Source organism: Impatiens glandulifera, chromosome 1 (assembly GCF_907164915.1).
Source record: "Impatiens glandulifera chromosome 1, dImpGla2.1, whole genome shotgun sequence".
NCBI classification, from domain to species: Eukaryota; Viridiplantae; Streptophyta; class Magnoliopsida; order Ericales; family Balsaminaceae; genus Impatiens; species Impatiens glandulifera.
Genome location: NC_061862.1, coordinates 90,199,711 through 90,271,799, shown reverse-complemented (window position 1 = coordinate 90,271,799; position 72,089 = coordinate 90,199,711). Strand labels below are relative to the sequence as shown.

The 72,089-nt window shown below is 29.1% G+C and overlaps 2 protein-coding genes across 3 annotated transcripts; both read left to right on the top strand.

Annotated features, from left to right (window-relative positions):
• Positions 1-28,600: 28,600 nt before the first annotated feature.
• Positions 28,601-32,283, top strand: LOC124919263 (BEL1-like homeodomain protein 1). 2 transcript variants are annotated; one of them, XM_047459466.1, is made up of 6 exons: positions 28,601-28,737; positions 28,916-28,970; positions 29,232-30,138; positions 30,378-30,742; positions 30,818-30,878; positions 31,199-32,283. In XM_047459466.1, exons 3-6 carry the CDS (start codon positions 29,398-29,400, stop codon positions 32,033-32,035), a joined length of 2,004 nt encoding a protein of 667 aa, XP_047315422.1. In that variant the 5' UTR covers positions 28,601-28,737; positions 28,916-28,970; positions 29,232-29,397; the 3' UTR covers positions 32,036-32,283. The 2 variants fall into 2 exon arrangements, with proteins under 2 accessions (XP_047315422.1, XP_047315421.1); XM_047459465.1 differs by having other exon boundaries at positions 28,694-28,970.
• A 22,537-nt stretch (positions 32,284-54,820) lies between these two features.
• On the top strand, positions 54,821-56,237 carry LOC124922189 (protein PHYTOCHROME KINASE SUBSTRATE 3-like). Its single transcript, XM_047462924.1, has one exon. The coding sequence runs from the start codon at positions 54,906-54,908 to the stop codon at positions 56,082-56,084; it is 1,179 nt and encodes a 392-aa protein (XP_047318880.1). The 5' UTR covers positions 54,821-54,905; the 3' UTR covers positions 56,085-56,237.
• The last annotated feature ends 15,852 nt before the right edge of the window (positions 56,238-72,089 follow it).

Here is a 72,089-nt window from a genome sequence, read left to right as displayed (position 1 = left end):
GACAAACCACCCACCATCCGACCTCCATCTCGTGACCTCACACTTTCAAATGTTCGTCAAACCAACCACTAATTCTGACCTCACACACGACAAACCACCCACCACCCAACCTCAATCTCGTGACTTTACACTTTCAAATGCTCATTAAACCAACAACTAGTTCCGACTTCACACTCGACAAACCACCAACCGCTCGACCTCCATATCGTGACCTCACACTTTTAAATGCTTACCAAACCAACCATTAATTCTGACCTCATACTTGATAAACCACCCACCAACCGACCTTCATCTCGTGACCTCACATTTTTAAATGCTCGTCAAACTAACAACTAATTCCGACCTCACACTCGACAAACCACCCACCACCCAACCTCCATCTCGTGACCTCACACTTTCAAATGCTCGCCAAACCAATTAATAATATTCCAACCTCAACTTGACAAACCACCCACCACCGACCTTCATCTCGTAACCTCACACTTTCAATTGCTCGTCAAACCAACCAATAATTATGACCTCACACTCGACAAACCACCCATCACTCGACCTCCATCTCGTGACCTCACACTTTCAGATGCCTCGTATCCTTTGTTTAGAAGTTGTGTCACCATATATTATAGTCAATAATGCATTCTTGAAAATCTAAATTTGCATGTTTTGGAATTCGAACGTTGATCTTAAGCATGAAATGTGAACACTTTAATCGACCACTTGAGATTGTTGAAATAATTTTTTTTTTTGTGTATACATATATTATGTATTTAATATTTATTACTAATTAGTTAATTTTTATATTAATCAAAAATTATTTATGCTAATAAAGAAAATATTATATATAATTAATGATGAAAAATAATATATATATATATATATATATATATATAAAAGATAACTATATTTAATATATATATATATATATATTAATAAAAAAATACATAGATGATTAGTGAGAATATATATATAATTAATGATGAAGAAAATAATTAAAAAAAATATAAGATAAAATATATATTTATACTCTTTAAAATCTAAAATTTAATTGAGAATGAGAAAGTAGAAGAAAGAAAATATCTAATATGATATGAATTATTGTGGTGTTTGTTGACTTTAAACATCATTATATATATATTTATTTTTAGTAAGCTAATAGAAAGTGTAAAGAGTTGGACATGTACATACATTTCCTAAAATACATTCTTATTTAATTATAACATTAGCATATTCGGATGTATTTATAGTTTACTAAGTGTTCACATATAGATAGACAGGCACAAAAGTTTAGTGTGGATAAAATTATGAGAAATAATAATGAACCAGAATAATTTGATAAGAAACTTGAGAATGATGTGTCATTTTTTTAATGCATTGAAAATTTTGAACTATGAACCGAACAATTTGACAAGAAACTTACTAATGATGTGTGAATTTTTTTTTTTTTAGTGAATTAAAACTTTAAACTATTAAATTTTCGATTCACTAAAGGAATGACACATTATTAATATTAAGTTTCTAGTCAAATTATTTTCGATCCCTATAATATCTCTAAAAATACATGGTATATTTTGTATAGTAAGTTTGAGTGATATTGATGGATGGTAAATTCATGTCCTTAGCTTGTTTATTTCAAATTTTATACTAACAAAATAAGATTATTGTATGAGGGTCAAAATTATATTGCATGCATACTTCTTATCTATATGAGATGGATAATCTCTTTAAGTAAATGCTTATTAATTATATGCATATCTCAACATTTGTTAAATTATAAGTTTTGTAATATGATGTACATATTTTAACTATATTAGCAAAATTGTAGAAATCTATAGGAATATAAACATAATTGATTGAAACTCAGATAAATTTTATCAATATCTAGTTTATTTTGATTAAGTATTTGTATTTGATTTTTGTAATGAAATTTGTTACATTTCATTCTGTTTAAGTAAAAGTAAATTAATAAATAAGTGAACACTTATTTAGCTCAATTGTGTAAAGTGCAAAACTCATGATGAGGTTTTATAAGAATTAAAATATATACATAAGGACTAGATAAAATAATAATGAGCAATGACACAAAATGTAATTTTAATACTCATTCAAACAATGGAAGTCAATCTATCTTGTTTTCATGCACATTAAGGATACCTACTATACAATTATGCGAGGACACACATTTCCCATTTCAAATTTTGAACCTCAATAATGATAATGACCTTAAGTTAGAGTTGAGAGTGATGACGACTTTCAAAATTAAATAAAAACATGCAAAAGCCAACTCATACTTCTCAAAACTCAACGATGATCTCATACTTCTCAAAACTCAACGATGGACTTCTCAAAACTCAACGATGATCTCATACTTCTCAAAACTCAACGATGGACTTTTGCATGACGAACAAACTCTTCACAGTACTCAATAAGTTATCTCAATTTAATTGAACATAAAGACAAATATAACATGAGATGTATCATTGTTTCCTAGTTATGACAATTACTAGCCTTAATAATTTTTCTGTTATCATCCCTCAAAATTAGGCCACTAATGACACTTCAACATAAAGAAACTCAATACATAAGTTTAGTCTTGCTTCCACAATATCTTACCAACATTCCTTTCTCCTCTACTTTTTTCATTTGATTGTTTTAGAAAACAGGGTTGGATTTTATTTTATTAAAATCTAAAGAAACACAACAAATTATAAAATCATTTCAAATATTAATTACGTTTGTAACCCACAATTAAAACATAAACAAATTCAAACAAATATTCATTTGAATACAAATAAGATAATAAAACAAAACAAAATATATTTTATTGGAAAAATAATGGAGAGCGACGTTGGGGCAGCGACACTCCACCTGGCAGCCACGGTGAACTAAAATAAAACATATTTTTAATTTTTTTAATCTCTCCCTCTCTATTCCATCTCTTTCTCACTCACTCCATTTTTTATTTCTAGGTTTCGAACCGTTCGTCTTCCTTCTTCCGCGACTTCTACTTCCTTCTTCTTTACGCGACTTCGGACTTTGGCGATTTCTTCTTCCTTCTTCTGCGACTTCGAACTTTGGTGATTTCTTCTTTCTTCTGAGCTTCGAAAAAGGTAATCCTTAAAATCAATGACGAACAACAATGTTAACGAACTAAAACCCTAAAATCGTTTTACTTATACTTTTCAGGAAAATTCGTTTCCTTCAACTACATCAAATTCCAACACTTACAGAAGGTAAGTTCCTAAATATGATTATCCTATAGTTAGGATTTTCCCGAACATGTCCATATTCGGGAACTTAATTTAATATTTGGAAACTGTTTTTATTTCTATTTTTGGTTCTATATCTGAGTTAGAAAATTTGAGGATATGGTATAGTAAATACATATAGTAATAGAAATTTAGAAATTGAAAGTTTAGACAATGGTAGTTTTAGATAGGGGTGTTTAATATTTGGTCTGAACCGAATATCCGCCCGAATTCGAATTCACCAAATTCGAATAAACTGAATTCGAATTTCATTTTCGGTTTTCGAATCGAATCGAATTTCAAACCAATTCGAATTCAAATACGGTTTTCGAATTTGTTTTTGAGTTGGGGTTTCAACTCGAAAACCAAACCGAAAACCGAATTTATTTTCTATTATTTATTATATATAATATATAATTTTTTTTATTATATTCAATATATAATAATTTATTTTTTTATTATATATTATATCATTTATTATATATAATAATTTCTCATTCATTCTCTAAACATAATAACTTAGCCGCTCATTTATATTCTCTAACTCTAATTTCTCAGCATCGCCGCCCACCTCATCTTTATTCTCTAAACCTAATTTCTCAGAGCCCACCTCATATATATTTAAAACCTAATCCTCCCTATATCCATTCTTGTAACTTAATCTCAAGCCGTCATCTCCCTCTTTCATCTCCATTCTCATATGAAATTAACCTAATTTTTAGCTGTCACCTCTCTCTTTCATCTTAATTCTCAAATAAAAGATCCTCCAAGCTTCAACTACATTTCTTCTCCATTCTTACATGAAAGAGTCTTTAGACATCAACTACATCTCTAAGTTTGATCTATTTAATCTCGTTATGTATTAGCTTCTTCTTTGTCAAAACTGTTAAATCTTAATATATCTCCCGTTAACACCTATTTTGAATTCAAGATCTATCTTCTTCGTTCAACATCATAATTCAAATTTTGTTTTGAATTAGAATAATCTGAACTAAAGATTTAACAATAAAAGTAAAAAATTAAATAGAATTCAGTTCGAATTCGAATTATTCAAAATTCGAACCGAATATCAAATTCGAATTCGGTTCGGTTTTCGAATTGGCTAAAAAAATAATAATTCAAAGAAACCGAACCGAAAACTCAAATAACCCAAAAATTGAACCGATGAACATCCCTAGTTTCAGACAATGAATCACAATATTTGAGTTATATTTGGAGAAGATGATACCTCCTTTTCATAAATGGTAGTTCAGACAATGAATCATAAGATATTTGAGTTTTTTAAGGAAGACAAATTGTGAGTGTTGAAATTTGAGTTATGGTTGATTATTCATAGGTTGATAGTTTCATAGGCTACTTAAAATCTTCCCGAACATGACCATGTTTGAGAATAAATAGTCCCGAATATGACCATTTTGGGAATATTTTTCCTAAACATGACCATTTTCGGGAATATTTATTCCCGAACATGGACATATTCAGAACCATTTCTTCTTTAGCTAATACCATTTTTCTTATTTGGCTTTATTTGCTAATATTCTTTTTTTTGTTGAGTATATAAAAGAAATCGTTGTTGTCCCTCGACAATAGATTTGTCATTGTTGACCAATACTGCTACAACTCCCTCCACTCTCTCACCTCCAACTCCCACCGCACTGTCCACTCCCTCATCTCCAACTTCCACCCCACCCTCCATTCTCTCATCTCCAACTTTCATTTCACCTTCCATTCCCTCATCTCCAATTTTGTACAGTACTTTAATTAAGTGGTTTATTTAAATGTCAATATAAATATTCTAACATATTTTTTTTATTATTTCAGTTATTCTACATGTATAGGATTGCGGACCCTAAAATCCAACTACCTTACGAACGACAATTTCCAATATTATCATGTTGGAATGAAAATATGCTAAGAAGTATGATTCAGATGGAAATGGAACGATGATGATTCAGATATGGAAGGGATGTTGGACGCCTTCTACTTCCAAGCATCCACCAGGATGAGCCTAAGATGGTGGCAGATGAAGTGCGAGATCATGTGGAAGATGGGGTGGAATATGATATGGAAGATAATATGGAAGATGGGGTGGAAAATCATTTAACAAATCAGGTGGCAGATCATATGGCAGATAATGTGGAGGGGGCTCAAATTGGAGAGGATGAGCCTTAGGTATTAACTGTTGTTTTTGGCACAATTAGAATCCCACATCGGAAGATGATGAGAGTGAAAGAAGTTTCTTAGTATATAAAAAAAATTATATTCACAATTAGAATAAATCCCACATCGGAAGATGATGGGAGTTGGGGAAGTTTCTTAGTGTATAAAAGAAACTCTCCCCTCTTTGGTTTATTGCACCCAATATTTGTATCTCTTTTTCCTTATTAATTGATAGCCTTAGTGCTCGGAGACGTAGGCAACATTTTGGCCGAACTCCGTTATCAAATTATGTTAGTGTGTTCTTTCTTTAGTTTTTTTCTTTTGTGTTTCTGTTAGGGTTTTTCCCAACAAGTGGTATCAGAACCGAAGGTTCGTCCTTGGCATGGTGGAGTCTTCAAAATGGGCGTCAACTCCTTCGTCATCTCCTGGACGAGGACACCGATGTCGAATTTGAAGTTTTCGGTGGAAATCTTTGATGGAACTGGGCATTTCGGTATGTGGCAAGGTGAGGTTCTAGATTGTCTTTTTCAGCAGGGTCTAGATGTTGCTATTGAGGTCGGAAAGCCAGATGATATAGAAGAAAAAGAGTGGAGTATCATGAATCGGTTGCCGTGCAGAACAATTCGATCGTGCCTGTCTAGAGAGCAGAAGTATGTCGCGAAGAATGAAACTTCTGCATAGAAACTGTGGCAAGCATTGGAGGACAAATTTCTGAAGAAGAATGGTCAGAATAAGCTCCTTATGAAGAAGAGATTGTTCCGATTTGATTACCAATCAGGTACTACTATGAATAGACATATTACTAAGTTTAATGAATTAGTAGTAGATCTGTTAAACCTTGATGTTAAGTTTGAGGATGAAGATCTTGCTTTGATGTTGCTATCGTTCCTTCCAGATGAATTTAAACACTTAGAAACAACGTTACTTCATGGGAAGGAAAATGTTTCTCTTGATGCTGTAAGTTTTGCTTTATATAGTCATGAATTGAGAAAACAGGATAAAAGAAAAAGCAAAAATAGGTACAGCAGATGAAGCATTGATGGTTAGGGGCCGTCAACAAAGCAAATCAAAAGAAAAGGAAGAAGATCTGAAAGTAGAGTTGCCAAAGATGAATGTGCTTTCTGTCGTGAGAAAGGACATTGGAAGATTAACTGCCCAAAGTTGAAGAAAAAAGAGAAAGATTCTGAAGATGCGAATGTTGCAGAAAACAAAGGTGATGCAGATTCAGAATACTCTTTATCGATGTCACACATAACATCACATCCTGATGCGTGGATATTGGACTTAGCATGCACTTATCATATGACACAAGTTTGAAAGTGGTTCTTTGACTTTAAGGAACTGGATGGTGGAGTTGTTTACATGGGAGATGCTAGTACATGTAAAATAAAAGGGATAGGTTCAATCAAGCTGAGAAATGATGACGAATCTACTAGAATTATTAGAGATTTTCGGTACATACCGAATATGAAAAAGAATCTCATTTCTTTGTGGGCCTTGGAGTCGAAAGGTCTACATGAGAAATTGGAAAATGGAGTTCTTAGGGTAATATGTGGAGCGCTAGTGATGTTGAAAGCTATTAGGAAGAGTAATAATTTGTATTACTATCAAGGTAGTACAGTTAATGGGACATCATGTGTATCAACTTCCGGGAGCAGTAAGGAGTTAGAGGCAACAAAGTTATGGCATATGCGATTGGGGCATGCTGGTAAGAAATCTATGCAAACTCTTGTCAAGCAAGGATTATTGAAAGGTACAAAAGTTTGTAAGTTATATTTTTGTGAACATTGTATTCTGGGAAAACAAATGCGAGTAAAATTTGGCACTGGTATCCATAACACCAAGGGTATTTTTGATTATGTGCACTCAAATGTCTGGGGACCTGCCAAGACTCCTTCTCTTGGAGGTAAACATTATTTTGTTACTTTTATTGATGATTTTTTCAGAAGAGTATGGGTGTTTACTATGAAGAATAAATGTGAAGTGTTTGAGATTTTTCTTAAATGGAAAACTCAAGTTGAAGACGAGACAGAAAGAAAGATCAAAATTCTCCGGACTAATAACGGTGGAGAATCCAAGAATGATCCATTCCAGAAGTTATGCCAAGAGTGTGGCACAGTTCGACACTTCACAGTCAGAAAAACACCACAGTAGAATGGAGTATCGGAACGTATGAACATGACATTGGTGGATAAAGTTCGATGTATATTGTCTAATGCTGGGTTAGACAGGAAATTTGGGCAGAATCTGTGTCATACGCTCAACATTTGGTAATCTCCTACCATCATCTACACTTGGTGGCAAGACTCCATTAGAGGCATGGTCTGGAAAACCTACAACTGATTATGATTCTTTGCATACTTTTGGTTCTACAATATATTATCATGGAGTTGAATCAAATTTGGATCCACGAGGAAATAAAACTCTTTTTATGGGATTTACTACATGAGTTAAAGAATATCGCCTCTGGTGTTTGAATGTAAAGAAAACCATTATCAGTAGAGATGTTACTTTTGACGATTATTCAATGTTGAATAAGGTAACACCAGACAAGATTGATTGTACTCCGCAACAGGTGGAGTTTGAGCAGATAAAGATAAGCTCAACTATAAGTGACTCTCCGACGACAAACGAAGAGTTAATTGAGGAAGAGGTTCTGACCCAAGAACCTTTAGAACAACGTGAGTCAATTGTTGTAAACAGGTCAAGACGAGTTACTCAAAAACCAGCTCGGTTTGTTGACATGGCGGCCTATGCATTTCTAGTCGTAGATGATGTTCCATCTACTTTTTCAGATGTCAGTCGAAGTACTGAAAATAGAAAAAGAAGAGGTGTTATGGAAGATGAGATGCAATCTATTCAGAAGAATGAGACATGCAAGTTGACGCATCTACGAAAAGGAAAGAAGGCTATTGGTGGTAAATGGATCTTTGTTAAGAAAGAAGGATTTTCTGAAAAATTTGATGCTCGTTACAAGGAAAAACTGGTAGCTAAAAACTACGCTCAGAAGGAAGGAGGTGATTATAATGAGGTACTTTCTCCTATTGTTAAACACTCTTCCATTGGAATTTTGTTGGCCTTGGTAGCGCATATGAATTTGGAGCTAGATCAACCAGATGTGAAGACCGCAGACATACACGGTCATTTGAACGAGGAAATCTACATTTATCAACAGATGGATTCAAAGTTGCTGATAAAGAAAATTGGGTTTGCAAGTTGAATAGATCATTGTACATGTTGAAGCAATCGTCGAGACAATGGTATAAACGACTTGATAAGTTATGATGGAGCACAAGTACACAAGAAGCATATTCAGTTCATGTGTGTATTTGTGCAATTTTCAAGATGAGTCTTATATCTATCTACTCTTGTACGTTGATGATATGTTGATAGCATCAAAGAGCCAATATGAAGTTGACAAATTGAAGGCTCAATTGGGTAAAGAGTTCGAGATGAAAAACATGGGGAAAATCAAATCTAATTGTTTAGATTTGGTAAACACTTTCCGCGTTTGAGTCGGCGCTGAAGAGCGCCAATTGGAAGCACTGAAGGTTTATTTTTTAATATTGAAGATTAGTATTTGGATATTGTGCCAAGGTGGAGATTTGTTGTTTTTGGCACAATTAGAATTCCACATCGAAAGATGATGAGAGTGAAAGAAGTTTCTTAGTATATAAAAGAAATTATATTCACAATTAAAATAAATCCTACATCGGAAGATGATGGGAGTTGGGGAAGTTTCTTAGTGTATAAAAGAAACTCTCCCCTCTTTGGTTTATTGCACCCAATATTTGTATCTCTTCTTCCTTATTAATTGATAGCCTTAGTGCTCGGAGACGTAGACAACATTTTGGCCGAACTCCGTTATCTAATTATGTTAGTGTGTTCTTTCTTTAGTTTTCTTCTTTTGTGTTTCTATTAGGGTTTTTTCCAATATTAACCTCCTCTATTGTTAAAAATGCGTTAGACACTATTGCTATATCTGTATAAAACATGACTAGATCTGCACATAACATGACTAGATCTGCACAAAATATAGTAAAAGCAACAAAAGTGTTGGCAGATGTAGCAACATCATCATAACAACAAAAACTTAATCCATCTGTCCTATTTGATTCCTTTATCCATGTCTTGTACGAGGCTATGGACACAAATCAATTTCTCAGGGATGTCATTCACAATTATTTCATAAAGGCATCCCTATAAAAGAACACAATTATTTCAATGTTCGAGTTGAAATACCACCCAAACTGGTGGTGGATGATGCGATGTGCAGTTCATCCACCAGCAGATGTTCGAGTTAAAACACCACCCAAAGTGGTTGTGGAGGATGCGACTATTTCAGATCATCAATCTACAAATGTTCGAGTTGAAACACCAATCGAAAGATGGTGAAGGATGCGAATGTTGCCATAGATCATCAACCCGCAGATATTCGAGTTGAAACACCACCCAAAGTGGTGGTGGAGGCTACGGTTGTTTCCATAGATCATCACCCTTAGATGTTCGATTTGAAACACCACATAAAGTGGTGGTGGAGGCTGCGATTGTTTCCATAGATAATCAATCTGAAGTTGTGAAGTCTAAGAGGAAGCTTCTACTTAAATCATCTGAAGTGGTGCAACCGATTAAGAAACTCCGGACAAAAGAACCTCAAACCACAAAGGTTGTAAAAGAAGCTTCACTCCCATTAGAACACAGCCTAAGAGAAATTTAATGATTAACAATCGGTCAGCGGTTCGAGTTGAAACACCACCACTTTCAGTTGTAAAAGTAGAACCTCAACCCATAAAGGTTGCAAAAGTAGCCCCACTCCTGCTTAGAACACAGCCTAAGAGAATTAAAAAACCTGGGACGGCTCTTTACTCTCTTACATGACAATAGTTAGGAAGAATTTATCCCATTTCTTCAATTTTTCCAGAATTTCTAGATTTGATCAACAACTTGCGGACTTAGTTTTTGCAGATTCTGCCTCAATGTAATATCTTTAGAACTCTTCATAGTCATTATAATGTTTTCTTAACTCTTATAAGGATGTGTTTTCTTCATTTGTCTTTGTAGTGAAGTTTTATTCTAGAGTGGATGAGTCACGCTGAACAAAGGACACTTGTTTTCACTGAAAAGTGATACCTATTTGAACTCTAGAATAATTGATGTTTGAAGCCAATTGATCAATCACCACACAAAGAAAACTCCCAACAACATCCGAAAAATTTTCTTATCTTATTTTACATATGTATGCTTTTTTTATATGATTATTATTATATATATATATATATTTAATATGATGTTCATTTGTTGAGTACTCATCCTTATGGTGGTGATTGTTTTGCAAATATAATTAAAGAAGAAATGGAAATATTTCATTTATCATTTAAAAATTTAAAGAAGGTTGACCTTGTAAGTAATCTCTCCAATATTTTAGAACATTCTCATATTTTGGCTACTTAACCATATGATATCTTAAATAAAATGGTTTTGTTTTGCATATTATGTCCCCTATTTTAAAATATTCTCATTATAATTTGTACTGCATCAAAAAAAGAAATCCAAGTAGTTGATAACTTACCATTGCCCGAAGATTTACCATGAGAAGAAAAATATGATACATCTAAGGCCTTGGTAATAAGCTGAATATCTTTATCTAGAAGTGTTTTACACTTCACATTTATTTTCATATTTTTTATTGCCCTGGTAAAACAGGAAAATGCTTTTGTTGAATTCATAAAGACTGTTGACTCGGGAATCTCCGCTTCAATAACTGACTTCACATTCAATATTATGAAATTTCCTTGCAAGATTGTGATAATAAAACAGATTGTGGAATATACTGTATATGGAAAATGAGGTCATTTACAGGAGAAAAAACATCACTGCTTCTTGAGATTAACAACAAGGAAACTATAAGTAATATAGTTTTAAGATTGTTTGAGAATTATCTATACTAACATGTTGAAACTTGTGTGTTTAAAGTTCAAAGTAGTACTTGAGTCGATAAGGATAAAGTATGGTTCGTCGCTCCTGAAATCAAAAATGAACAATGTTAAGATCCAAATTCCTGAAAAATTAAAGAGAATTGATACATTGTTAGAAAAACAATATGAAATGAATTTTAATATAAAACCATTTGTAACATTGTTTGGTTGATACATTATATATGAAATAAATTGTAAATTAATATCATTTGTTTATATTAAAAATTACGTAGAATGTTTGGTTGGTTGATACATTATACTGAAAATAGTCCATGTTCTAGATAAAATATAATGTTTTTTTTACTTAAACTAATGATTTTGTTTTGGTAATATTGGTCTGTTTGGGACGAAATACTCCTAGAAGATGTCCATGTTGGGTACGAAATGGTCTAGAACATAGTCATATTCGGGAAGAAATAGTCCAAAACATGGTCATGTTCGGAAAAAATAGTTCAAAACATGGTCATGTTCGGGAAAAAGTCATGTTCGGAAAGATAAATGATTATGAATCCTCACTGGACATTAATCTGCATCCTAACAAAATTGATTGTCCATGATGATTAACACCGACAAAAGGAGCAAATGGCATGTTAGATAAATTAGATAGTTAATTAGTAGGTAAAACTATCTAAAGAACTTAACTAAATTCATTGTTTGTACAGGAAACAAAGGATCGGCACAAACTGAAATTCTCCAATCTATCCATTCAGCTATCTCAAGTAAAAGTTCTGTTCGAATGAACCTTCCGTTAAAGGATCGGTTTTCACTCTTCGGTAGCAAGACCGGTCAACCGATATTGAAACTACAAACCGGTAGGTCGACCGATCGACACAATACTTGGTGCAATCTTGAAGCAATCCGTACAAAAATATAACGGGTAGTTGAATAGACCAAATCAAAGATATGGAACAACTGGAAGTTTCCATTCTGGTGCAATCAAATTACTTTGGGAATAGGCAGAAAGAAGCCTTCAAATATGCAGACTATGATATTTCCTTTTTGATACAAGTCTGATGATAGACTTTGGGAAGCAGAAGACTGTCAAAAGTGATCAGGTACCTATTTCGGTATAAGTCCAACAACAGTCCCCAAGGAGCAGGTATTTGACAAACCGCTCAGATGATAAAAGTAAAGAGAAGACAAAACTGGTCGGCTATATTGTTCTTTGAGAAGTGTCAATCGCATTTAATGCCACACAGTCCTTTGTTGACCGACCAATCAGAATCAAGGATTACCATGCAAGTATCCGTTGTATGAGAAATATGATCGTTGTCATATTTCCACTACTTAAGAGAAGGCTGAAGAACAGCAAAAACAACCAATGAACATACAACAATATACAAGACACAATACAAACAAGATACAAGAAGTAGTATATCAAGTTATAGAACCGAAAAGCTTTAAACTGTTCTTGTTTACATTCTGTTCAATTTGTTAAAATGTATTCCATTCATTCTATGTAAGAAGTGAAAGTTGTAAGTCAGTAAGAAGTGAAAGTTGTAAGTCAATAACAAGTAATAAATAAGTCTCGGTTATTTGACGTGTTGTAAAGGGTTTTGAATATTCTTAGTGAATATCCTTCTCAAGGTTTGAGAAGAATGAGTGACATAGGAGTTTTATCTCCGAACATCCATAAATACATGGAGTTTTATCTGCAGGTGTGCCATATACAAAACGTTGGATATAAATACATTTTCTAAGATCAGAGAATGTTCCACTACTAAAGAAGTGTGAGAGATAATTATTCAACTCCACGAAGGGAACGAGAGAACCAGAGAAAACAAGATACTGATGGCCACTCAAAAGTTTGAAAACATTAAGATGCGTCCCGGTGAAACTATGAAGGAATTCGGTGACCGATTCACAAGTGTGGTAAATGCACTCCTTGAAAATAAATATGACAACAAAGAAACAATCATCAAGGCCCTAATATCACTTCTAAGCGCATGGGATATTAAGACCATGGTGATGAGAGAATCAAATAGTCTTGGTAAGATGAAGTTGCATGACATTTTTGAAGATCTAAGAGCTTATGAATTCGAAATGAAGTCCAGAAATGAGGATGAAGCCTCAGCATCAACCACTACCAGAGCTCTGGTGACATCTATGGAACCGGCAGCTGCTCCTATACTTGTGAAATCGACTGAGCAGTTTAGTGAAGATGCTATGGCCATGCTAGCCAAGAAGTTCGGAAAGTTCATGAAGAAAATTAAGCGACCAACTCATACAACTACACATATTCTAACGGTAATAAATCTAACGTTCGGTATTATAATTGTGATGCTTTAGGTCATTACAGGTCGAAGTGTCGGAAGCCTCTACGAGACAATAGAAAATTGAATGATCAAAGGGATGAACACCAGTCAAACGGTCAAGGCAAGAAGATCTAAAAGGCCTTGATAGTCAATGACGGTGTAAGTCAATGGGCACATACCAATTCGGATAGTGACGATGAAGGAATCAACTGTCTTATGGCAAATGAGGAAGAGGTATTTAACTTTGTCTCTAAGGAATTTATCCGAGAAGATTTGGTTACTGCACTCAATGACATGGTCATTAAGTATAAGAACCTTTCAACTCTTGTACCAACCCGTTAAACTTTCAGATCGGTTAACCGAGCAAAACTGAAATCGGTGAACCGAGTGAAATTTAGACCGGTGGAACACTTGAACTATCCTCTGAGAATGAGAAGCTCAAGGAGATAGTTCAATCATTGACTGAAGAAAATGAACGAACTAAATATGTGATGGGTGCATGGAAGAGATTTGGAGATGCTGTGAGCCGGATGACGAGTCATTAAAGACCATACAACTGTAAATTCGGTCTAGGCTATGACAATAGCAATCCAGATAAATCTAAATCTTCCAACTGCCAAGGGTTGAATCTTAGTAAAGACAAGTTGCCTTTTGTAAATTTTGTCAAGAGTTCATCAACCAACAGTGAAACAAGTCGAGATTCAAAACTGGCAAAGGAACTAACATATGTAGGACCAACCGACACTTCAAGATGGCTTCATCTTGAGAAAAGGAGAGTCATTCGGCCGGTTAGAACAAAGCATGATAGATATTTAAATAGGACCGATCAAATATCACCACGACATAATGAGGTAATCAAAGGTAGATAAAGATATGTCGAGCCTGGTACAAGTAGATCTATTAAAATTATCACAGGGAAACTCATCTGATCAATTAAAGTATGGATTCTAAGGGACTAATTAACCGTGGACCCAATTGAATGTGGGTACCAAAAAGGTGTAAATAGTTGTATTTTGTAGGTCAAACAAATTAAACGGATGGAAAACTCGGAATGGTACTTGGACAGCGGTTGTTCTAGGCATATGATAGGAAACGGCAAGCTATTGACCGAAATTGTGCAGGAATCCGGTTCAATGATAATTTTCGGTGCCAAATCCAAAGGTAAAGTTGTGGGCAAGGGTAAGATTGTCCATGGAAACCTAACTATAAACAATGTATTACTTATTGAAAACCTTCATTTCAATCTGCTAAGTATTAGTCAAATGTGCGACATAGGGTATACGGTTGAATTTCACAAACAAGCATGCTTAGTTAAGAATCAACTAGGCAGTACTTTATTAACCGGAAATAGAATAGAAAATATTTATAAGGTATACTGGAAAACAAAGTGATAATCCTGTTTGCATGATAGCTAAATATGATCAAAACTAGCTGTGGCACAAAAGACTAAATCATTCGAACTTTAAGACCATTAATTATATTTGCACTAAGGAACTAGTTCAGGGAATTCCTAGCATGAAGTTTTCAAAAGAAAAAGTATGTTATGTATGTCAAATGGGAAAACAAATTAAATCAACCTTTAAGAGTAAAGGGTACACTCAATCTAATTGATGCTTAGAATTACTTTACATGGATCTTTTTGGACCGATTAGAGTGACAAGTCTAGGAGGAATGCATTATACTCTAGTGATTATTGATGACTACTCTAGATATACTTGGGTTATATTTTTGGTATCCAAAAATCAAGCTACTCCAAATCTGATCAAAATACTTAGAAGAGTACAAAATGAAAATTTTGTACGTGTTAATAAAATTATGAGTGATAGAGGTACATAATTTACTAATAGCACTTTAACTGCATTTCTTGAGGAATCCGGTATTAGACAAGAATTGTCTAGTGCTAGAACCCCTCAACAAAATGGACTGGCTGAGAGGAGAAACTGAACCCTCAAGGAAGCTGCAAGATCCATGATAGCCGATTTGGGTATTGCTCAAAAATTTTAGGCAGAGGCTATCAACACTACATGCTATACTCAAAATCGGTCCATGATTAATAAACGTCTTAACAAAACACCTTTTAAAGTATACCATGACAAAGTTCCTAATGTCCGATATTTTAGGATTTTTGGTTGTAAGTGATATATTCATAACAATGGAAAAGATTATTTGAATGTTTTTGATGCTAAATTCGATGTCGGTATCATGTTAGGATATTCTGAAGTTAGTAAGGCATATAAAGTGTACAATACTAGGACTCTAACCGTTGAAGAATCGTCACACATTGTCTTTGATGAGTCTGTTGAAAGTAATACTTCTTCATCCATTGATCTACACAATAGATTGGAAAATTTAAATATTCATTCTGATAGTAAAGAAGAGATTTCGGTCTTTAAACGGTTTGTCTATGACCAAACGGTTGACGTTGGAACTCAACAGGATCAAGATGCTTCACAGTAGGAAGTTGACACCTCAGTGACCGCTGAGGAAACTGGTCGGCCTGACATTGATTAATCTACCGGTCTGTCTAACCTTGATCAAATAATCGGTCAAATAGAAGACATCTCCGGACCGAATCTTAAATGGAACAAAGATCATCCTCTTCAGTTTGTTATAGGTAACCCCTCATTACCCATCCGAACTAGGAATCAATTGCTAGAAGAATATGGAAACTCAGTATTCATATCGCAAATTGAACCGAAAAAGGTGGATGAGGCATTACTAGATCCAGATTGGATTTTAACAATGCAAGAGGAACTAAACCAGTTTGAGATGAATAAAGTCTGGCACTTAGTCCCTAAACCGAAGAGATGTCGAGTTCCATGCTTCTACGCAATCGGCAAGAGAGACTGGGGTTGCTGGACAACTAGGTCGCGGTTTTATGAATAGCTTCTTCAACGACCTGATAAACAAATCGGATGAAGGGGGACATTGATTTCTACATTTATGCCTTTTTTATATTCCTATGATTTTCTTACAGTTTTTCGGAACTTATAATATTTTCGGGACTTAATGATCCGATTTTTAATTTCAAAATATGGTTTTGATAATTTTATATTAAAATATCAAAAAGGGAGAAATTGCTAAATATATTAATTTAAAAAAAATCTTAAATTTTTCTTAAATTTTTCACAAAATCAATTTAAATCGGCCAACAATCACAGGTTTTGAATATTTAACATAAATAATCAAAAATGGAGAAATTGTTAGATAAATTCGATAGTTAATTAGTAGGTAATTAACTATCTAAATAACTTAACTAAATTCATTGTTTGTGCAAGAAACAAAGGATCGGCACAAACCGGAATTCTCCAATTTATCCATTCGGCTATCTCAAGTAGAAGATCGGTTAGAATGAATCTTCCGCTAAAGGATCGATTTTCACTCTTCGGTAGCAAGACCGATCAACCAATATTGAAACTACAAACCGATAGGTCGACCGGTCGGCACAATACTTGGTGCAATCTTGAAGCAATTCGTATAAAAATATAACGGGTAGTCGAACAGACCAAATCAAAGATATGGAACAGTTAGAAGTTTTCATTCTGGTGCAATCAAATTACTTTGAGATAGACAAAATAGAGCCTTCAAATATGCAAACTGTGATATTTCTTTTTCGATACAAGTCTGATGATAGACTTTGGGAAGTAAAAGACTGTTAAAAGTGATCAGATACCTATTTTGGTATAAGTTCAACAATAGTCCCCAGGGAGCAGGTATTTGACAAACTGCCCATATGATAAAAGTCAAGAGAACACAAAACTGGTCGGCTGTATTGTTCCTTGGGAAGTGTCAATCGCATTTAATGTCACGTAGTACTTTGTTGACCGACCAATCAGAATCAAGGATTACCATGTAGGTATCCGTTGTATGAGAAATATGATCGTTGTCATATTTCCACTACTTAAGAGAAGGCTGAAGAACAGCAAAAACAACCAGTGAACATACAACAATATACAAGACACAATACAAACAAGACACAAGAAGTAGTATATCAAGTTATAGAACTGAAAAGCTTCAAACTGTTCTTGTTTACATTCTGTTCAATTTGTTAAAATGTATTCCATTCATTCTATGTAAGAAGTGAAAGTTGTAAGTCAGTAAGAAGTGAAAGTTGTAAGTCAATAACAAGTAATAAATAAGTCTCGGTTATTTGACGTGTTGTAAAGGGTTTTGAATATTCTTAGTGAATATCCTTCTCAAGGTTTGAGAAGAATGAGTGACATAGGAGTTTTATCTCCGAACATCCATAAATCTCGTGTTGTGTTTATTATCTTCTCCATACCTCCTTATTGTTGTCCAATCCGTGTGAGTGTGTTGCTTCAAGTTGAAACGAACTATTCCGCACTTGAACTCGGTTCAAGAGTTTGTGACAACTTGCGTAGTATAGAGATCGATATTAACCTCTAACCGGGTTAGTATCAACTGTTGGTGTGTGTAAGCGTTCTCCTTTAGCTGGACTCCAGTCCCCTATCGACGATCCCGATCCTAACATGGCATATCATAGCAGTTTATCAAATATGGTGTGTCAAATATGATGACATCCGAGAAGTACTCGTATGCAGTCATGCATCTTCCATTAGCCCAAAAGACATTTTTTATCTGGTTTTTCTCGTCCACATCATATGCATAAAAAATTTAAACATCTACTTTCATTCGATAGAAATACTGACATAGCGCTTCGGCATTACCATTTCTTAACTGCAATTTCCTAGCTTGTGAAATATAGTTTATGCAGCTTTTCTCATCAAAAGTCATATTATCATATCCACTAGCTTCAACTACAAGTGATTGATATGTATCTTTTGTCAAAGTATTTACAGCTTCGTCGTTTAAATCCAATATTCTCTTCGCACTTGGATCTGGAACATTGTTAGATCTAAGATGTTTCGACTTTTCAAGACTCAAGATATGGTTATGGTCATAAAAGACACTAGTTATCTCAACAACACCTTCATTCTAAACTGTAACATTTATCTTAGCCTTATAGTTCGTCTTGGTGGAAGGTCTACATTATAAAATGTTTTTTCCCTTTGTAGAACATGCACCACTTTTGGCATAAGCGATAAAGAACCATTTTTGTTTTCCATCTGGACCGTTCCTTGCTCCTAGCTTAGAAATTCTAAAACACTTTGATTGGGCATAGGCGTTATAAAATTCGCGAAGTTCATTTTCAGAAGGAAAAGTCATTCCAGTACTAGGGATTTGAACATTGTGTATTTTAACTTCGGGATCTATGAAGCTAAAGAATAAGAGAGAAACTATATTAAGAAAAAGAATAATATTTTGGAAGAAATGGTTCAAATCATGGATATTCGGGAAGAAGTATTCTTGAACATGATCATGTTCGGGAATATTTTTCCCGAACATGGACATGTTCTGAACCAATTCGTCCCCAACATGACCATGTTTTGAACCATTTCTTCCCGAACATGTTCATGTTCTGGACCATTTCGTAACCAACATGGACATGTTCCCGAGCATTTTCATGTTCCCCTATCATTTCCCATATATATATATATATATATGCTTTTCTCTCTCATCCACCACCGTGACTTTTTTTCACAGTGGCGGCCAGATGGGAGGATGTTGGGGGAGTCGTTGTGCCAGCGTCACTCTCTTTATCTTTCTTATTTTATTATTAGCTCATAAGAAGATAGAATGTCTTCCAACTCAATTTCACTTTTCTTTACATAGAAATTTCTTATGAGTATTTATAAATTCATCTTCTAATTAGTGAAAGACTAACAAAAAAAAAAAAAAAAAAAAATTATCTCTCCAAACTTCAATCTCCATTCCTCATTGGCTTTAGAAAAACCCAAGCATTCTTTTTTCATAAACCAATACATCAAAGAAGCATCTTTAAAAAAATCATAAAAGAAATATATATATTTTTTTGTCATCATTCACTGTTTAACCTCATCCCAAATTCTTAGACTTGTCTCTCATCATGCACTTACAAAATATTCTCCTAAAGAATATGAGAAAGACCATTCACAACACATGGTCATGAGTTTCAATACCAAGCATAATATAACGATGTTTTGGAATAATCTTAGTAATCCAACCCGCTAAGATATATACATAAGGGGAAAATGTAATGCATATGAGTTCAAAGGTGAAGGATTTGATTCTCATTTAAAAAAATTACATGTTTAATTTTTACTTTAAATATATCTTTAGTTGAAATGAAGGTAATAACTATTAGAATAATAATAGCTTTCGCATTAAAAAAAAAAAAAAAAACAAAATTGAAGTAATCCATACCACCAGCCATCAATCAACTTCATTTTTCCCATCTCATCTCTTAAAGGAATTTCAAGAGGAACTAATAAAAAAGAGTGAATCCTAACTTTTCAATAGTCCTCTTTCATGAGTCTTCACTATTTGGATCCAAAACACTTTTGCCTTCCCTAGATTCCAAGAGAATCTAATTCCATTCCCCATTATGAACATCAAGTTGTTTTGCATTCCTACACTTACAAGTTCAAATCATAAAACTCTAGCTTAAAAATGAATGGAATGGAATACTATCAAACCATGGCTAATGTCAAAAGCAAATCTGTTCACAACTTTCAACAGAGAATTCAATTTTAAGATATTTAAAAAAAAAATCATAACATACTCTCACTAGTTAATAAGGAATTGTCCACAAATATTTATTTTTCATGAAATGTGAGTCATTTGTATTTTAGGGGTGTCATATTCATATTCATGTGATAATTAAAATAAATGACAAATCTTAATATAATATTGCACGTCTTCTGTAACATCCAACCGGGTCGAGCTCCTTCTTTTGAAACTTCACACAAGTAAAGTTTTTTTTATTTATTTATTTTGGAAACATATCACATAAAAAGGTTGAATAAAATCTGATAAAAGCCAAAATGATACAAAGAAATGAATAAAACAACAAACAAAATATAAACAAGGCAAAACAAAAATATAAATAAAATGTCATACAATAAGTCTCAACGAACTCTGAGATCCTTCAAGTGAATAATGTCACAAAAGAAATTCAAGGTGATCCATATCGAACTTTAGCCAAAACCAACGTCAACCTAGTCTTGATGAAAAACATTCTTGTGTCCCACTTAAACAAATGATCGAAATACAAAACCACTCATTTTTCACTCGGAAAGTCTCACGAGGATTACCACATAGATCATCGTGCCTTGTTCGGCTCATAATGGTTCAATCGAGCTCTAACAAAAGCCATGGTCCAACGAATTTTTGGTATATAGTGGGTCCTTATATTATTTTATAGCAAAAATAAAGATTCTAAAAAAAAATTAATTTTTTTTTTGAGAAACAAAAATTGGAGAAAAACAAAATACTAATAATTGTTGCGTCTCTAAACGGATATGCATCAAAGAAAAAGGATCACGCAGTAGAGGAAAATCCACAAGGCTTTGTTGTGGCTATTAAAGACATTGGCCCACTTTTGAAAGCAACTTCTCTTTTCTCTCTCCATATTATTATTATTTCTTGACCAAAAATATCTCTAATAATATTTTAATTAAGGGTTAATTCATTTTTTTTATCGTAAGATTTAATATTTTAATAAAGAAAAATTAACCTTAAAAAATAGAAAGAAAAAAAAAAAGTATTGAAATTACTATCAAAATGAATTGTAACTTAACTAGTTTGAATATAAACAGTTAAATACATTTAGAGACAATAGTTAAATATTAAATATTAATTACAATTTCTATTTCAATGACATTTTATAATTTTATGTTATATTTGCTATACAATTGAAGTGTGAGGGATGTGTTAATTAAAAAAATATTTTTACCATCTTATTAAGCTTGTTGAAAAGTGTTATAATTTAAGCATAAGATATAATTCTAAATATGATATTATCTTATAACTTTAAAACAATTTAATCTATTTATTATTTAATTCTTAAATTACATTAAAATGATCTATTATATATATATATATATATATATATATATATATATATTTCAAAGAAGGATCATTTTAAAATATATATGAATTATGAATATATTTTTTTCTAAAAATTAGGGTGTCAACCACCAACTTTTAGAGTGGACTACCATAACAATCAACACTATATATAACATCTCATTTTAATTTATTATTTTTAATAAGAATATAACATATCATTTCAAGATATATAGTAAGTTAGTTAATTCAATATATAGTTCATAATTTTTGTTTTAAAATCATAAACATAAGACTTTTTTTTATTAAGTTATGAATTTACATCATCTTATTTATTTTAACAACTTATTTAAAATTGTGACATGAATTATCATATCACTTTTGAAAGTTTATGTAAAAATAAATAAAATATAATAAAATATGTGACAGTGTTTGACTTTTATTTGTATGGATCTATATTCAGAATTTTTTTATGGTGAACTAAATTACTAGACCCTACACTAGACATTGCTAGCTAACTAGTAAAAACTGGAATTGACATGGAATTCATAAGGGTGAATTATTGAAGTGAAGGAGAGTGAATTATTTTTCACCTGAAATATATGTTCTTACTTACCTATAATTATAGGTGTTGTTCGGTTGTTTTATTAAAGTTAATTATATTGAAATATTATTTCATTTACGGTCTCATTAATTACATTATTTAATTTATTAACTAAAATATTTTTTATTTACAAAAGTATATATTTTATTAGAAAAATGATAGAAGAGAGAGAATGATGTGTCACCACATCACTGGTTAGAAAAATGATGAAGGGAGAGAAGAAATAGAATTTTTTTTTTCGGCCAATCAGATTGTGCCACATTATTATTCCCTCTCAATTTTCTCTCTCAAATTCCCTCCTTTTTTAATATATAAAACTAACGAGGAATGATAGAGAGCGCGACTGTGAGACAGCGACTGGGAGCGCGATGGTCTACGTGGCAGACAAGTGGAATTAATAAATAAAAATATAATAAGAATTAAAACACTATTGCTCCTCTTATTAATTAATTTCTCTCTCCTCTTATTAAATAATTTTTCTCTCTATCTCTACAAATTAAATTATCTCATTTATCCATATTCTCACGATTATTATTTTACTCATTTATTTGATATTTATTATCTCTCATTTAAACGGTTAAAATAACTCAATAATTTACAACAAACTCTCACATTAAATATTTTAATAATATGTTTAAATAAATTCTAAACCCTAAATCTTAAACCCTAAACTCTAAACTCTAAATCCTAAATACTAAACCCTAAACCCTAAAAACCTAAAACCTAAATCCTAAACTCTAATTAATATCACTGATTAGTTGAATTATGAATTTATCTCTTTTATTTTTATTTTATTTTTATGATTTTTCAATTCATTTATTTATCAAGTATTTTTTATTTATTTTTTATGGCCTCTTTTTTCTTATTTTTATTATTTTATATTATAGAAATTATTTAATAAGAAGAGAGAAAATAATTAATAATATGAGAGATAAAATAATTAATAATAGGAGAGAGAATGTTCTACCTGTCAATCCACGTAGGCATCGCTCTCCCAGTCGCTGTCTCAAGTCGCGCTCTCTATCATTTTTCAAAACTAACATGTCACCACACAATCATTACTTTCAATTTCATTTAAAATATAATTTTTTAGGATGGAACCCATAATTTTCTGTCTCTTAAGACCATTTAAGTTTTTATAAAAAAAAACATTCACCTCTTCAAAATATCCGTCCATCAACATTTTTTAAATAAAATGAGATTTATATATAATGTTAAATAAATCATTTTATTATTATATTAAGACCGTTTTCAACTAATATTATTTTTTAAAATTCATGCATAATCAAACATAATTTCATTCAATTTATCATAATTATATTATTAACTAAAATATTTTTAAAATTTAAAATTATTTTTTTTTAATTATATATAATATCGTTTAAATATTGTTTTGTAAAAAAAACACATTTTCAAAATCACCCCAATCAATATTTTTGTAAAATAATTTGAGATTTATTTTTAAAAAAATATCTATCCGAACAAGTCTTAATACCCTTTTATATATTTTTACCAACAAAAATAAACTATTTTAAAATCACCACCAATTAATATTTTTTAAAATAATTGATGAATTATTGAAAATAAAAAAAAAAAAAAAAAGGTAACAAAATAGACTTTGGGTATAATTGATAGAGCATAACTTAATTATTCACAGTGTTTGATTTGCTTATTTAAGAGTAGTTTGATCTTGGTTTTCTTTCTTTTTTTATGTTACAAAAATTACTTATCACCTTATTTTAATTCTAACTAGCTATTAATTTTTTTAATTCATCAATAATTATTAAAATATTTTTACTTTTACATTATTAAATATAAAAATAACATTTTGATAATTCATCCTAAAAATCCCAAATAACTTTCTCTTTTTTATCTAATAAGATTTTTTCTCTAAAAACCCTATAAAACTATCAAACAAGCCCTTAGAGTACTTTTAGCTTATTGCGAAAATTGTCTATGCATGTTGGTCTGATTCGACTACTATAGAGAACATATTTATCAAATCAAACGAGGTCTTAGTCTTGGAGACTTTTGATGTATTTTTTTTTCTTCATGAATAGATATGATATATTTAATGAAAGGTAGATTATTTTCAATTATTTAAGTTAAAGATATGAAAATAGTATTTGTATTTAATATTTAAAATGTTATAAAAATTAATTAACAGTTAAAATAATTTAATTGTTGTTAAAATTTATGGAGAAGATTAAATTTACCTTATTCGAAGATCGATAATAAACTAAACTAAGATGAAGTTTGAGACTTAATGAAACAGTAGAAAGTAAGAAACGAAACAAACAATTTATATAATTATTTATATATATTTGTTTTCAAATTTGTTTTTCCAAATTTATTAGTTTCATAATTATGTTTTGGTTAAAAATTTTTTTGCACATATTCTATTGAAAAGAAAACGAATTATTTTAATTATAATTATAGTTAGAATACTTACTTGGATTTTCCAATTCTTGATCATTATTTTTTTGGTTGTTCTTAATCGAATTGTTTGATGATTTATCTTCGTTACTGAAGTTAAGTTTACGAACTTCTTCTGATCCGTCGAATAAGTCGTTGAAGTTGAATGTGTTGTTTTTTTTTAACTTTAATTTGCTTTGATACCATGTTAAGATTTATGCGGAATATTTAACGTACATTATTCGAAGATTTCATAAACGAAGATGAAGTTAAGACTTAAGAGAGTAAAAAAACAAATGATAATTTATGTTATTATTTATATTTATTTTTAAATTTGTTTGAGTTTATTAGTTCCAAATCAATTTTAAATTCATCAAACACGCCTGCATGTCCATAGTTTTTTTTTCTAATTTCTAAGTGTTTTTATGAATAAAACTATTTCTCATCTTATTTATCATAATTAGTTTATTGTGATACATGTAATGTTTAAAAAAAATGTTATTAATTAATTTGAATTGCAATTAATTTAATATATATATATCAATTAATTTATAATATATAATAACCGTTTGTGATATTTCATGTTAAATTAGGCGCCGCCATCACTAGTGCAACAATTGGGTGATGATTATTGATTAGGACTTCACTCTTGTAAATAAAGCTCATGAAACAAACTTTGATCTGTCAAATAAATAAATAAAATATCAAAATAACTCAAGTAGAATAATTACAAATTTAAGATCAATTTTTACTATAACATTTTCATTCAACCAGAGACATAACAAACAATAATTATATATATATATATATATTAATTAATTAATTAATTAATTAATTAATGAAGTGTTTGATTATTAAATAAAACTATATATATGAATTAAATCTCACCAACAAGATACATTGAGTGTTCATATTTTCCTTGTTCTCACCATTTTTATTTTGAATGGTTGATAAATGAAATGTGTTGAAGTATTTTTTATTTTAAAGGATAATATAATCATTATTTTTTTTTTTGTTAGAATTCATTCGATCTTATATCTTATATTTTTTTTAAGTTTTTTTTTTTTTTAAATTCCTATTATAACACTATTATTTTTTATCATCAAAAACATTTAATTCTTCAACTAGAACAATAGAATATACTTACTTTATTTTATATAAAATAAATTTAATAATTCAACTCAACTAATTAATTCTAAATAACTCATATTTTTTTATCAAACAATTCTTTTTAAAATAACCCAAGATTAAACAAGCTCAGATATTATTATTATCCAAATTTATTAGTAAGGTTAATAAATATAATCAATATAATATATTGAAAATATAATATAAAGATAATATATCGGTAAGATATAATATCGATATTATATTATATTAGTTTTCTTATAAGTTTAATTTAATGTCTATATAAGAGACATGCACTATGTAATTGAAAGATCATTCAATAAAATCTCTTTCTATATTCTTAAATGGTATCAGAGCAAAAAATTTGTCCTTGAGCACAAAATATAGTCTTCCGCTGTCTCCTTCAATGGTTATTTTAAGTCATTGATAGAGGGCACAAATAAAACTCTATTACCTCATTATGTTTTTTTTTTATTTTGTTTTTTTAGTTTTATTCGCTTCCCCTAGTTCCTTTGGTTTTGAGCAAGTGGTGCTCCTACCTTCGGATTCAGAACAACTGATGCATCGGCTTTAGTCGTTTCCACACCTTCATTTGGAACATCTAGTGTCTCGGTTTCAGCCGCTTCCACACCTTCCTTTGGATTTGGCGCAACTGGAGCTTCTGCTCCTTTCAGATCTGGATTAACCAAAACAACGACTTCCACAACCTCCACTTCTTCATTAGGATTTGGATCAACCGTCGCTAGTTCTTCGCCATATCCTCCCTTTGGGATGACAACTAGTGCATCTCCGTCTCCTTTTGGTGCATCTACTTTCAGATCATTTGCGACCTCAGTAACGTTTGGATCTTCATATGCTCTGCTACTTTGACTGGAACACCTTCTTCGCATTTGCCTGCTACACAATCGTTGTTTGGGGTTTCTTCGGGTACTTTTTGAAGAGTTTCGATCCAATCTCAGCATACATCGTTTACCTGCTTCAACTGCGGGGGTGTAATAAATATAATCAATATAATATATTAAAAATATAATATAAAGATAATATATATGTAAGATATAATATCGATATGATATGATATGATATTATATTATATTATATTATATTATATTAGTTTCCTTATAAGTTTAATTTAATGTCTATATAAGATACATGCACTATGTAATTGAAATATCATTAAATAAAATCTCTTTCTATATTCTTATAAAGGTTGTAGCACAGTCATCCTACTATTTTGACTCACGACCCATTCTAGATCATAACATTTTAAGTAAAAATAAATATATATATATATATATATATATATTACTCATAATTTATTCCGAATTTGATTAACACAATTATTGTCGTGACCAATTTACACAATAGCATTTTTATTGAATATATTGTATCATAAAAAATATATATTTTCAATTAACATATACTACATTCCCGAACAATAAATCTTCAATCAAGATTTGAATAATGTTATTACATTTTTTTTCAAACTTAACTCACACTAAAATAAAATCTTCAAAATGTACAATTTATAAATATATATATATATATCTTTCTTTTTGTAAATAAAAAAATGTACAATATTATATAAATGAGTTTTTTTTTTTTTGGAATTGTAGTATATATTAACTCCTCACAACATGATACTCGTTTAAATTTAAAGCTTCTCAGTGAAAATTAAACCCGTGACATTTGATCATTTAGAAATCTTTATTTCCACTAAACTTATAATAAAAATGAGACTTATAATAAAAATGAGAGTTATTTAAAATTAACTATATAATTAATTATACATCAACATATTAGTGTAAATAACATGATTAATACATAAATTCCAGCATTTAAAGGGGGTCAAGGTGGTTGGCCTTATGTGACTATGTCCCTTTGAGTTTTAATTGCTTTATCTTCAATTGCATACTACCACAAAAATAATAAATACAGATAAATACTATTCAAAATTTTAATAGACCATAAAAATGTTTGTGCTTATAAAAGCCAAACACATTACCTCAATTTTTTTTCTTTCTTTTCTTTAATATAAATTTCTACATATATTAATATTCAAATAAATATAAAATAATTTGTTTTTAGATTTTAAAAATAATTATAAAAAAATTACTTTGAAAATACATTTTTTTTTTCTTTATGACAAATGAGTAATGGGATAATATAATGGGTTGGACTGATCATATAGTCCCACAGCTTTATGTCAAATTAAAAATAAATAAATAAAAGAATGAGAGACTCTTCTTTTTATTGATTAAGTGAAAATGTATTAATTAACTAATTTTAAAATTATGGACTATTTTTGCATGCAAACAATATAATAACTTAAACAATAATATGAATAATGTTATATAACATAACTTCCATAGTAATTTAGAACAAGTATTATACCAAATAAAACTAAAAAAATATATTATAATCATGTTATCATAAATATAAATAAACTATCAATCCATCTTAGAAAACAATAATATTCTAATTAACCATATTTTCCTATTATATTTTTCACTAAGACAGTCATAACTCACAAGTACAATTTCATTCAATGATGTTTTTAAATAGTTGAGTTTGAGGTATATTGTTATAAAAAAAATAAAAAAATAAAAAAATATTTTTTTTTTTTAAATTCTTACAAAAATTAATAATAAATAAAAAAAGTGAGATATTTTTAAGCAAAGCAAATATGGACCCCTAATACTACTATTTGAACGATCATTATCATTATCATCATAATCATTATCTTTACCATCTCTTATTAAAATGATTTATTTATTAAATTAATTGTTAAAACTTAAGATATTGAAGAATAAGCTAAAGAAGGAGACGTTTCCTCGTTTTTCTTTTATCTTTCTCTCTCTAAAAAAGGTTCTTCCCTTTGTAATCTCATCATCATCTTCACCATCATTATTAACAATTCATCATCCAAGCATTCTCCTTCTTATGTTCTTATCAATTGATTTGAGTGTAACTGTATCATAAATTCAAATTAAACTTAAAAAGTTGATTTCTTTAAAATTGGGTTTGGAGAAGAAGATGAAGACTATTTGAGGGTATCTCTTTTTAGATTCCTTTCTCTTTCAAGTAGGTTGTCTTTATAATAATCTTTGAGGAAGCCATTGAAGTACTGACATGGTTTGTCAGATTGGTCAATTGAATAATTTCACTGTCGTCGTCGTCATCTCTCTCTCTGGTTCTCTTTCTTGAATTGATGGATAGTTTTCATTGCAGAAGAAGCTGATTGATCACGTGCGCAGAAATTTGAAGATTTCATTCTCACAAGAAGGTACTAATCATGTTCATGTTTCTCAAATATTTTAAGATTTCTCTCTGCAATTCCCTGTCTCTATCTATCTAGAAACAAGAACAGTTACTAACATAATATTAAACACCCATATCTTCTCTTTCTTTAGGAATAGCTAAAGAAGTAGACGTATGTACACAATATTAGCAATTCTAGATTCTTGGATAACTTATAAAGATCACAAGTAATAAATTACTATTCAATTCATTAATTTCTCATTTCTCCCATTCTGTTTCTTGGCAGGATCTACACCCCAACAGCAGCAGTAATAATTCAATTTTACATCTTTTAACTCTTTGCCTGTCATCATCTGGACAAATATTTAAACCATTCATTTCTAATTCTAGAGAGAGAAATGGATTGATGATCTTTTCAGAAACACAATTTCACACCACTAAAGGATTCATTCATGGCGACTTACTTTCACGGGAATCAAGAAATTCAAGGCGATGGATTACAGACTTTGATTTTAATGAATACCGGCGGCGGAGGTTACAACGTTGGATATTCCGACCACCACCAACAACCTCAGCCGCCACCGAATTTCTCTTTCCTTAATTCCACTTCCGCCGGTGGTGACGCGCCTACAACTAGCGCACAACAATTTGTCGGCATACCTTTGCCGATTGGATCCCACGCGCCGCCCTCTGTCGACGCGTCTGCACACCACGGTCACGGTCACGGTCAGATTCCGCGTTTTCCTTACCACGTTTATGGTTCCATGGAACAGAGGACGCAACCGCAACCGCAACCGCCGCGTGATGTCAATCGTTCGCAACAAGGGTTGTCTTTGACACTCTCATCGCAGCAGGTCGGTGGGATTAGTCGTCCGTCTGTTTTATCTCCGACGAGCGGAGGTGGGTCGCCGTCGTCGGCATCTGGGGTTTCTAACGGCGGTGGTGGTGCAGTGGGTAACAGTGTACAGAGCGTATTATTGGGTTCTAAATACTTGAAGGCTACCCAAGAACTTCTTGAGGAAACTGTTAACGTCGGGAAGGGAATCAGGACTGGAAAAAGCGTCGGCGGCGGCGTCGCCGCAGAAACTGGTGGTGGAGGAGAGACTAGCGGGAAGAGTAACGCGGATTTGACGACGGCGGAGAGACAGGAAATTCAGATGAAGAAAGCAAAACTTGTCCATATGCTCGATGAGGTATGTAATTATTTATATATTTATACATGAATCAAATCAAATCAAAATTTATTTTTATTTTATTAAAGTGAATCCCGTCTCTTTCAAAAAAACCAGATCGATTGTTAAGGAAGATGTACACATCACTTTTCCTGAGTTTTCAGTCATCAGTTCCTTTCACTCTGTACTGAAATTCTCTCTTTTTACTCAACAAACTTTTTACCACAAATCATAATTAGGGTTCTTGATTTACTCTACAGGTAGAACAGAGGTACAGACAATACGATCATCAGATGCAACTTGTGATTTCTTGGTTCGAACAAGTTGCAGGGATTGGTTCAGCAAGAACCTATACATCTCTTGCTTTACAAACAATTTCCAAACAGTTTCGTTGTTTAAAAGACACGATCCTAACCCAGATTAAAGCTGCTAGCAAGAGTTTAGGTGAAGAAGAAGGAGAGAACGAAGGTTCTCGGCTTAAGTTCGTTGATCATCAGCTTAGGCAGCAGAAGGCTTTACAGCAACTGGGTATGATTCAACCTAACGCTTGGAGACCACAGAGAGGATTACCAGAGAGATCTGTCTCTGTTCTTCGTGCTTGGCTCTTTGAACATTTTCTACACCCGTAAGCTGTTTGATAAAATGCCCCACTCAAAAATTTCAATTATTTTTTTTTTAATTGATTTTTCTGGCTTTTCAGTTACCCTAAGGACTCCGACAAACAAATATTGGCGAAACAAACAGGGCTTACTAGAAGTCAGGTATTTTATTTTGTTTTGGTATACTGATTTATTATGATTATGCCGACATATGTATTTGAAATTGATAGAAATTAAAAAGTTATTTTAATAGAATATATTAGGGAAATAAATATATATTATAATAAAAATGTATCTTGGTTGTTTGTTGAATTGCATTATTTAAATTTACTTTCAAACTTTTCATTATTCTATTATCATTTACATTATTTAAATATCAAATGGTCTCTATTTCATTTTTCTTTAATTAAATTGCATTGTATATGACATCTTTAATGTCTTTTTTATCCAAATAATACCAACTAACTTCAAATAATTGACAGGTTTCGAATTGGTTCATTAATGCGCGCGTTCGGCTATGGAAGCCAATGGTTGAGGAAATGTACCTCGAGGAGGTGAAAGAACACGAAAACACAGGGTCGGGTGAGAAGAAGACCAACAAAGACGACGACAACAACAATAATAACAAATCAAACGCAATTCAAGAGAGAACAGCTCAAACAAAGAACCAAGACAACAACAATCTCCTATTGATCCACAACAACAACGGTAACAATAGTCCGACGGGCTTGAGCATGCGAAACCCTCCGGTCTTTTCCCTCGTAGATCCATCCGATATGGAGGTTTCAATCCAAAGCCCGAAAAAACAGAGGAACAACAACAACAGCATAAACAACGAGATCATAATGGCGTCATCCAACAAAGGTGCGATAGGAGAAGAAGAAACAATGAACGATCAATTCTCGATTAAATTCGACACGAGCCAAAGGCAGCAAAACAACAACCGAGAGAGATTCTCCTTACTAGGATCCCCGACTAACCTCATGGGGGGATTCGGGTCATACCCAATGGGTGAAATTGGAAGGTTCACAACAACCGATCAATTCACGGGAGCTTATCCCGCGAATAATAATGGTGTTTCACTCACCCTTGGACTTCCTCACGTTGAAAACCTATCAATGCCGGGTACCCATCATCAAAGTTTCCTCCATAATCATAATAACATGCAAATTGGGAGAAGAGTCGATCTCGGGGATGAAAGCGAATACGGAGGCTTAAACTCGCCGTCGTCTTCTCACACGCAGGTTGTTTATGAGACTGTGAATTTGCAGAACCGAAAGAGGTTCTCCGCTCAATTGATGCATGACTTTGTCGCGTAAAAATGGAGGGAATTTAATGTTTTTAAAAGTATTGGCCTATATTTTTGCAGAGAACCCATTTAGAGTTCTTGTAGCATTGCAACACATTAGGGGGGGATTTGGGTGAGGATTGTATATTATTATTAATTATTCAATATTTTCTGCAGACATGATTATATATATATATATAGATGGGATTGTTGTAATGAATTGTAATTGATACACTATTTTAAGGGGAGGGTATACAAAGTACTATTTTCTTGCTAAAATGATTCATGATTTGGGTTACTTTCTTGTTAAAATTAGAATAATTTCTTAATTTTCATTTTGCAAAGTTAGGGAGAAGAGAAACCATTTGGACGTAATTGAATTAGAAATGTGAAATTGAGAAAATTTAATTTGGATTGTCTTACATAGATATTTTGTATGCTCACAATAATACAATGCAAAATTGTAGATGCAATGATCACATCTTTGGTCATGAAATAGATTTCTCCTTATTTGAATAGGACTTTCACAAAAACAAATGAAAATTAAATTATTTTAAAAATCTTAAGAGATCTTAATTCAAAAGAGAATAGAGATTCATATGTATAGTGCAGTAACTCATCTACCGAAAGGTCTAAATGCAACCAAAACAAGACATAAGACAACAAGTTCTTCAATGAACATAAAATGGTCAATCCAGGCTTTAACAATTGTCTTAGCCGACAATATAATTCTGAGCGATAATAGAACACAGTACACCTTTTTTTTCGATGATCCTCCTATTTTCTTTCCATGTTATTCATCAAAGAAAAATGATAAATTTAACGAAAATTTTAAAGAAAATAAGTCCACGAATCTAGTAGGAAGGAGAATTTTAAAAATGTTTTGAAATGCATGTGGGTAGGAGAGAGAAAATTAAAAATATCCCGAAACACTCATTTTGGATCCCGAAATGCACGAGGGTACGAGATAAAAAAATAAAAAATGTCCCAAAACACTCATTTCGGGTCCCGAAACGCACGTGGATAGGAGAGAGAAAATTAAAAATGTTCCGAAACGATCATTTTAGGTCCCGAAACAGTCATTTTGGAAAAAATAATAATTTATGATCCTGAAATGAGCGTTTCGGGACGTGGGACGTCAGATTCGTGGACTTACTTTCGCTGAAATTTTTGTTAAGTTTATCATTCCTCTTCACGAAATTATTACTATTATTAGTACTAATTAGAAAATAATTATTTGATTCTTGAATTGGTATAAAATTATCTTATCTTGTTTCCTTATATAACTAGTTATATAACTAGGACAGGATTGTTTAATTGAATAATTGAAGTAACTTTTAAAATGACTCATTTTATTTGATACTAGTCATTTTTGATAGGATATAATAATAACAACACCGAATACAGAAATGAAAGAAAATAATTAAAGAATGCAGACACAATATTTACAGTAGTTCGGTCAAAATAGGCTTACATTTATTTTCGAAGCACAAAAATTTCTCAACTTTATTATCAAGAATGTTAAAAGAGTATTACAATGATTATTTCACAATAAAACCTCACACACAACTCACAAGGAAATAATATTCTCAAGGCAAAAACTTGACTTTCTAAAGTGTTTGATTGCACTTTTAAATAAACTCCAATTATGTCAATATCAATATTTTGTCTAAAATTCTTAAAAAACTTCCAAAATATTTTTACAATTTCTTAATTGTATTTGCATAATAAAATATTTAATTTTTCTTTATATTAATCTTATTTCTTAATATTAAGATTATACTTCAAAATATATAGTTTTCTATGAATATATTATTTCTTTGTATCATGAATATTCCATATTTATAATATTGTAAATTTGTTCTAAACAATTTTATGATTAATTATGTTATTGTCTTGATATACTAAAAATAAATTATTATTTTAGCCAATAACTAACATTAATGAGTTAGTATAAAAATTGAAGAGCTTAAGATATTTAAATAAAAATTTAGCGATGAAGAAAAAAACAAGAATTTACTTACTTTTTTTTTTTATTATTATTATTATTTTGTGAAAGTAAACTAAAGGGGAGTCTGTTTTTCTTCATCTCCACAGTAAGAGGAAAAAAATATCAAAGATGCATGAACTTAGAACTCTAAAGCTTCCACTTTTGGAGCAAGTTTACAAAGTATGTGGGGTTCCCAACTTTGGTTTTTTGCTTTCTCAGAACATGTTGCTATTATTATTTACCCTTTGCATCCGATCTTTTCACATCCACACAATGAACCTGTCATGTTTTTCCCATATTTTATTTGCTCGATTTTTCTTAATATGAGCCGTGTTACATGAAAACATTTTTAATAGGTGCGAATCTTCTTTAAATTTGATCTACCCACAACCTGAATCAGGTATTTAAATCTTCATAGCTCACTACTCGAATTTGCCTTAAAAATTTCTTACAATTTGGAAAAAAAGGATTGCGACTTTTTTTTCTTCTTTGAAGTCATTGTCACAGTAACAATAGTTGTAGAATTTTATTTTTTTTAAAAGAATCTATTGACAAAACAAATAAGGTCTATTAGAGCTGCCAAAATAATTGAGACTTAAAGCTTGCCCCCACTTTTGACACTAAGAAAAATCATGTGTAAAATGCAAGCTTCTTCGTTTAATTAGCCGCCTCAAAATATCTACCAACTATATATACATTCATTCTTATGAACATGTGAAATTTAAGATAAAGTTGAAAGTTTATTTTAAATTGTTGGCTTTATGGAAATTTATAAAATGTGTTTATTTTAAAGTAATGCTAATTATATATTATTAGTAAAATTATGAGTTCTGTTTCCATTAAGGATGTTTTAATTTGGAGTGAAGATATACCATTAATATTTAGATTATTTGTATACATATTTAAATATACAATTAATGTAAAAAAAAGAAAAGAAAATAATACTAAAATTATAATTAAAAAAATAAATTATATAAATTTATTTTAATAAGTAAAATTTATTAATTTTTAGTGTATAAATATAAATTTACTTTATTTTGTGAAATCATGTAAAATCAAAGTAATTTTATATTCGTAAAATCATAAAATTTTAAAATAGTAAATTTAATATTTTAAAGTAATTAATTTTAAAATTGCAAGGGTTTAATAAGTGGGTTACTTACCTCTAACTAATTAATCTCTTTTACAATGATCAAATATATATTGACTTGAAATTTGAATTTGAAAATTAAATTTTCTTAGTTCAAGAGCTTGTTTGATAAATGAGTTATTTAGATAAATTATGAGTTTTGTTTTTCAAATAATATGTGTTTGATGGAATTAGTAAAAAAACTAGATTTTTTAATTTTTATTTATAATATATATATATATATATATACATTATAATTAATAATAATTTTTTTTAAATAAAACAATTTAATTTATATTAAATTTTAAAATATAATAAAATAAATATTAAAACATTATACATATATTAATATTAATTTTTATTAATAAGAAAATAAAATTTTAAAAGAATACTAATTTTATAAATTACTAATATTAAAATTTAAATGTTATATTAGATAATATAGTATGTTATAGTTGTATTTATATTGTAAATTTATTTTAATTAATATAATTTTTTTAAATAAAATAATTTCTTAATTTAGTTTATATTAAAATAAAATTTAAAATATAATAAAATAAATTATATATATATATATATTAATATTTATATATATTTAAAAATTAATTAATATTTGTTATTCAAATATATTAATTTTATTTTCAAAGTATAATTATTTATTTATTTGAATTATTTAAAATTTAAATGTTATATTAAATAATATGGTAGGTTATAGTTGAATTTATATTGTGTTTTAATTTTTATTTAAGGTAATTAATAAAAATATTTTAAATGAAATAATTTTAGAATTTAATTTATATTAAAATAAATTTTAAAATATAATAAAATAAATATTATATATATATATATATATTAAAGTGAATTTTTATTAATATAAAACAAAATATTTAATTAGAGGATAATATTAATATTTAAATAATAAAATTAAATTAATTAAATTTTTATATAATGTTTGAATTTTGAGATAAAAATTGAATTTTAACCCAATTATTCGTTCATCAAACAAGCCTATCTATTCAAAATGGTATCTCATTAAATATAGGTACTATAGGCATTATATTATTTCCATCTCAAAATATTTTTAAATTGTGTTTTCTCTAAAATCATATAAGTTAGTTATTAATTAAATCATATAAACAATAATTTTTTTATTCTATTTACTTAATTACTTTGCTTAAATTCTTTCAAATTATTTACATGAGAATTTTGTATTTAAATGGAATTGGAATGTATAAAATATTCTAAGAAATATAATTTTGGCACTTAAAAATAAAACTTAGTAGGTTAGGGATTATGTTTTGTAATGAATATAAAAAAACTAATAATTAAACTTTTGATTATTATGATTGTACAAATTCTATCGCACATGAGGCCTATAAAAAATAATTGGTTATTTGATTTAATATTTTTAATAAGAAAACAAATCAGAAAAAATATTGTTTTTTTTTTTTTTTATGTATTTCATTTAAAAAAGAATATTCACGTAAAATATTTTAAACTAATTTTTTAGTTAGAATATGATTGAAAATAAAACGTTGAAGTAGAATTTCCTAATAATTATAGTATTAAAGTATAAACAACTAATAAAAAGAAAATAATACATTCAATATGATTATAATTATAATTAATATAGTAAACAAATTATTTATTATAATTAATTTATATTAATTAGTGGGCCTTTATTTTATAATTCAGGGCGGATACACAAGAATAAATAAATAATGATTATATTACCTAACTAGGTTAGATTTGAAATCTGTTGTTAAAAACAATAATGATAGTGGGCTGTAACTCACTATTAGACTGCCTATTGTCCAACTAGCTAATACAGGCCTTGGAGCCCAATCATAGTTAGGCCTTCTTATCCTTAACAGGCTCAAATGCCTCCATGACGACGAATAGTCGAATACTTTCTACTTTCAACAACCTTAAGTTCAAATTTATTTTCTATCTATGTCCCCATCCTTTGCTAATAAGACTTATAATTGTTAGGTCAGCCCCCAAATATTGGATATTCATGGGTCCTATGTAACTTGTATAACTTTTATTTAATTTTAATATTTTTTAAAATATAGAGATGTATAATAATATAATGTAAAATTAACATAAGTTATTAGTTGGTTAGTTATATAGTTATATATTTCTTTTTTATTAATTTAGTGATTACAGGTTTACGGAGAATTACTGATATTATCGGTTTATCGAAAATACAGTACCGTAAAATATTGAAAATATTAACTTTTTTATATCGAAAAATTTTACAATATGGTATCGATATCAAAATCAAAATTATTAGTATGGTAATATATATGTATGAGATTTTCAAAATTTGGTATATCGGTATATCGAAATAATATTTATAAATTAAAAATATATAATACTTATAATAAATAAATAATAACTAATTAAATTATAAATGATTATGTTTTAATTTTAATTTCAAAAATTAGATTGACACATTTATTATGAAATTTTGAGCAAAATCAAACAATTATCAATAAATCAACCATTTTAAGTAAATTTATTTCATTCTTAGAATATATTTGAGTTTAACTTTGAAGGTAACTATTATATCTCTTTAAACTTAATAAATTATTATTTTTTTTAAAATAAATTTGATGTTAATTCACTTATATAAACATAATAAGTTAGTTTTGTCTAATGTTTATAAAGTAATTATATTGTTTTTTTTTTTAAGTAATATGTTTTTTTAGATATCGCGTATCGAATTCAAGATATACTGAAATAAATGGTAAAACCAACTCAATTCACTTATGCCTGACATATATTTTAATTTTTTTTATGACTCTATGGGTAGGCCTATGGAAATCCGGACACTCCTACATATGCCTGGAGGTACATGTCTCAAATTTTAAAAAAATAAATATATATTAGTTATATCAATTTTGAACCCATTTAAGCTGGAGTAAAGTTTATGACTAATGTTAACCTTCTACATTAAAATATATATATATATATATATATATATATATATATATATATATATATATATTCACTTTTAGTAATTTTCAGTCACATTCTTTCCTTTCTTATTAGTTTTTAAAGGAATTAACGAATTTTATTGCACGGATAAAATATAAACAAAATGTTATATATAATTATTTTAAATAAAAATAATATTATTCAAATATTTGAATTGATTTAATTTATATAATTAAATTTAATCCAAATTTAATATTTACATATACTTTTAAATTCATCCAATATTTAAAATTTAAAAATCATCTTAAAAAAATATATAATATATGCGGAACAATCATTTAATTTTGGATTAAATTATTAATCAAATTAAAGTTTTATTTGTGTCTAATATTATTTCTTATTGTATACTTATTTAAAAAATAAAAATATTAAAAAATTATATAACTAATTCATTTAAGGTTTTTATATTTTTTATATTTATAATAATTTTGATTATTTAATAACTAAATTTAATAAAAATGAATATTTATACAAAATAGAAAAATAAATAAATTTAATATAATAAATTGTTTAAAAATAAATAAATTAATATAATATATAATTGGAAAAATATAAAAATATTAAAATTAATATATATACATATATAAATAATTTATAATAATAAAAATTTAAAAACTATTTAAAATATTATATATATATATATAATTAATTAATTAAATAAAAATATGATAATAAAAAATATTCTTTCAAATATCTTAATTTATATTTTTATAATAATAAAAAAAATCTTAAATATATTTCTTAGTAAATTTAAAACTTAACATAGTTAAATATATTTTTAATTTAAATATTTGTATTAATTTTTTTTATAATTTTTATTTTTATTTTTAACTAATATTTTTTTTATATTTTTTTAATTTTTTTAATTAATAATATATTAAATATATATATTGATATTTTTTTTTTAACTTTTCATCAGTTCTAAAATATTATTTCTTAAATGTCTTATTTTGTATTTTTTTAATAATAAATAAATAAAAAAAAATTCAAACACTTCAAAATCATAACATTTATAATTAAATATATTTTTAAATTTCTTTTATAATATATATATACATGAATATTATATTTTAAGATTTTTTTTTTATATATATTAATAATTTTAATACTAAAAAAAAAAAAATGTATTATTAAAATCTCTTGCACTCATATATATATATATATATAACTTAATTTATCTTTCAAAAATATACATTATTAACCCTAATTATTCTTAATTCTCACAACACATGTGCATTCTATTATATCTTTTGGCTTTTGCTCACCCTTTATGAAAGAATTTTGCGGTTTTCAAGGATGCATTTTTAAACATATAATAATAATTTTAGAGAAATTCGAACACTAATTTTAAATATGGAATGTTAACATATTAATCGCTAAATCAATTATGATTGTTAAAATAATTTTATAATTTTGTGTATGTATATATTTTGTAAGTTATATTTTTAATAACTATATATATTAATTAAAATTTTTATACTCATACAAAAAAATATGTAATAAAAATAATTATATCTCTTATCCTAATATTAAATAAAATTATTTTTGTTATATATATATAACATTATATATAATAAAATTAATTAAAATTTTTATCTTAATTTTACTTATTAAGTATAAAACACATTGAATACATATTTTAAATTATTATAATTTTTTGGTTGTTGAATTTATTTTATTTTTTATGTTTTTCGTGTGCTTCACATCACGTGAATTTACCAATAATTATTATAATGCTTAACTCAAGTTATATTCCTAACATTCGAATACACATTTTGGCATGATTTTAAGCTTGAATCACTCTCTGATTTTATTTCTTTTATTTCAGTTTTTTAATTAATAATATATATATATATATATATGTTTTGATATTTTTCTTTTTAAATTTTTTGTTAATTTTAAAATATTATTTCAAGTATATATATATAATGTCTTATTTTATTTTTTATAATAAAAAGAAAAAATTCATCACTTCAAAAACTTCAACATATTTAGTTAAATATATTTTCTAATTTGAATTCATATATAAGAACATTATAATTAAAATAACAAATATTTTAAATTTTTGTATATATAAATAATTAATAATTTTAATACTAAAATAAAAAATAAATATATTATTAAAATCTTTTGCACCCATATATATATAATCTAAATTATCTTTAATGATGCATTATTAACTTTAATCATTCTCAATTCTCACCATACTTAAGCATTTTATTATGTCTTTTGGCCTTTGCTCACCGTCTATAAAGGAATTGTGCGGTCTTCAAGAGTGCATTCTTAAACTTTCAATTACACATTTCAGTATGATCTTATGCCCTAATCACCCTCCATTGAAGAACCATTAAGATTTCTCTTCAATATTTGTTTTACTCAAGCCGATATTCATAATATTTGATTACATTTTTCGGTATAAACATAGACTCTAAATCACCCTCCATGGACAAACCTTTAGATTTTCTTATCAAAGTTTGATTTACTTAACCCTCCATGGAAGAACTATTAAGTTTTGTCATTAATGTTTGCGTTACTCAATTTGACATTCTCTTTTTATGTTTCATCTATCAATGTTCGTGCACCCACATATAATAATTACTTTTACAGAATTAAATATAAAAATTAATATATTTACATATATAAAAATAATTTATAATAATAAATTATTAAAAAGTTATTTAAAATTAATATATGTATATATAACTAATTAAATATAAAACATATATGATAATAAAAAAAATGATTTATTCAAGTATCTTAATTTGTTTTTAATAATAAATATGTTGAAAATACATTTCTTGTTTAACGTAACCTATTTAGTTAAATATTTTTTTAATTTTTAAATTTAAATATTTTTATTAATTTGTTTAAAATTTTTTATTTTTAACAATTTTTTTTTTTTTTTTTAAAATATTTTTAATTAATAATATATTAAATATATATATTAATATTTTTCTTTTTAAAATTTTCGACAATTCTAAAATATTATTTCAAGTATAAAATGTCTTATTTTGTTTATTTATAATAATAAATAAGTAAAAAAAATCGATCACTTTAAAAACTTAATATATTTAGTTAAATTTATATATGAACATTATAAATTAAAATAACAAATATTTATTATATTTTATGGATTTTTTTATATATAATCAATAATTTTAATACTAAAAAGAAAAAATGCATTATTAAAATTTCTTGCACTTATATATATAGTCTAAATTATCTTTTGAATGATGCATTATTAACCTTAACCATTCTCAATCCCCACAATATTTAAGCTTTCGACTATGCTTTTGGCTTTTGCGAACTTTGCGGTATTCAAGGTGCATTCTTAAACATTCGATTACACTTATATTTATAATTAATAATTTTAATACTAATAAAAAAATAGATTATTAAAATCTCATTCATCCATATATATCATCTAAATTATCTTTTAAATGATGCATTATTAACCCTAATCATTTTTCATTCCCACTATACTTAAACATTCGACTATACATTTTGGCTTTTGCTCATTTTATATGAAAGAACTTTGCGGTCTTTAAGGTGCATTCTTAAACAATCGATTACACCTTTCAGCATAATTTTTTGCCCTAAATCATCCTCTGTGGATGAACCTCTAGGTTTTTTTACCAATGTTTGTTTTACACAACCTTCCGTGGACAAAACCTTATGGTTTCTCACCAATGTTTGCGTTACTCAAGCCGAAATTCTCAGTTCATCTTCACCGGTTCTTCTTCATCTACCAATGTTCGAGCACTCACATATAATAATTACTTTTAGAGGGATCGAACCCTAGTTTTAAGTATGAAATGTTAACACTTTACCGATATACCACTTATGATTGTTGAAATAATTATATAATTTTGCGTATGTATATATATATTGTAAGTTATATTTTGAATAACTATATATATTATATAAATTTTCCATACTCATACCAAAAAAAGTATAATAAAAATAATTATATCTCTTATTCTAATATTAAATAAAAATATTTTCGTTAATAATGATATATATATAACATTATATATAATAAAATTAATTAAATTTCTTATCCAAATTTTATTTATTAAGTATAAGATACATCGAGTACATATTTTAAAATTATTGTAATTTTTTTATTGTTGAATTTATTTTATTTTTTATGTTTTTTTGCATCCAACGTGAATTTACCAGTATTTATTATAATGTTTAAATCAAGTCGACATTCACAGAATTCGATTACACCTCTCAGAATGATCTTAAACCCTAAATCACCTTCTGTGGACGAACCTTTAAGTTTTTTTTACTAATATTTGCATGAATCAAGCCGACATTCACAACATTCGATTACACCTTTCAGCATATATTCTCGTTTCCGCTTCATCTACCAATGTTCATGCACCCACATATAATAATTATTTTTTAGAGAGATTCGAACCCTAGACTTAAGTATGAAATGTTAACACTTTAAACGCTAGACTACTTATGATTGTTAAATAATTCAATAATTTTGTGTATGTACATATATTTTTGTAAGTTATATTTTGAATAACTATATATATTAAATAAATTTTTTATGCTCATATAAAAAAATATAATAAAAATAATTATATCTCTTATCCTAATATTAAATCAAATTAATAATGATATATATAACATTATTATTATATCATAAATTTTCTCAATGTATTATAAATATAGCATTTTTTATTTTATTTTTAACTGTTTCAAGGTTTTGTACTAGACAACCCAAAATCTGACCCAAGTATTCATGTACTCTCACATATATATATATATATATATATCCAAATTAATCACAACTTTCGACCCGACAAATTCAAATTAAGAATTATTATATATATAAAGATTATATTGTTATCAAGATTGCAGTAATCGGTAATCGGACATTAATCGACACATACAGATTAATGATTAATTAGGATTAATTGAAATTAATCGTTTTAGCCTAAACACATTATTTTTGAAGAATAATAATAAATTCCATTCATAAAAAGTTAAAAACACTCCCAAATTCATAAAGAGTCGCGTTGGATACTAAAATTATCGTCCAAAAGCAAATAAAGTTATAAACTAAAGTCTAAAAGTCTAAAACACATCCACAAACACATCAATCTTCATCCTATCTACACTCATCATCATTATTAGAGTAAAACAATAGATTCTTTAACTTTTCACCATTTTTTAAAATAAAGACATAATGAGATACAACTTACAAATATGGAAATTAATGTAAGTTCTTTTGTAATGTATATCCACCCTAATGAGATACAGCTTACAAATCTAAATAGATCAAAATTGTATCATCATTCAGCAGCATAAAGCAGATAGTAACTTCAAATTTGTCTAGAATCATCTCAAGCGCAATCATCAAAGTAGAATTGCATAGAGAATTATAGATTATACAAATATGTTGAATTAACCTAGAATAATAATAAATTTGTGATATCTTTGTGTGAACTTTTGCACAAGCATAAAGAAGCAACCACAAAGATGTTTCGTTATATAGTAAATCCTATAAACATATCTGTCTGAAACCTTGATATCTACGATTTATGTATTAACATGATCTAAAGAAATAAAGCGGTAAAGGAGAAAACAGTGTCAAGAGTAGGCATGAAAGACTTAAAGAGAGAAATATTTACCAGTGAGAATACGATTTGGAATGGAAGATCAACAATGACGACACCAGTTTCAGGCTCCCCAAATGAGATGACCGGCGGCTTGAGTAAGAGAGAGAGTAATAAGAATAAAAGTGAGAAAATAAAATTAGGAGAAGATTATTTATATTCTTTATAATTTTATTTTTACATGTTAAAAAAAATTAGACCGAGTTTGACCCGAGTTAACCGGGTTCGACCTGGGTTGATTGTTGACCAGACCTAGTTGACCGATTTTTGGTTACCGATTAGCAAAAGACAGGACGTTTTTTTTTTCCGATTTCCGATTAATTGTGGATTAATCGTAGATTAATCCCGTTTCTTGCAACCTTGATTGTTATGAATGTCGCGTGTTATCAAATATTAGAATTTAAAATATAAAGTCTTATTAGTTTAGTTGATTAAAGGGTTTTAATTACTTATTTTTGTTAGGTTACAAGTTTGAAACATATATATAGCATTTTTAATTTATTTTTAACCGTTTCAAATTTATGAACGGGTGAATTCACGATCCGACCCAAGTATCCATTTACTCATATATATATATATATATATATATCCAAATTAACCAACGACTCTCTACTCGACAAATTCAAATTAAGTATTATATATATAAAAATTAAATACAGCTCTTGACCCATGACCCATGACCCAGCAGATTCAAATTAAGCATATATATATATATATATATTATATGAGAAATGATTAGGTGAGGGAATTCGGTGAGGGAATTCGGTGAGAGAATTTGGTGAGGGAATGACTTGGCATAATCTTATTAGCTGAAAAAATCAAATAATTTCTCTCTTTTCTCTCTTTCCTCCCACTTTTACATTTTCCAACCAATGAAGGTGATGCCAAGTCATTCCCTCACCAAATTTCCTCACCAAATTCTCTCTCTATCACTCCTCATATTATATTTGTATGAATGTCGCGCGTTCATCATATTTTGTATAGAATTTAAAATATAAAGTCTTATTAGTGTAGTTGGTTAAAGAGTTTCACTTGTTTTTGTTAAGTTGCAAGTTCGAAACATACATATAACATTTTTAATTATATTTTTAACCGTTTTAAGTTTATGGGCGGGTCACCCACAATCCGACCTAAGTATCTATTACTATCACATATATATCCAAATTAACCACAACTCTCAGTTCGATAAATTCAAATTAAACATTATTATATATATATATTTAAAATAGTTAAATGCAGAAATTTTATATAAGAGATAAAATGTCACAATGGAGTCATAACTATATTAAATTTTAATATTATTGTAGTTAGTAACGTAGATGAAACAAAATTAGATACGATGTACTTTAATAAACAATCTCAAAATTTTGTGAATAGTTAAAGGAGATAAATATCAATTATACCATTATTCTATACGAAAAGAAGAATGTGACTTTTTTTTATTTATACAAGCACTAGTAGAATAAGGGTCTTCTGTAACGACTCCTAGTAACGGCGCTCAAACGCCCTTACTAATATATTTTATCAGTAACGGCTTTCGAAAGCTGTTACTGATATAAGTACATCTGTAACGGCGATATAAACCGTTATAGATACGACATCATCTTAACGTTTCAGTAAGGATATCAGTAACGGCTTTATACGTAAACCGTTACTAATAATGTATTTGTAACGGTTGGGAAAGAATCGTTACAAATGCTGAAGCCGTCTCTTCGTTGTCTTTACCACTATCTGTAACGGTTATTTGTTAAACCGTTACATATAAGACATAAGTTACCGTTTGAGGAACGTATCATCAGTAACGGCTATCTCTCAAAGCCGTTACTAATAGAGTATTAGTAACGGTTATTAAGAAAACCGTTACAAATAGTCAACCGCCTTTTCGTTTTCTCTTTTAGTATCTGTAACGGTTTTCTTAATAACCGTTACTAATAAGGCTTAAATAAAAGTTTTTCGAAGAAAGGCAACAATAACGGCTTTCTTTCAACGCCGTTACTAATATACTTTCTGTAACGGTTAATGATAAAGCCGTTACAGAAAGTGAACCGTTTTTTATTTTTTCTCTTTAGTATCTGTAACGGTTTTGCGATAACCGTTACAGATAGTGTGTAATAAACCCGCGAACAACTTCCCTCTTTCTTTCTTTTCTTTTCTTCCTCCGCGCTTTCTCCTCTTCTTTCCGATCATCTCCCTCAAGCCAACCATTCAAATCGCCGCCCGTCTCCTCAAGTCGCCAACGCCGCCCATCTGTTGAAGTCGCCGTCGCCGCCAGGTAAGTTTTCTTTTCTCTCTTTTCTTCCTCCGCCGATCGTCTTCTCTCCCTGCCACCCGTCTTCAAGGATCGTCTTCTCTTTTCTTCGATTGAAGTCGCCGTCGCCGCCAGGTAAACTCTCTTCTCCCTCCGCCCTTTTTATTTTGGTTCTATTTTGATTGAAGTAATCTAGGTTAGGATAATCAGTTCTGTTTTGATTCAGTCCAAGATTGGTTTAGGTTAGTCAATAATTGATTTATGTTTTGATAGCTAATCTGCCCTATCTTCTGATATTATGTTAAGGTTTATATTTGTAACTGTTATGTAAAGTCTTATTGTGAAGTCTTATTGTGAACATTGTTTGTGTTGGATCGATTTAATTACTGTAATCGAAGCTGATTTTGGATATTACGTTTGAGGTGTTGTTTTGTTGTAGTTTAATTAGTAATTGTATGAGTTATTTCCCCTTTTAGATTGAATATGAGAGTATGTTTATGACATATGCAGGACTTTTAAGAATATTTGTGACTGTTTTTATTCAAAATAATAAAAAAACAGAGAGTAATTAGTAAACAATAATGGTATTTCTAATAAACAGTAATTAGTAAAAACAGAGAGTATGTTTATGACATAGTAAACAGAAAGTACTAACTCTCACTTTCTAGCCTTAATTGAGTTGAATATCTGTTTTGCATGTCTAAATTATGTGCAGAATTCTTGATTGGCATGGTATATATACAAATGATGCTTTAGATGCTAATATCACTTAGATGATTTTGATTCTGGTTTAGAGTTTGGGCTATGTATTTTCTGTCAACATAATCAAATTTTTGGTTTGCAGAAATTCTGAATTTCCCCGTTTAAACTGATCAATTCATTATTCACTGTCGTTTGAACTGTATAATCAGGTATTCAATCATGTTACTTCTTATATATGTTGAACTGTTGAATCAGGTTTTCATTATCACTTTTTGCGTTTGAACTGTTGAATCAGGTTGCATTAATTTCAATTCTATCGGGGTTTGAATTTGCCATTGTCTTTGTTGCCGCGGATTGTAGTTTGCACTTCAAAATTCAGGTTAGTTCTTATTTACAATCAATGTTAGATTGTTAGATTGTTAGTAGATTATTGATGTTAGGTTAGTGAATAAAACTATGTTAGGTTTACATAATATTGAATGCTAAGTTAGATTATTTTATGTTAGATTTAGGTAAATTATTTGAATGTTAGATTATTGGATTGGTAGATTAAGTTACATTATTTGTATGTTAGATTATTGCATGCATGTTTGGATTATTAGATTAATTGTATGTTAGATTATTGGATTGGTAGATTAAGTTACATTATTTGTATGTTAGATTATTGCATGTTTGAATTATAGATTAATTGTATGTTAGATTATTGGATTGGTAGATTAAGTTATATATTTTGTATGTTAGATTATTGCATGTTTGGATTAGTAGATGAATAAATGATTTGTATGTTTCATTATTGATGTTAGGTTGTTGGATTATTAATTTGTATGTTAGGTTAGATGGAAATCCCAGACAAAACATGGATGACTATACTTCGTACCGATCCTAAATATAGTGAGGGGGTTGACAAATTCATAGAATTTGCTGAAAGGTCTACGGGTAGGTCATCGATTGCATGTCCTTGTGTAAGGTGTGCAAATCGAGTATATGAGAATAAGAGTGTGGTTAGATCCATCTGATTGTATACAGAATAAGACCAAATTATGGTTTTTGGTATTTTCACGGTGAAAAGAGATCAATTGGACGTCAAAATGTAAATGCTGTTGCTGAGAATGTGGAGGAAGATGAATTAGATGATGAAATTGAAGACGAACCGATCAATGAACCACCAAATAACGAGACTACTACCATGGAAGACGAACCTGTTGAAGTTTGTGAGGATCATCTAATGGAAGATATTATTGCTGAGGATCATCTAATGGAAGATATTATTGCTAATTTGTACCATAATGTCAACATTGATAATGAACATCCGAGTGAAAATGAGCCTTTCGTTGATGATGCTACGTTTTACAAATTGTTGGACGATTCGAAACTACCTTTGTATGAAGGTTCTCGCATTTCCAAAGCATCAACTCTTCTTAAACTTCTTCACATCAAGAATGTAGGTCAATGGACAAACACGTCATTTGATTTATTGTTGAGTTTATTGAAGGAGGAAATACTGCCAATTCATAATCAACTACCGAATTCGTATTATGAGTGCAAGAAATTCATTAAAGACATGGGCCTATCGTACGAAACAATTGACGCGTGTAAGAATGATTGCATGCTTTTTTGTAAAGAGAATAAGGATTTGCAGCAATGTAAAGTTTGTGGGCTTTCTAGGTGGAATGTCAATAAATCTAATGGTGCAATTCGAACGAAGGTGAATGGTAAGTATATAGCCAACAAGTCGCTGCGCTATTTTCCATTAAAACCGAGGTTGCAAAGATTATACATGTGTTCCAAAACTGCTCCACACATGACTTGGCATAAAGATAACAATCCCGAAGATGATGTGTTGAGGCATCCTGCTAATTCAATGACATAGAAGACATTTGATAACTTGTACCCAAATTTCTCAACAGAACCTCGAAATGTGCGACTTGGTTTGGCTAGTGATGGTTTTCAACCTTTTGCTAGCGGAAAAACATCGTACAGCATTTGGCCAGTTATTCTCATTCCTTACAACGTCTCTCCTACCACATGTATGGATAAAAACAATTTTCTTCTTTCAATGCTCATTCCAGGACCAAAAAGTCCCGGTGATTGTATTGACGTATTTCTAGAGCCACTTATTGAAGAGTTGACGGAATTGTGGAATACCGGTGTGAAGACATACGATGCAAGCAGAAAACAATATTTTAATTTACGGGCAGCTCTTATGTGGACTATTAATGATTTCCCGGCTTATGCAAATTTGTCTGGATGGAGTACAAAGGGTAAATTGGCATGTCCGTCTTGTAATCAGAACACCGCGTCTTTATGGTTAACAAATTGCCAGAAGGAGTGTTACATAAATCATCGACGATTCCTCCCGTCTAATCATCGATGGCACAAAGAGACCGATACGTTTGACGGGCATACGGAGCATAGAGATCCTCCTATACTATTATCGGGTTCCGAAATTCAATTGCAAGCGCGAGATCTAAAAGAAATTTGTTTGACAAAGTACCTGCCTAAGAAAACGAAAGTTATACATGAATCCCGAGGTGATAATTGGAACAAATTCAGTATATTCTTTCAATTGCCTTACTGGAAATCTTTGATGTTGAGACATAATTTGGATGTAATGCATATTGAGAAGAATATATGTGATAGTTTGTTGGGAACTTTAATGAATTTCAAAGAAAAGACCAAGAATAGAATTAAAGCAAGGAAAGATTTGGTCATAATGAACATAAAACATTCCTTACATCCGGTTGAAGTTGATGGTGTTCTTCGGTGTCCGCCGGCCCCCTATGCACTGTCCTCAGAACATAAGAAACGTTTATGTCAGTTTTTGAAAGATATTAAAATGCCCGACGATTTTTGTTCAAATATTGGGGCGTGTGTAAACATGGAGGAGAAAAAAATATCAGGATTGAAGAGTCACGATTGTCACATTCTATTACAATATCTCCTTCCACTAGCTACACGTGGCCTACTTCCCGATGATGTGTACGATGCCGTGGTGAATTTAGCAAGGTTCTTTCGGTTGCTTTGCCAAAAAAGTTTACAACACGGGCAATTGGAAACATTACATGACGACATTGTCTTGACACTTTGCAAATTGGAGAAGATCTTTCCACCTTCTTTTTTTGATATAATGGTGCATTTGCTAGTTCATTTAGCTTTTGAAGCTTGTCTTGGAGGGCCCGTTCAGTATCGATGGATGTATCCAGTTGAACAATATATGAGCACACTCAAGAAATACCTTAGGAACAGGAACTTTCCAGAAGGTTCAATCAGCGAGAGTTACCTTTTGAATGAGAGTATGAGCATGTGTGCCCGATATTTGGACGATCAAGAGTCAAATGATGAATCCATAAATACAAGTACAACATTCTCCATTTTCATCACTATGGAAGACTTATCTAATGGCACATCCTACACATATGAACCAGGTGATCGTGAGCGTGCTCATTGGTACATTTTAAAAAATTGTCGCAAAGCTGAAGAATATTATAAGTAAGTCCATTAATGTCATTATGAGGTATGATTTGAGTAATAATTTAATCTGTCATTTGCGCAGCGATTTCGTTCAATCATGCCCTCCTAATATTTCCAACGAGGCTCGGGATAAACAATACGTTAGATATTTCCAAGAAAGAGTAAGTAATCGTCTAAACAATTTTCTTTTTTAGTATATGACAATTAGTTTAACAATAATTTCTAATGAATATATAGGTGGAGCAACTAACCGATCAATCCGATAGGACAACGAATCTTAAGATTTTAGAACGTGGGCCTACATTGTATGCAAAGAAATATAACTCGTGCAAAATAAATGGGTACAAGTTTAACACTGAAAAACATGACGAGAGCTTGACTACCCAAAATAGCGGGGTTTTGGTTGTTGGTAATAATGGGACCGAGACTATTAACTACTATGTAGTGATCAATGAAATCATAGAAGTGATATTCTTTTGTGGAAGACGAGTGATTCTCTTCAAATGCAAATGGTTTGATGTTTATCACAAAGATCGGGGCATTAAAGTTGATAAGTATGGTTATGTTAGTATAAATATCAACAGGATTCTACAGACTCAATTAAATGAACCATTCATATTGGCAAGCCAAGCACAACAAGTCTTTTACTCTACAGATATGGCATCAAGGCTTGAATGGAAAATTGTGACACCAATAAATCCCCGTTATTCTAATTAAGGTTGAATTATTTTCTATGAAGGGTTACTTGTAAATTTGTCTTATAAACATTACATTCAATAGCTATCATGGCACCTAAAAGAATGCCGGGTAAGAGTTTAAGCAGCGCGCTACACGACCTTGTACAAAGGACCGAGGAGCATTCAGAAGATCCCGTGCAATTGTGTAACTCTATCGGGGAAATTGATTTGGACCTTGATGATGTCATGAATGTTGATAGTGTACCAAACACTATCCCCGATGATGATGATGATGAGACACAGCCCCCGTCTGAGGAGCAAGATGGAGGTACTTGTGTTTTTGCTTAAGTTAGTTGTTGTGATCCTATATAATTTTTTGTTTAATTTTAGGATCTATTTCGAGAAGGAGACGGGGCAAGAACAAGAATAAAGCTGTTGGTAGATTGCAAGCGGGGCAAAAGATGACTCTTCAATTTAACCCTGTTGATGGTAAACCAATGTGCGAGAATAGGACAGCTTGGTCGAGGCATATTGGGAGTGTCATTCGAGACTCCAATGCACTACCTCATAGGACTTTGCGTTGGTCGGACCTGAGCTCCACACAGCTAGATCACATATGGATGGCTATCACGGTAACTTTTTATATTATTAAGTCCATTATGTATTCAACACAATCTATAATCGTATTTTAATGTTCACTATTTAGGATCCTTTCGTGGCTGTGGGGGATGACATCAACAACTATCGAAGACAAAGTTTATTTCAAGCCAACAAATTATGGGATAGATGGAGATGTCATTGGAACACCATGTACATTAAAGCCCGTGAAGGTAACGAACAAGCGATTAGGGCAAATCCCCCTCCCGAGATCGAAATTAGTGATTGGAATTATCTACTTGATCGTCGCTTTCTCACGCCGAAATTCAAAGTAAATTAATGTGTTTATAAATAGCTCTTACATTAATCATTCATTAAACACAAATTTTTTCTTATTTGCAGAAAACAAGTGCTGTGAATGCGCAAAATAGGCCGCATGTTGTGTACAAGAATCATGCGGGCAGCATCTCATTTTCGCAAGTGGAGAAGTAAATGGTTCGTTTTATCATTGAATAACAAAGTTTATAATGTTATTACGTTTTTATTAATTATTAAATTTGTACAGGAGAAGACTACCGGTACGTCGCCTAATTTTGCGGAATTATTTCTGCACACTCAGACAAAGAAACCGACTCTGCAAGATCCAAATCCGGAGGTTCCCCCTATTATTCAAGAAAAAGTGGTAAGTCGTGTTTATTAGTTATATTTCTTTTATTTATTTTATGTATGTATGTAATCAATGTAATTTGTGTTTGTAGACTGCCTTGCGAACTGCTATAGAAGAAGACCCGAATAGAAATGAATTACAGTTGGCTGAGTGCGCATTCGGGTCTCAGGGACATGGGCGAGTTGTGGGTTTGGGCTCCGGTGTCACACCTAAATCTTTTAGACCTGATACTCGTGGTGGTACTAGCACACAGCGTAGTGACACGCAAAACACACTTTTACTTGAGGAGATACAGAGGATGCGAGAGGAGCGTGAAGCTGAGAAGCTTCAGTCACGGAGAGAGCGCGAAGAAGCCTTACTCGAGCGTCAAATGGAGCGTGAGGAAGCACAAAGGCAGCGTGAAATGGAGCGCGAAGAGTTATTGATGCAGCGTGAAGATGAATATGAAGAAGCTCGAAGGGAGCGTGATAGAATGCGGGATGAGATGCTTGAGATGAGATCGACGATGAACTTCTTATTATCCAGGATTCCCCGTGATCAACTTCCACCTGCCCCTCCCACTCGAGATGATGCCCCTCCTACTTAGAGATGATCCCTTCCACTTGATCGTCGCTTTCCCACTTCAATTCTGGTTAGTTGAAATGTAATTTGAAATACGTTAATTAATGGTTTTGTGAATTTGTGATATGATTGTAGTTTTTGGATGGATTATAGTTTTTGGATGGATTGTAGTTTGTGGATGATTATTGTTTTGAATTAATGATTGTAGTTTTGGGTTTTTGGTTATTGATGATTGTGTGCTTTTTGGTTTTTGGTTATTGATGATTGAGGTTTTAAATAGGTAAAAATTTGTTAAAAAAAAACTATTAGGGTTTAGTAACGGTTAAATAATTTCAAAAACCGTTACTATAAATCAAACTGTAACGGTTTAACAAATAAAAAATCGTCACAGAAACAACACGAGCATCTGTAACGGTTTTCGAAAACCGTTACAGATACAACAGTCTTTCAGTAACGGTTTTTAGCCGGCTAAAACCGTTACTGTTGTTCCATTACTATCTATAAAGGTTTTCGAAAACCGTTACAGATACTCTTGTTGTTTCTGTGACGGTTTTTAGACGGCTAGAACCGTTACTGTTATTCTATGACTATCAGTAACGGTTTTAGAACGCCGTTACTGATACCTGTGAAGTTTCTGTAACGTAATTTTTAGTAACGATTAATAACGGTTTTATTTGCCGTTACAAATAAGTTTCAGTAACGGCGTTCGATGCTTTCAGTAACTGTTTTAGCCCTTACTAATACCCCTTTTCTATTAGTGAAGTTTGATTTAAAAATAATAATTATATATGCATTTGAATTTTTATATATGTTTTAACAGATATATTTGGAAAAATTCAACAGCCATCACAATCTTATGACATGATTTCTTAAATATTCTTGACAATTATATACATCAATTTCTTATTTGTAGAGGAATAAAATAGATTACTGGTAAGTCGATTAAAGATAATGTAATTATAGATGTTAATAAAGTACAAAGTGCTGGTAAACCCATTAATTAAATTCTCACAATATTAAATCATTAAGATAAGACAATATTTGATACAATAAAAAAATGGTCTCATTTATAAAAATAATTTTTTTTGGTTCTTTGTACTTGTCAACAAACAAATGAATACAATGAGTCGTTATTCAGTTCCCACTAAATAAAAAAAAACCTCCTATTTTTCGCATTAAATATTTACTTTTTTTTAAATTTTATTAATTAACTATTTTTTAAAGTTAGCATGCTAAACTTTTGTATATAATTTAGTTTGATGATAAGAAAACACAGTTAGCTTATATCTCCCTAATTTTCGTTCAATTCTCAAAACAAACACATTGAAACTCTTAACATGAATTGAGGTCAGCTATTAATCTAATAATATTCAGCGAGAAAATCATTTCAACCGAGATGTTTAAATAGCCAAACTGAAACATACACAAAATTGTCAACACAAAAGAAAAATACTATTAATTATTTGATTTTGAGCTAAATTGATGTTCATCTCTAGATAAGATAAGATGAGTTATCAGGGTTTATCTAATTCAATTTTTATATATATACATATATTAAATAATGAGTCTCTATCAATGGGCCTCCCCCAAAATAAAACTAAAAGTAGATGGAGTTTTATTTATTTTTAAATAGATTATAAATATAACAAGGTATTGTTTTTATGACAATCCAAACAAAAATAACACATGTAGAGGATATATCTTTTCAATACAAAGAACAATAATTTATCAAATATAATGAAACTTGGTCAAGTACATTATATTTTATTTGTGAAATAGTCTCAACATCTTCATATTATAATCCAAATATCATCATTTATTTTGTATTTGAAAATTTAAAGGATGGATAATAAAATTGACAAAATTGTATTAATTCTCGAGATTTCAATCTATTGTTTCCCTTTTTCTCCTTGCTATCTTAATAATTGCGCGCTACTCTCCCACTAAAACCCTAGTTCTATAAAACTTAAAAAGTCCCATATTGGCATAACCCTAATTGCCATCATTATCAACATCTTAAATTATTGAATCCTCATTCAATATCTTCACCAACTAGCTCAATATCACCCATCTACTCTTCATTCCCTCAACTTTACTTGTATTTAAGTTAGTCCTTCTCAAGATTCCACCTTCAAACATATAACTTTTTCTCTCTTTCTCACAACAATTGTTCTATCTTTCCATTCCTCCAACTCTATCCAACCGAACAATCCAACGGCTATGGAAGGTCTTGATAACTTAAGGGTGGCCTCGTTTTCGGCTTACCTAAACCCCGTGGATCAAGAAAGCTTTGCCCTAAAGCTTGCCTCGGTTGTTCAAGAATCTGTTCCCGCAATTATGTCACAGGAGGAGACTCCTCGCGCGGTTAGCTTCAGACGCACGAAACCGGGAAAAGAGAGCGAAATTGGTATATTCAGTGCCGACAAATATTTCAACATAAAGATGGAATACAAGTCGCCAAAATCCAACGATGGAAGAGAATTGCAAACGAGTCAACGAAATGATAACTCGTTTAGCGAGAAAGAGCTCAAACCCAGTATGTCGACGGTTACTACAAGTGTTTGCACCGAATCAAGCTGGAATAGCCAAATAGCACTCTTGCCTACTCTCCATGGAAATTCATCAAGGCCTACTAAGCCGAAAAGAACTAATGGAAGAGGAGGAAAGTTTTTCAAGGGATTTGGTTGCCGTGGTCCATGTAGAGGTAATAGAGAGGAGTCAAAAGAAATGGTTTCGGATTCATCTAGAAGCCTTAAGTCGGGATCGAAATCCCAAGAGCAATTCGCGTTCCCAATTCTCAATGTAAAGAACGACCAGAATCCTCCGATGTTAAAGAAGCTAAGCGAGGACCCTCGTAACTCAATAGAAGTTTTTGGTTCTCAAAAGGTGAAAAAAGGTGATGAAATGAATCAAATGGTAGCCAAGAATCTCGAAAGGAAACTCTCAATGTTAACATGGGATGCAATTCCCAAAAAATCGCCTTATAACTTTCCAACTATCAAGCCCACAGCCGGGCCTGTCGAAGAAGCGATGAGCGACGCAAGCTCTGATCTTTTTGAGATCGAAACTCTTTCCGGAATCGGCCTCCCCTACTTGACCGTGCCACAAGCAACCGACGATGCATCCGGTTGCATGACACCAACGACACTATACGAGCCTAGCGAGGCCAGCATTGAGTGGAGCGTCGTCACAGCCAGTGCAGCTAATGATTTCTCTTTCGCGTCGGATTTCGATGATCGTAGCATGGCGGGAGACCTAAACCTAATCCCGATGAGTAGAAATGTAGTAGGAACGAAGAACTTGATCATGGCCAAGGGAGGGAACAAAAACAAGGGAGGTGGCTTGCTCGGGTGTAAGAACCAAAAAGCTGTTAGTGTCGTGGAAGGCACCGTTATATAATACAAAGAAAACCGAGATTCTAAACTGTTTTTTGTCGGGTTTTCACACAAAATATATATGATTATCCTTTTCAAGGAATTAGTTTATGATCATGTTTAATAAAATGCAAAAATGTCGGTTTGTTATGTGATGAATTATTCTATATTGTATGCATATTTGTTCATTTTTCTATGTTATCCATCCCTCTTGTCATTTAGGGCTAAAGAGACAAATTCAATCCTATGAGTCTATGACTTAGGTGAAGCGATCATATTAATACACCTAACAATTGACCAAACAATAATAATTCTTTGTTTCATTCCCATGTAGATTTAGGTATAAAGAGTAGAAATTGAACCCTAAATCTAGTAATTCTAGCCAAAAAAATCCTAACAACTAACATATTTAGTCATGATAATGTTACAACCATTTAATTATGAGCTGAAAAATAAAAGAAATGATATAGAATGAAACTGCTCAATCCTCATCCAAGTTCAAACGACGAGATCTTTATTGTGTCCTTGATTAGACGTTTCTGTTGGTTTGGATGAAATCCCTAATAATTCTTATACAAATTATATACCTAGAATTCAATTGGATATATAATTTCTTTAGCACAATATGGACCAATTGATTAAAGAAATAATTAATCAAATTTGATGTTACATGCATCAACCAATTTGAATCATACATATCTAAAATTTGAAGATAACCTTTTATTAGTTTATTCAATTTAAAAACATCACATTCTCATTAAAGAATTCTTTTAAAATTTTGAATATATTATTATTTAAATAAATAATAAGTCTAGTTTAGATAAACTCTTAAATTAATTAAACTATAACAATTTTAAATTTATAATGATAATATTTTACAAGTTATAAATAATTTTAAAATTATAATTTTATAAAAAAAAGTTAGTTTATATCTATAAATTCAAAATTTAATTATTTATTCAAATAAATGAATTATATAAATATGATATTTTTTAAATTAATTTATACTTAATTGTATTTATAAATAAAAACAATATATAATTAATATTTTTAAATGAAAAATGTTACGATTTCAAATAAATTCTCGATTTTATGTGTTTATAAGTGATTAACGATTTTAAGTAATTTAATTTTTAATTTTTAATGTTTTTCTCACTAGTAACTATTTTACAACTTTGTTTTATTAAACTAATATTTTGTCATAATTATTTTTTAAAATTATTAAAACAAAAATGATTTTATTTATATTTAGTATGAAAGGTGTGATTAAATAATTAAATAAAATTATTTCAATTAAAAAATATATATGTTTTACCAAAATCTTAAATTATGGTATAAAGTGTTTTGTTTGTTATTAATTTTTTGCAAAACAAATATTTTTATTTGTTGCTAAAGTGAAAAATTAAGCTTCCAAAATTAAACTTTATAAAGAATAATAATTAGGATATTTGAATAAAATCACTTAATTTTCTTTATAGTGTGCTTTGGTAACATTTGATTCACTCATTTTGTACTGATATATCATTATTTTTATACAAATTTTATTTTATTTATATCATAATGATTGATTTTATTTAAAAAAAAAATCCATGCAGTGGTTTAATTTATGCAAATAAAAAATTGATGCTCCATCTTTATTATATTATTTGTTATTAATTGTTTTAGAGGGAAAACAGCTAAGAGCATGAGGGGCCATCAAAGGCAGGGAATATATTGATAATTTTGGTCCCTTGGAAAATGACATGTAAGTATTAATGTTTTGAGGAATAAAATGATAGATATTTTTTTTGGAAAAGGTAAAACAGTGACCGGTAAAATTAACATTTTTTTGGTCCCTAATGGATAATGTTTCTATATTATTATGTTAACATATTTAAATAATTCAAAGGAGAAGTCTACAATAATAATTAAAAACTAGTAAGCACTTACATTTTTAAATTAAGATTTTAAACTTAATAATAGTGCTTCTTACATTTTATAATAACACTTAACAACACCAATAAGAAATTTATTACGGATTAATTAAATGATTTTATTATTTCAAAACAGAATATACTTTATAACATCAATTAGAAATTTAGTGAAAATACATAATTGACATAAAAGTCTAGGTGGTTTTGAAAATATCATTTGTATGGTTAGTTTCTCACCCAAATGTAGAAAATTTCATTTTTTTTAATGGGAGTACTTTTTATTTTTATTGTTTGTAATAAAATAAGACAATTTTTTGATTGACTAACAATAGTATGAAGACAACAATTAATAATATTAAAAACTAAAAATATAAAAAAAAAACCCATAATATTGTTAGTCAAAAACTAATCAAAATAACTTAAACTAATATGAAAATATTGGCTTCACTTACCATTATAATTGACATAGTTGTTCTGGAGCTTGTGCATCTCTCTTTTTTTTTAAGGTGGATTTCATATTTTGTTTATCTCATCTTAACCATATTTTCTTATTCACCTATTAAACATTTGTTTTTATTTGAAATAATTGAGGCCTAAGCACTACAAAAATTTCCTCACAATACAAATTCTTAATTTTAATTAGGTTACTGGAAACTCAATATATAGACTTTAGTTGTTTCGATTAAAATATTATTTTATTTAAATTAATATTCAAATAAAAATTTATATATATATATATATATATATTCATATATTTAATACTATTTTTTGAATTATTATTCTAAAAATGATTCATAATTTAAAAATGAGGTTAATATAAAGAAACTTCCAAATTATAAAAAGAAAGTATTGAATGGGAGGGAGCCAGTTGTTTCAAGATTAGGGATAAGGAAATCTAACATTATATAAATATATATATAAAATGACGCTTAATTTGAAAACTATCTCTAAAATATCCATATAGTATATTTATATTTATATCTTTTCATTTTATTTTTATTAATTAATTATTTTTCTTTCTCTTACCATATGTATATATATTTTTACACTAATAATATAAAATATTTTTTTCCATCAATTTTATTAACGAAGTTTCATAATTAATTATTCTATGTCGATTACTCTTTTATATATATATATATATATATATATATATATATATATTAATATTTTTTATTAATTATTTTAAAAATAAACCTAATGAATTCTCGCCTAAAATATTATATATATTAATCACGCTTTCTCCAAAATATCCACATCATAAGTGTTTTCTCTTTCTTTTATATATATATTTCTCTCTCTTCTTTCATAATTCTCATTTAGGTTTTTCATATTCGTAGACGTAGACGTATACTCTCTTTCACAAAAGAAGATGTTGGAAGCTAATGATGATGCATATTATTAGAAGATATTTCTTTGAGAAGAGGGAGAGGACGTCGTCCGCCTTTTATGTTTCGTATAAAAAAAGCTTTATCGAAGGTAATTGTCTCCCCTTAGGTTTTTATTTGTTATGGAGAGTTATTGATTATACATATTCTGAAAGGTCTTTAATTGTTATTGATAGTAATAAAAAATGCACTTAAACAGACAATCTTGTTTTCTTTATTTGTTATTTTAAATGTTTCATTTTTTTTATATACCTTTTATTTTTTCTAACTATATGAACGCATGATTTTGTTTAGTAAATATGTTGTTATGCATTGACAGATGAGAGTAAAGTTATCTAGAGACTACTTTTGGATGATTAACGAGAGATTGTACACTTGCTTATCTGTATAACACTTGTATATTTACTGTTTTATTTGCAATTCTTCATGTGCTATGGTATACTACCACTTTATTTTTTTTCTTAATTTGAAAAATCTCAAAGTTTTGAACCGAGTGTCTTTATTTGTTATGGAGAGTAGTTGATTATACATATTCTGAAAGGTCTTTATTTGTTATTGATAGTAATAAAAAATGCACTTAAACAGACAATCTTGCTTTCTTTATTTGTTATTGAAAATTTTTCTTCATTTTTATATACCTTTTATTTTTTCTATCTGTATGAACGCATGATTTTGTTTAGTAAATATGTTGTTATGCATTAGCAGATGAGAGCAAAGTTATCTAGAGATCACTTTTAGATGATTAACGAGAGATTGTACACTTGCTTATCTGTATAACACTTGTATAATTTGCTGTTTTATTTGCAATTCTTCATGTGCTATGGCATACTACCACTTTATTTTTTTCTTAATTTGAAAAATCTCAGAGTTTTGAACCGAGTGTTAGCTTAGGTTCAGAAATTTGCAATGAATATTTTTTTCTTGAGTTTTTGTTGACGTAATGTTGTCGTTTTCATAGGGAGAACGAGACTTTCAATTATTTCAAAAAGATCCATATTTGGGTAATGTGGTATGAACTCTTGAGCTCATGTCTAAACTTCTTATCATATATTTTTATTAGTTCTTGAAATATAACTTTTCTTCTCTTTTACATTTTTTTCTCTACTTAGGTCTTAATTTGTTAGCAAAGTTATCTTGAGACTATATATATATATATATATAATAATTCCCAATTTGTTTGACTGGTTTCAAGTACTTTTAGTCATCACTTTAATAGGTTGATTTTTAATATTTCAATTGATGTTTTGATGGAGATGATGGGTTGATTGGATTCAACATTAAACAACTTTAATTTTTTTTATTAGGTTTTGGCGATAATGGTGTTATCATGGTTATGCAAAGTTGTTTTGGTGATAATCGTGCTATCATGCCTGGAGGTGTGAGCATTGGTAAGTCAGTGAAATTTTGATCATTTTATCATAAAATTCGTTTGTAAAAAGATTTTTTGATTTTTCTATTGCATTAATTCTTGATTTTGTTTGGTTTGTTTCAGGTACTTTCAGCCATTGTAGGCCTGGATGCAAGCTATTGTACTTCTGAATGTTTGTTCACTTAAAATACTTTAATTTTGAAATAATTGTGTTTAGCTCTAGATTTGTATCTTTATATGTACACACTAACTTAGAATAATTGAAGATAAGTATTTTGTTTAATACTCCTATTTTTAATAAATAATAATGTGTTTTATTAATTTAATTTTATTGTGCAATTTTTATTTTTATGGTATACTTTTGTTTTTGATACTCCTATTTTTATAGGAAAAATATTTAGTAAAAATAAACTCAAAAAATATAACCTATCATTCATATGTATTAATATATTTTATTAAATATTTTATCTAAATAATTTGATTATTTATAAATAAATTCAAATAAAATAAACCCTTCTCATCTAAAAAGTCATCTATAATTATTGAGATTTGCATTAAATATTAATATTAATTATGAAAACGAGATTTAAATTGTAAAAAAAAAATATACTTACATTGAATATGTTCACTAAAGGATAATAAATATTATTATAACCTCTCATCCATAAAATAAATCATTTAGTGTCATTCTAATTTATAACTAATTAATGGAAATAAAATTAAGGGATAATAAATATTATTATAACCTTCAATTCATATATATTAATAATTTATCCAAATAATTAACATCAAATAAAACAAAACAAACCCTTCAGTTCTATTTCAGCCATAATTTATAACTAATTAATGCAAATTGTAGAAATTGGATTATAAGCATTTCGACACCAACACAAAAATGAGTTTCATTTTATAAAATTTTAGACAAATTGTTGGGTGGTACAAGTAAATTAATAAACAAATGGATACTTAATTATTATTATTATTATTATTATTATTTTTTTTGTCATATTTTAATTAATTTTAATGTTATATTGCTGGTTGTTCAATATCTACTTTATTTTGGTATTTATATATGTTTTTGTCTCTCTATTTGGTAATAAATTTATTTATTTTTCTTGTCATTATTCTATATTTTGGTGATTTGAAATTGAAATAATAAGATGTTTATTTAGAATGTTACCAAACTCTTAGCCTTTTGATATTATACTTTTCATTCTCTACTACTTTTTCATCTATTTTATTTAAAATGAAATTATCTGCAAGAACATAAAAAGAGAAATTTCGAACAGCAATCGTATTTATTGATCTCTGTAATTTAATTTGGATAAATTTTGATTGAATTGACACTATGAATAAGAGTTTTGTTTGATATTTAAAGTCTCAAATTGATAGGACTTTTAAATGATATTTATAGTCATAAATTTTGAGAAATTAGAACTTTTGATTCCTCGTGTTGTGTCCAATTCCATCCTTACAACCTTAAAAAAATGTAGTAAAAAATATTGTCCAATTATCGATATTCATTCCACTTATTATTTCATCTTATATTTTTTTTATGTTTACAACTTAGACTAACTATTATAATATCTATTGATATTAGAATCTCAAAAAATAACACAAAGAAATCCATTTGAATGGTAGATTTAAGTAGCATGGATAACTACAAACATTTAGTGGTTGTTCGACGAACGACGATTTATTAAGACGAAAAAAAACAGAAAACTTAATTTATTTTTTGATTTTCATTTTTTTTCATGTTTTTTTAGTTATATATGTACTAACTTATCTTCGTGCAAATGTACGGACTTTTTGCTAGTGACAATTAATACCTACTATTAGAGTTATGCAGAGTTTAATAAATTAGAAATAATTAGGTGTGAACTTAAAAAATATATATAACTAGAGATGTAGATAACTATTTTGGTCCCAATTCATAGTTAATTATTTTTAAAAATTATAACGGAGACACGAATTTAAAATAAATAATTATTTAATTATTTTAAATTGGTACCTTATCATTGAATTTCAAAATTAATTAATTCCATGTTAAAATAAAACTCAAAATGCACAAATAAATGAAAAAAATAGATAAATAGATTAACAATTATTGAGGAGGGATAATGACAAAGAATGATGTGTCACCAACTCAGTGGCCGAAAAAAAAGATAAATATTGAGAAGAGAGAAAATAAAAATTTTGTTATTTTTTAGCCAATTAAATTGTGCAACGTCATTCCCTCTAAAATTATCTCTCCCAAATTTTATTCCATCATTTCTACAAAATTAAGGTAGAGTACTAGGGACGGGTCCAAGGTGGCATAAAATTAAGGTCGATTTAAAAAAATAACTACAAAATTTTGGATAAAACTAATATATAAAAAAAAATAAAAAAAAAAATAAATTTTATCATTTTTTTTTTTAATAATTACATCAATTATATTAAAATTTTTTAAGAAATTAGGAGGTAATGTTACATTTTTCTTAAAAAGAATATTTTGGGGTGGGAACTTTAATCCACCCGAAACTCTACATAGATCTGTCCATGCGCGCACTTGGTCGTGTCCTAATCCAACCCTGACGCATAAACGACCTATTTGCTTTATTTTTTAATGTTTTAAATATTTGTTTTAAAATATCCAAAATTAAAAAATGGTTAAAAAAATTGCTTTTAACAAATAATTTTTTTCTGCATGTTTGGTTAAATTTTTATTTTTCAATACTTTTTATTTAATTATAACTTCACCCCTATAAATCCTAAAAATGAAATTAACGCGTTCACAAAATTAATTTGTAACCATAATAAAATAATTTTCAATTTTGTTGATTATTTTTATTATTTAACTTATTTTTGTTTTAATTTTAATTTCACTTTTAAATTCCAAATATTTTGAGACACTTTATTCTTTTCCACCAAATTAGTTTGTGTCCACCAAAAATATTATTGTCATTTATTTGGAATTACTTTTGATTTCTTCTCTATCTTTTAAACTTTGATTTTATCTATTTTATCCTTAGATTTAGGTTAGACCTTTTAGAATGGTTAGGTTTGAATAAAAAAGGATATATAATAGTTGAGAGTTTATTTTCTCAGAAAAATAATTTTAATAAATATTTATTAAAGCTATGAAAACAATGGTGACAACTAAGTAGAATTAGCGACTAAAACCATAGCATTGGCAAGTGACAGTCCAACTACTGTTAGTATTAATCTTTAGCGACGATATTGAACAGTGACGACGCTTATTTACGTCTGTTTACTTATTTACTAATATTTTATTTATTTTGGTTAACAGATAAGATAAGGATAAATTGCAGCTATTGATTTATATTATTGGTTATATTTGACTAAACTGGTTCTTGTTTGTTTTATATTTTATAACTAAAATTAGTATTTTGGTTTGGATCTCTTCTTCTCTTGCCATGGTCTATGTGCCATATCTTCATGTGCACCATCTCTCGGAAGTGGCATGAAGACTTCAATTTGAAAGCTCAAGCTTTATCAGGATGCGGTGTCGAAACAAATAGCAAAATCCATTTCAGATAAGAATTGAGATAAGCAAAATACCCATTTTTATTTATAAAAACAATTAAAGAAATCCAAAACACGACCATATTAAAATACCAGTTATTTCATTGATCAGAAGAAGTTAACTCTTATTATTTGAGCTATTTAACCCACCTCACGATAATCATATTTTTGAGTTGGATTTTTTTTTACATACATATTATTTTTCCCTTTATTCCTTTCAAATTCATTCCAATTTTTTTCTTAATTAATTTTAAGTTTACCTAATTCTAATTTTTTAAGTTTTCCATATAACTAAAACTGGAAATGAAAAATATTCACATATAAATATATATAGGTAAGAATAATTATTACATCTTATCCTTAATTTTACTTTAATTTTCTGGACCACTTCCTCCATGTATTTATGTAGGTATATATATATACACACATCTGCAACTTGTATTTTTTTATAATTATTTTGGGAAAAAATCAGCAACTTTTGTAGTGAAGCACAAAGCGCCGCAGGTCAGATACCTTTACCCATCGAACTAAATGCATAGAGAGATGACAGAACACTTAAAGTGACCGACAATTAGGGTCCACTTTTTTGTGTGTGGTGTAGAATCAAGAATGTAGTATTTTTGTCTTCATAAGTCAATATTTGTACTCATTTTATTTTTCAGTCATAATTATAGATGGATACATTATCAAGGGATTAATAAGAACATTCAATTGAGTCACAATCTCGTTTCCTTTAGTAAATTATATTTGTTTGTTTGGTAATGGTGTTAATTTTAACAAAATTGTTGATGAGCAAGTGAATTTGGTCTGTAATTCAAGTCTTGGTTCAAGCTTTAAAGGGTATTGACAACTATTTCATATATATAAAAGAATCGTGGGGCCCTAACTTTTGGGATATCCTAGATCTAGTTTATTTTGGAAATAAATTTTTTTTAAACTTTTTCATATTGTTCAATTATCATAACTTAAATTTACACAAATAACATTTTATTGATAAATGTTAGTATTCTTGTCTTGAAATAACAGAAAATATATATAAAATGGTGTTACAAATAAATAAAAATAAATAAGATATACAAAGAACGAAATCACCGATTGAGATGTTGATTCGAGGCATGTGCTTAGCACATTTCCCTTAAAACAGTTCCACCGTCTCCTGTTTGTGCTGGAGCTTATCGTAGATGGCTATCTCCCAGGGTACAACGAATCTAGTAGTGATTCAGTACCAGAATCACTACACAACGAACTTGACCAACGTACCTGAACTATCACCGGGATCAAAGCAGAATTGTGTGAAGCCACAATTAAAATGATCAATGGAAGGTTTTTCTGAAAAACTAAGAAGTAGCTAGCTTCTTGTGATGTTGAAAATAAAACCAAAAAAAAAAAATTCATTTAGGGTGATTGAAAGATATAAAGCTATGTGATTCCGTAATTGTTATATCTCTTCTTGACAACGTATTATCAATTGAGATATATAAAGATAAATTAGCCAATCAACATAATGACTAATTTTTTAACGTAGGAATAAAATCAATTAATGCAATCAATTGCATTCTCATCAATTGCATGTGAAAGGTTTCAAACGTATGCATTTATCATTGCATTTGATTGAAAATTTCTCATTTGCACATTGATATTAATACCCATTTAACTTACTCATTCAATTAATATTTAATCCAAATATATTATTTATTTTTATGCAATAAAATGCATTATGCAAATAAATTAAACCCCACTTGGATTAATGGAAAATGCTACATTTTGCTATTTTACCAATGTGGACAAATCCACTAACTCGATTTTATTCTTGGGACTCACCCATTCTCAGAATTGTTTTTGAATTCTCATTTCCATTCATATAATGGAAATAATCTACATAGTCTAAATTCCAACAATCCCCCACATGAATGGAAATTGAAAGATTAACCCGGTGAAGGTTCAACAGTTGAATTCTACATAGGATAGGTAGGTGTAACCCTTTGAACCTTCCCTTGTGAAAGCATATAACTTTACTAGCTGATTAGTAGACTCGATGTCCTTGAACTATTCTGCCTTTTGTGTAAACGATTACATACTTTCACATAGAATTCTCCCTGATACATGTCAAGCTCTCATGGTTGTGTCCATTTTGGCCATGGAACACGCGCCTGGTTCTGTGAGAGGGTCTAGAATTGAGCCGTGCAATTCCTTCGAAGCGGCCCCACTTCTCCCTCACATAGGTGATCTCTTTGCTCACAAAGAATCATTAAAAGCGATATGCTTATCCTCATCAATATATATATTGTTTTATTATAGGATTATTCCTCAACAATAACTTTCCAAGTTAGTACAATTAGGTTGTCCCATTGAACCTAGTTCTTGGGATCTCCAGTCTGCATAGGTTGGGTTTTCCTTCATACCGACTTATAGTAGGCTAATGTCTCAAAAGACTTCAAACTATCTCTCTATTCAATAATCTTATTAGTGGATCCACAATGTTATCTTTGACTTACATAGTCAAATTTGATAACTCCATTAGAGAGTATAGTCTAATGACATTATGTCTAAGACGTGCATATCTAGACTTGTCATTGACTCTAAGCTTGTCCAATTTCAAATTACTATCACAATAATTAGAAATTTATGTTGGTACATTCTTAGTTAACCTTGGAACATCTTCTAATAAGAAGCATATCATTCGTACATGCTTATCATTTAATTTTTTTATGAAAATATTGTTTACTTGGCTAACTAGTAGACAAAATGTCTTTGAACTATTCTGCCTTTGTGTAAACGATTATATATTTTACATAAAAATATTTTATTTTTTGACATAAGTCAAAATTATAGATTATAACGTTTAATCTATCCATCATAAGTTTCTTAGAAGATTTCCATACGTAGATTGCACTTCTAAGTGTAAACATATTCACTTTAAGACGTAAAGTTTTTCATTTAATAATATCAATATATCATTTGATAACAACATGATATTTCGTTTAGTGCAATTCATATCCTTTATGGATTTAATCATTTTTATCGTAATTTTCAACGATAGAAATATCGTACAAAAGACACGTAATGAAATGATATATATAATTGTCACATCCACTTTATAATAAAAGTATGATCAAATTTTTTATATCATTATTATAAAATTTGTTATAAGTCATATCAAGACTTTATAAATTTTATTTTTCATTTATTTCATAAAATTCTTTTGAAGACATTGGTTCTTCAAAGTTTTATGAAAATAATGTCAAAATATGACACGTCCCTTGATTTCAAAATCCTCAAATCTAAAATATCGATTTGAACACCAACTCAGCAAATATAAACAAGATATTTTCTTGTTATTTTATTTCTTTTTATAAAGTTGCGCAACTTTATCTTTTATAGAGAACATATTTCTCTAACAACAAATAATTTTTACACTTATCATAATATACACAATTATTTTTTGTGTTATAATCAATAAAAAATATTTGCCCCCACATTCGTGTTGGTATCCTTTTTAAATCACACACTTATATGATTTAAATCAATGATTTTCTAATCAAGAAATTGTCACACAATTCTTTTACAAATTTCTTTTGTTATACTTATCATACAATGAATAATATAACTATATCATAAATATTTAATTGAATAAAATATAATTTTTATACAAGAGATTAGAATGTTTATTCATATATAAATCATTCTTCACATAATCTCTACATAAAAAATTAAAATATTTAATCAAATAAAATATTTATTTCAACACTTAATTTCTATAAAAGAAATTAGAATATTTAATCAAATAAATATTCACCATATCACATGATTTCTACAAAAGAAATCATAATGTTTCAAGTATCTTTGACCGAAGTCGCTTAAACATTTATTTCCGATTGCACGTTTGCATCCCGTAATATCGGCACGTTTGCCACATTATTTCTCAAATCAAACAAAACTTTGCTTCTTTCATTTTAGTCACCACAATGACAAAACAACTATAATATATATAGTCAATAACATAGAAACGTAATCAGATAAATAATATGTCATATATATTATTAAATAAATATATATACAACTTCATTTATCATTAAAAATACCGTTTAAAAAATACATGATAATTAATTAAAATATTAATTATTACACTTTATTAGAATGTTGATCATTTATCTTTAATCAAATATAAAACTTACTAATTATATAAATAAATATTCATGTCATTAATTCGTCAATTTCTTAATTAATAATGACTTTTAACTTTCCACGTGAGTTATTGTATACGAAAAGACACAATAATTTTATGAAAAATTTTAGTATTTTCTATTAAAATAAAATAGATATACAATAATATTTATTCACGTGTATCATACATATTATGAATTAACACAAATTATCATATTATTAAATAACATGCATGTTATATATATAAGCAATCACTTAGAAACACAATATATAACAACAAATGTACTTCATGTCTTACTCGAAGTAATTCTATTATCGTTTTTTGATCGATAATTCATCTGAAGAAACAATGCTCAAACCAAATCTCGATAGATCGTTCTCACCAAGATAATTTTTACGAAGATAATTTCGACTCACATAGTCGTCTCTTTATACGCATTAATATAATGAGCTCTAACATAAATGACATTCATTTTATGTCATCAAATGATTAATCACACAAGTTCTATAAAAGAAACTCTAACACAAATGACATTCATTTTATGTCATCAAATGATTAATCACACAAGTTCTATAAAAGAAATTAAAATGCTTCAAAATATAAATGACAAAGTCATTTTAGCAAATTAAATTTCTACACAAGAAATTGGTTATGTGCCCCAATTCATTTCATAATTTCTACACAAGAAATTAGAATGATTCTAACATCCATGATTAAAATCATTTTGACAAATCAAATTATATATTTATATATATATATATATTTATAAAAATCATTATGAACCCATTAATCTCATAATTTCTACACAAGAAATTAGAATGGATTCAACATCAATGACTTTAACAAGTATTTCTACAAAGAAATTATTGACTACCCATTCATCTCATAATTTCTACACAAGAAATTGGAATGGTTTCAATCACTTTATCAAGTCTGATTTCTACAAAGAAATCATTGACAATCTCATTCATCTCATAATTTCTACACAAGAAATTAGAATGGTTTTTAACATCAATGACCATAGTCATTTTAGTAAATCTGATTTCTACAAAATAAATCAAATCATTAAATGGTTTCGAACACGAGACCTCCCATCCATCACACACTATTACGTCTGAACTTTGAACCACTGCACCAATGCGCCATTTCATTGTTGTACCGCTTTTATGACCTTTTGTCTTCTTTCTAGAGACAACTTATACTTCATATTTGACTAGACTCTGTCAACAAATGAATATATGCACATTTAAAACGATAACATATTAACATAATAAAATGTAATATATAAGACAATGTATAAATAAAGATATCAGCTCTCTTTGTTTATTAAATCTTCCTACCATATTCTTATTAATTATATTACTTAATTAAAAAGAAGGTATATATTATAATTAATTATTTTAAAACTGAAACCATATGTTTCAATTATAATTAATTTTAACACCATAAGTTTTATAAAAATTGAAAGCTAACATATTAGTTACTTTCTTATTTTTATTCATTATTATTAATAATTTTATTAACCAAACAAATCTTCAAAATAAAACTAGAACAAATTAAATTAATTATGTTCTAATTTATTTTATATATAATATTTATATAATGAATATACATATTAAAGTTTTTTAAGAAAAATTTTATATCAAAATATACTAGCTTATAAAATTAAGCTTTAACAACATAAGAACATATGTGTTAATAATCAACATATTTATATACAATAAAGACTTATCTTTATTTGTTGATTTTTTTCCTTAAGATGAATCATTTCCATTTTTCGAAATGAGTATTATCTCTTTCGCAACATCGCGACTCGTATTTCAGAAACATCAAAGACAAAAAAAATATTCGATGGCGCAAGCTCTTAAATAGCTTAGCACAAAGAAACTGTTTTAAGATTGTTAGTATTCTTGTCTTGAAATAACAGAAAATATATATAAAATGGTGTTACAAATAAATAAAAATAAATAAGATATACAAAGAACGAAATCACCGATTGAGATGTTGATTCGAGGCATGTGCTTAGCACATTTCCCTTAAAACAGTTCCACCGTCTCCTGTTTGTGCTGGAGCTTATCGTAGATGGCTGTCTCCCAGGGTACAACGAATCTAGTAGTGATTCAGCACCAGAATCACTACACAACGAACTTGACCAACGTACCTGAACTATCACCGGGATCAAAGCAGAATTGTGTGAAGCCACAATTAAAATGATCAATGGAAGGTTTTTCTGAAAAACTAAGAAGTAGCTAGCTTCTTGTGATGTTGAAAATAAAACCAAAAAAAAAAAATTCATTTAGGGTGATTGAAAGATATAAAGCTATGTGATTCCGTAATTGTTATATCTCTTCTTGACAACGTATTATCAATTGAGATATATAAAGATAAATTAGCCAATCAACATAATGACTAATTTTTTAACGTAGGAATAAAATCAATTAATGCAATCAATTGCATTCTCATCAATTGCATGTGAAAGGTTTCAAACGTATGCATTTATCATTGCATTTGATTGAAAATTTCTCATTTGCACATTGATATTAATACCCATTTAACTTACTCATTCAATTAATATTTAATCCAAATATATTATTTATTTTTATGCAATAAAATGCATTATGCAAATAAATTAAACCCCACTTGGATTAATGGAAAATGCTACATTTTGCTATTTTACCAATGTGGACAAATCCACTAACTCGATTTTATTCTTGGGACTCACCCATTCTCAGAATTGTTTTTGAATTCTCATTTCCATTCATATAATGGAAATAATCTACAAAATTGTTGATGAGCAAGTGAATTTGGTCTGTAATTCAAGTCTTGGTTCAAGCTTTCAAGGGTATTGACAACTATTTCATATATATAAAAGAATCGTGGGGCCCTAACTTTTGGGATATCCTAGATCTAGTTTATTTTGGAAATAAATTTTTTTTAAACTTTTTCATATTGTTCAATTATCATAACTTAAATTTACACAAATAACATTTTATTGATAAATAATTAAATAAAAATAAATGTACTCAACTTGGAATATTGATAAGTGGGATTTTTTATGTTTAAAGACTATATAGTTTGGGGAGTGAAGTGATTTTTTTTTTTTTTTTTAAATTGTATGTACTTATTTAGTCATGGGTTAGTTGGGCTTATAAAACCCCACTTTGCTGAGGAGATCGATAAAGAGTATAAGTGTGTGTTTGATAATCCAAGAATTGGTATTAGAATTGGAATTAGAGGGTCTAATTTTAATTCTTATGTTTGTTAGACACTTTAATATTAAGAATTAGAATTGGAATTGAAATTAGAATTCCAATGGAATTCAATATAGTGTAATTTGATAGTTCTCAATTCCAATCTTTTTAGGTCGAAATTGTAATTCTAAATTAACACGTTTTCACGTTTTTGACATATTTAACATGTTTTCCACACATTAAACACGCTTATCACGTTAAGTCACGTTTAACACGTTTAACACGTTTTTAACACGTTTAACATGTTTTCATGTTTTTGGCACGTTTAACACGATTTTGACACATTTAACACGTTTTTCATTTTCTTGACACGTTTAACACGATTTTCACGTTTTTGACAAGTTTAACACGTTTTCCATATTATGAATCATTTTGCACGTTTTGACACGTTTAACAAGTTTTTCACATATTTAGCA

Bases quoted from the DNA above. Each gene is read 5' to 3' on its own strand.
- LOC124919263 (XM_047459466.1), top strand. From the start codon at position 29,398: ATGGCGACTTACTTTCACGGGAATCAAGAAATTCAAGGCGATGGATTA. The intron at 30,743-30,817 runs GTAAGCTGTTTG...CTGGCTTTTCAG, and splicing joins TTTGAACATTTTCTACACCC to TTACCCTAAGGACTCCGACA. The intron at 30,879-31,198 runs GTATTTTATTTT...AATAATTGACAG, and splicing joins CAGGGCTTACTAGAAGTCAG to GTTTCGAATTGGTTCATTAA.
- LOC124922189 (XM_047462924.1), top strand. From the start codon at position 54,906: ATGGAAGGTCTTGATAACTTAAGGGTGGCCTCGTTTTCGGCTTACCTA.